At 45.9% G+C, this 60,948-nt stretch overlaps 3 protein-coding genes across 3 annotated transcripts in view; all 3 read right to left on the reverse strand.

Moving 5' to 3' along the window:
• LOC130493435 (zinc finger protein 345-like) overlaps positions 1 to 13,042 on the reverse strand; it is a 16,287-nt gene extending 3,245 nt beyond the window's left edge. The window contains exons 1-4 of the mRNA XM_056867172.1: positions 12,947 to 13,042; positions 12,476 to 12,561; positions 10,110 to 10,140; positions 9,749 to 9,875 (exon numbers count right to left, since the gene is read on the reverse strand). Of these exons, the coding sequence (XP_056723150.1) occupies positions 9,749 to 9,875; positions 10,110 to 10,140; positions 12,476 to 12,561; positions 12,947 to 13,042 (340 nt within the window). The remainder of the gene's footprint in view (positions 1 to 9,748; positions 9,876 to 10,109; positions 10,141 to 12,475; positions 12,562 to 12,946) is intronic.
• A 16,633-nt stretch (positions 13,043 to 29,675) lies between these two features.
• Positions 29,676 to 38,359, reverse strand: LOC130493436 (zinc finger protein OZF-like; the record flags this gene model as incomplete). Its single annotated transcript, XM_056867173.1, has 3 exons — positions 38,264 to 38,359; positions 37,825 to 37,873; positions 29,676 to 31,189 (listed from the first exon to the last, which is right to left on the reverse strand). Coding segments are annotated over exons 1-3 (1,659 nt in total), but the record flags the coding sequence as incomplete, so codon positions are not given.
• Positions 38,360 to 51,552: 13,193 nt separating this feature from the next.
• Positions 51,553 to 58,650, reverse strand: LOC130493437 (zinc finger protein 665-like; the record flags this gene model as incomplete). Its single annotated transcript, XM_056867175.1, has 4 exons — positions 58,591 to 58,650; positions 55,501 to 55,627; positions 52,158 to 53,657; positions 51,553 to 51,821 (listed from the first exon to the last, which is right to left on the reverse strand). Coding segments are annotated over exons 1-4 (1,956 nt in total), but the record flags the coding sequence as incomplete, so codon positions are not given.
• Between the last annotated feature and the right edge of the window lie 2,298 nt (positions 58,651 to 60,948).

Below are 60,948 nucleotides of genomic sequence, written 5' to 3' on the forward strand. Positions count from 1 at the left end.
TCTGCCTTATATTTCCAAATAACGGGCAAGACAAGCCATAGCTGTCATCTTGCCTTCAATGCACTGTATTGCCTATTTGACCAGTAAAGCCATCTGCTTGGAATCTGATTGTCTCTGTGGTAATTTCTGGTTCGATGGGTCAAGAGCTCACATTATGACAGCTATCGCTTTCTTCATCGGTTCTTTAGTCAAGCTGGAGCCCTGGAGGGTTCGCCTGCCACTCGGATGGGAGCTAGGAGGGCGCTCTCCCAGTGAACCGTGACTACTGTTTCTTGGAACCCTGGAGTCCTCCTCAGAGGATCCTACCCTCCTACGGGACATAGTAGCTGAACTCTTTCGGACTAATTCAGAGGTTTGCCGCTTGAGTGGACTGGTCCAGACGCAGTGGCGATCTCTAGTTTTTTTTTTAATATATATTTTTTTATTGCATTGGAAGTCATTTTACATCTCCATACCTTTATAATTACAATTTACACTTTCCTTCTTCCAATACAAGTTTCCCCCTTTCCCTCCCCCCACGGACCAATCCATAATATCATATTTTCATATTTTCAGCCATGAGCATAGCCTTTTTAGTTTTACTAAAGTCTCTTCGTTGGCTTCTCCTCTTTTCACCCAATTAATATATGGGTTCCACTTAGTCTTCATTTCCATTTCTTCTGTTTCTCCCATCGTCTGTTGTTTTAAGTATCCCAATACATCTGTTTGCACGTATTCGAACACATAATTATTCCACCTGTCCATAGTCCACTTTGTTTTATCTTTCCATCCAAAAGCTATAACTGCGTGAGCTGCTAATATCATCGCTTTAAACATCTCTTGTTCACTCTTTTCTACCTTCTCACAACCCATTATTCCCATAAACATCAGGTCTACAGTTACTTGAAGTGTAATCTTAAACAATTCTCTAATTTTACTAAGTATTTTGTTCCAAAATTCTACTACCCTTGGACACTCCCACCACAAATGTGAGAACCACCCCTCTTTCGCATTATAATGCCAACAATTCGGTCTCATTCCTTTAATCATATGTGCTATTTGGGCCGGTGTTCGGTACCACTTCAGCATTATTTTCCTTTCCAACTCTTTATATCTATCCATCTTCAACATTTTAATACCCTTCATCATTTTATTCACCATTTGTGTTGATATTGTGGTTTCTTTTGCCCATTTTGCCTGTATTATTCTAATCATAAATTCTTTGTCTCTTATCATCATTCTGTATATTTTCCCTGCTAATCCTTTTCTAATATATGCTTCACTCTTTATTAACTCTTCCAATTCATTGTCCTCTCTTTTCATACATTCTCCCCATCTTCCTTGTTTTACTGCTTCATATAGTCCCCTCAGTCCCAGCCAATGTCTTTGGCCCACTTCATCTAATACTCTCTGAAAAGGTTTCAAATTTCCTTGGTGATCTAATATGTCCTTCACTCTATAATAACCCTTATTTTTCATTTTTAACCCTAAGTTACCATCTATAATACTTTCTTTCACACAGACTATTGGGGTCCATCTTGATTGTTTGTTCATCCACTTCATTTTCCATTTCTTCCAAACACTCAATACTGCCCGTCTCGGGCCCTTGGTTAATCGTAAAGCTTTATTTAAATTTTCTGTAAATACCCCATATTTCCCCATACCTTGATTTAATTCATTCTCTACTCTTATCCATTTCATATTTTCAGCTCCCTCAATCTCCATCAATGCTTTTAAATGAAATGCTTCATAATACTGTTGTAATTGTGGGAGACCCCATCCCAATTCCTCCTGAGGCGCATAAATAATTTTCTTCATTACTCTTGCCTTCTTTCCTCCATATACCCATTTCCTAATAGCTTCATCCCACGCACCCACTTGCCGTGAATCTAGTTCCACCGGGAGAGTCTGAAACAAGTACATCATTTTTGATATTATAAACATTTTGGCTGCCCTAATTTTATTTAGTATACTCAAGTTTTTATTCTTCCATTCCTCCATCTTCTTACTCATCTTTTTCCATATCTCCTTATAAATAATATTTACCATTCTTTCTATATTCTTTGGTAACTGTACTCCCAAGTATTTAATTTTTTTAACGCCTGTTTTCATTCCTGTATATTTCCTGGAGTGGCGATCTCTAGTGAGGGTTCTCTGGATGTTAACGTCGGAGGATACTAATGCTTGTTTAGACCTCCAGGATTTTGATCAGTTGCTGGATGATGCCCGGCTGGCAACTGAGGACTTACAAATACTAACCGGTTTATTGGATAAGCTTATTGCCCGTGAGACTCTCTCATCCACGGCTCTTAAGCGTCCTGTCGCCTTGGGGGAAGGTACCATGGCGGGGGCTGCACCGGCAGGTTTTTCTTTGGTACCCAATGCAGCTGACTGTCAAGCTGAAGCCAAGAGGGTCGCTATCCAGACAGCCCTCCTCTTTGCGGATTGTACAAAGGATACCACGATAACCACCTTGGCTCAACGTTTGACCCCGACGTTCGGGGCCGATGCACCCGCGGTCGCGGTCCGAGTGCAACCATTGTTAGGTGGGGAAACCGACCCCCTACTCAAGCTCCTGGAAACAGAACTTCTACCGCACATTACCGCAGCTGCAGCGCTGAGACTTGAAAACGCACAGGCTCTCGCGGATAGGGAAGCTGCTGAAGCGGCTAAGGCGGAAGCCGAGGCTCAAGCCGCAAGAGATAAAGAGCAGCTGTTGGCTGCGGATCGGGCGCGGACAGGAGGCAGCCCCAAAGACTCCGGACGGAGCGGTCCTCCATTGGGTCTGTCGTTTTCCCCGGTATTTGCCCCGTCGCGCACGACCCAACGCGCACGCCGCCTCGCAGAACGACGCCAAGACTCCGATGAGTCTGAGGAAGAGGACTTGTATGGGGACAGTTCTCAATGGGCCACAAGTTTTCGCACAAGCAAACCTCATCGTACAGGTGGCCCGGGTGAGGACGTTCACCTGTTACGAGCTCAAAATCGGGAACTATCTGGCCGTGTAGATCAACTCCAGGAACTAATGGAACGCTTGCTTCAGGACAACAGGCAGTTACAGCAGGCCCTGACAGCCCCGGCACAACCCGTTCCACAGGGGGCTGCAGTACCGATTCCACAGGGAGTGCCAGTCCAGCCACCCGCTAATGTGCCTGTTCAACCCCTGGTTCCCGGAGGTCCCGTGCTACCTGCACCCAGGGCACCCGTGCAACCGGGCCAACCTATGCCCGGTCCTTGGAAACAACTCAAATTAAAAACTACTTACGATGGATCTCTCGAAACCCTGCCCTGCTTCTTGCATCAGGTAGACAGTTATATGCGAGAACAAGGACAGTTCTTCCCTACAGAGGACAGCCGGGTTCGCTATGTGGCTTCCCTTTTGACAGGTAAAGCAGCGGACTGGATGGTCCTCCAGTTCGACACCCGATCCCGCTCTATCCGTTCCCTCAACAATTTCATGACTGCTTTACGGAGGAGGTTTGAGGATCCCTTTCTGGGGGAATGAGCCAAAGCGGAGCTTCTACAATTAAGACAAGGCTCTACTCCAGTTCGAGAATTTGCCGATGAATTCCAGAGACTAGCAAGTAGAATTGTGGGCTGGCCCGAAGCCACCCTGGTTCACCATTTCAGGGAAGCCTTACACCCTGACATTTTGAACTGGTCGTATATGCGGGGTGATCCCGACACCCTCGAGGATTGGATTCTATTAGCCGAGGAGGTGGAAAGCCGCCGGCGCTTTATTTCCCTTGTCCGCCAAAGAAACAAGGAGAAAAGCGTCCAAAAGCCCCAGCCCAAGGCACTGCTCCCCAATCCACGGAAGCCCGCGCGTCTGCCCCAGGATCGCGAAACAAGGTTCCAAAGAGGAGCTTGCCTCACTTGTGGGGAACTGGGCCACTTTGCGGCAGTCTGCCCACATCGCCCTGAACCCTTTCGCCCCAGCATGGCACCCCGAGCTCGAGGTCGACCTCAACGCAGAGGCACCGCAGCCACCCGCAGCGCAGCGCCGGGGAGACCCATACCCTCTGCACTTCACGTTGAGGACTCATCTCACCTTCCTACATCGAGTGACCCCGCCGGGTCCCGGATTACAAATGTCCCATTGGGGGACAACTCTCCTTATTCTGACGAAGAGAACCCATGGAATCCTCCAGCGTTGAATCTTGAAACCCCCCTTGATTTGTCAAAAAACGGCTCCGGTCTGTGGTGAGTGGAGCGTCTCCACAGACCCCTGCAGAATCTCCTGCTAAACCGAAAGCTCCCACCAAGGTGAAGGAAGTGGAAACCACCGTTTATGTGGACGCAGTTTTACAACACTATAAAGGTGGTCCCCAACTACCCGTTAAGGCACTCATTGACTCCGGTTGCGGTCGCACTCTAATCAATGAGGCCACTTTTGCAGCACTCAAAGTCAAATCCGAGGCTTTACCAGCCCCCGTCCAATTTGCCCAAATGGACGGAAGCCATTTCAAGGGGGGCCCAGTTGATCATCGCACTACAGAGGTGGCGATGGGTATTGGCTCCCACTGGGAGCAAATAGACTTTACCATAGCCCCTATCCGATTTGAAGTGGCCTTGGGAATTAACTGGATTAAAGGTCATAGTCCCAGTATAGACTGGGAAACGAACACTATCTCCTTTGCCAACCCCAAATGCCATCAGCACCGACAGCAAGTCGCGGTGCTGTCTCCACCCGCTCCAGCATTAACCTCCGATGTCCCATCGCCGCCGACCCTACCTGATGTATACCAGGACTTTGCGGATGTCTTCAACATTAAAGAATGTGATGCCTTGCCCCCCCACCGGGCCACTGACTGTGCAATTGAGGTGGTGAAGGACTGCACATTAACCAAGAGTAAGATTTACCCTATGAGCGCTTCCGAGCGCACTGTACTACGGGACTTTTTGGACGAAAACCTTGCCAGAGGGTTCATTCGCCCATCGAATGCCCCAAACTCAGCCCCCGCATTTTTCGTCCGAAAAAAGGAGGGCGACCTTCGCCTATGCATCGACTTCCGAAAGCTCAATGCAGTTACCCAAGCTAACGCCTACCCTATACCGCTGATTTCAGATATTTTGGGGCAGTTGCAGGAGGGTCGTATATTCTCCAAGTTGGACTTAGTAGAAGCCTACTACCGGGTCCGTATCCGCGAGGGAGACGAACCCCTCACTGCCTTCTCTAGCTGTTTTGGAATGTTTGAATTCCTTGTGATGCCTTTCGGGTTGAAAGGGGCCCCGGGGGTCTTCATGCAACTCATCAACGAAATCCTTCACGATTTACTGTACCGCGGGGTGGTGGTTTATTTGGATGACATTCTTATTTATTCAAAAACCATGGATGAACATGTCGCTCTGGTCCAAGAAGTTCTGCAGCGCCTGCGCAATCACCAACTCTTTGCAAAGTTGGCTAAATGCGAATTTCATCAGAGCAGAATAACGTTCTTAGGATACATAATCTCCCACCATGGCCTTAGCATGGACCCGGCCAAGGTCCAATCCGTCCTCGATTGGACTCCTCCCTCCAACCGCAAACAAGTGCAACAGTTTCTAGGTTTTGCTAATTTCTATCGTGGATTCATCCCTAACTTCGCCCAAGTGGCGCTACCCATTACCGACCTGCTGAAAACAAAGGGTAAAGGAAGCTCGGCTACGTTACCCTCCGCTAAGATACTGTGGACTGATCAATGCCAGGCCGCTTTTGTAGCCCTCAAACGCCTTTTCACTTCGGAGCCCGTGCTACGGCACCCAGACCCGAATCAAATGTTCATTGTGCAAGTCGATGCCTCCGACGTGGCGATGGGAGGGGCCCTTCTCCAAAGAGGACCGGATGGTCTCCTTCACCCTTGCGCTTACTTCTCGAAGAAGTTTGCGCACTCCCAATTGAACTGGCCCATTTGGGAGAAAGAGGCATCGGCCGTTCACCATGCACTCACTCTATGGCGACAGTTCCTGGAGGGGTCTAAAGTACCCTTTGAAGTCTGGACCGATCACAAAAATCTAGCTGCCCTCACGGGGACCCATAAATTGTCCGCGAAACAGCAGCGTTGGGCAGATTTCTTTGCTCAGTTTCGTTTCGTTCTGAAGCATGTCCCTGGAAAACAAAACATTCTCGCAGATGCTCTCTCCCGACTGCCTCAGTACCCGGTGAAACTCGATCGGCCGACAGACTCTTTATTTACGCCCGCGCAAAGAGAAGCCCTACCCGTGCTGGCCGTACAAACCCGATCCCAAACGCTGCCCCCACAACGGAAGCACGGGACCGACGCACCAGCTCCTCCAACCCAACCGGCAGCCAAGCCGCCTGCAGTCAGCGCACCACCGCACGTAAGCGCTTCCCCCTCGTCGACCCCCATATCTGCCCCTGCTTCCACCGTAAAACAGGGGGGGTTCCCATCTCCGAGTCTTTCTTAAACTCCCTTCGGGCACAATGCCTAATGGAACGCTCCGCTCAAACCCTGCCTCCCGATATAATCGAACGAGGAGGTTGTTGGTACAAAGACTCGAAATTGTACGTGCCCAAAACACTCCGAAAAGAAATCTTACATTTGGCTCATGGAGTAAAAACAGCTGGACACTTTGGGTTCCTAAAGACCCTTCACCTGTTGCGCAGCTGTCCTGTTTGCGCCACGGTCAAACGTTCTCAAGGCAAACCTCCAGGACTACTGCAACCACTTGAAACACCCAGCCAACCCTGGGAAGTGATTGCTATGGATTTTATGACGGATCTCCCTCTCAGCGGGGGAAAAACTGTGTTATGGGTTATCACTGACTTATTTTCTAAGCAAATACATTTGGTTCCATGTGCGGGGATCCCCTCCGCTCAGAAGTTGGCCCGCCTCTTCGTGTCACATGTCTTTAGACTACATTCGTTTCCGAGCAAGATAATCTGCGACCGCGGAAGTAGTTTCGTTGCTAAGTTTTGGAAAGCTTTTCTTAAATTGGTGGGGGTGGAACAAGGGTTGTCTAGTGCATACCATCCCCAAACGGACGGTCAAACTGAACGTGTCAATGCTGTACTTGAATGTTATTTGCGCTGTTATGTCAATTACCACCAAGATGACTGGGTAGAACTGTTGCCTTTTGCAGAATATGCCTACAATAATGCTGTGCATCAATCCACAGGTTTCAGCCCGTTTTATGCAGTATATGGACAGGACTTCGGTCCTATCTCCCCTGTAGAAGGGTCGGAGGGGGAGGGGGATGCCGACATTGCCTCATGGGCTCACACCCTCCGTACAACATGGCCCTGGCTGATTAGCAACCTGGACCAAGCCAAGCGCAATTACAAAGCGCAGGCTGACAAGCATCGTTCCCCAAATATGGACCTACAAGTGGGTGACCTGGTATACCTTTCCACCAAGAATCTACGCTCCACCCGTCCTTGCCATAAGCTCAGTGCTAGATACATCGGCCCATTTCCCATCACCCGCCTAATAAATCCTGTCACGATGGAACTGTCTCTCCCCAAAACTCTGAGGCGTGTGCACCCCGTTTTCCATGTCAGCCTTCTAAAGACCCATGTTGCTTCCCCTCAATGGCACCCGGAGCCCCCTCCTGAACAACCCATAATGGTGGGGGGGGAGGAACATTTCGAAGTCTCCAAAATTCTGGATTCCCGCATACACCATGGGGCCTTGCAATACCTGATCCGCTGGAAACACTTCCCCCCTGCCTATGACGAGTGGGTTCGCGCGCGGGATGTCTCCGCCCCCAAACTCGTCAGCGCCTTTCACGATGCCTACCCGGACAGACCGGCCCCCTTGTCGGATGGGAGGGGGACTTAAGGGGAGCAGGATGTCAGGCTGTTATCTCGGTTTAGATGTTTCCTTTCGTTTCTCTGCTGAACCGTCCAGACTCAAGGACGGCTACACATACCAAAGCCTGGGAACGCCACTCCTGGGAAATAATGCTCTGTTTATGCTTTGTAATCTCCCGCCGTTTCTCTGCCTTATATTTCCAAATAACGGGCAAGACAAGCCATAGCTGTCATCTTGCCTTCAATGCACTGTATTGCCTATTTGACCAGTAAAGCCATCTGCTTGGAATCTGATTGTCTCTGTGGTAATTTCTGGTTCGATGGGTCAAGAGCTCACACCAGGCTTTAACTTTGGAGTTGAGCTCTGTTGTGGTCTTCTTCTGACCTGAGAAGTGTTCTCGGGATATTTTTGAATGGCTATTTTGATGCTCTTCTTGTGCCCATGGCTTTTTAAATTGATCAGTTAAGAAGAATTTAGGATCTTATGCTAATTTTTTTTATTTTTGAGCCAACTTGAGAGGGCTGTGGAGAGGCGGCATACAAATAAATCAAGCCGAGCACTCTATAAACATGTCCAGCTAAGCCAGCATTCCCCACCCCCCAGTTTTAACTTCTCTTTCACCCTTCAGCTGGGGAAATTTAGCCCAAGAGGAGTCCCACACACTTCTACCACACAAGTAAGCAGATATCTGCTGATCTCTCTCTTCTGCATCTTGGACAAGCAGATCTTCTGCTCCTTCCAATGAGGATATGCAATCTGGTTTGGGAACCAGACATCCTTCTTTGGGAGAAAGAAGCAAACGGGTGACTTCCAGACATCCCAACTGCAAGAAATATCCAGATTTTAAAACCAAGCCTGAGCCCATACATAGCCACCAGGATACGGTATCTTAGCCCCCACCCAAGGCAAACAGGATCCAGCAACCCAGTCCACTGTGGCTCTGACGAAGAGCCACTGTCTAAGGGCTCCTCTCCCTTGGAAGAGACTCCACAGTCCCTCCAAGATGGGAACAGGTGGTGATGGATCCCCAAAACTCCAATTTACATTTTTTAAAGACTTATCATCTGTTTTCTGTATTGAGGACATTTTTCATACCACTCAACCTGAAAAGTGCTCAGAACGGCATACATTCTCTTCTTTCTCTCCAGCCCAGAACAGGAAAACAGCACCTCCCCACATGAACTCAAGAGAAGCCAGGCAGGCAGGCATTCAGCAAGTGAAGCTCATCACAACAGAGTCAAACTTCCCCTGGTAAAATCTCAGTTTTTTACTATGTTCTTCCGGGCTCTGCAGCCTCATTTACTCATTCTGTGAGCCATGCCTAAGCCTACAGTGGCGCAAGTAGAATGAACAAAGCAAAGGGACCCCTAATCACCCCCTCTGCCAACCCACACTTTTCCTCCCTCAATTCCTATGCGAGGCTGTAATGTCCTTGAGGCCAGTAAATTCTTTGAACTTTGGAAAATGCATACTGAGGGCCCTGGACCAATACAAATCTTATTTTCAGTGCTCATTTCCATAGCTGCTCTGAAAAGCCAAAGAGGATGACCTGTTGACATCCCAGAAACTGTTGTTGAGGACAATCCCCCTCCTGCCCTGCTTTCTGTGGATTTTCACCTGCACTGACGATTTTGTTCCCCCTGAAGAACAATGAGCCCTCTCAGTCCTCCATGACCAGTCTGGGGTGGGCCTTCCTCCTCTGCTGTGTTCCTTTTCCTTTACAAACTAGCTTACACACTGATATTTACGGATTCCAGTACATATGCAGAACAACTTCCCTTCCCTGCCTAAGGACTTTGTACATATCCCTTCTGAGAATATCCATCGGAAGAGCCCTGGAAGTCGGGGAAAGTACGTCAAGTCACAGCTGACTTACTAAATACTAAACAGGGCCAACCAGGCTTAGCTTCCTAGATCAGGCTAGCCTGGGCCATCCAGGTCAGAGCTGGAGCCCTTCTTAGGAGGAAAGACTTTGGCCTTCAGCATCTGTGAATCAAGGGAAAGGAGAGCCTTACCCAGAGAGGCCACATTCTGATAATTGTCCTCCATGACTTCTTTGTGAATCCTTCTTTGGTCCGGATCCAGCAGAGCCCACTCCTCCTCAGTGAAACGAACACACACCTCCTCAAAGGTCACCAGACCCTGAAAAGAGAAACAAACAAATATCTCTCTGTTGTCACAGATAACATAAGAATTCTTCCCCTTCTAAGTGCAATCCAAAAGGACGATGTTTATGTTCAAGACTCAGACCTCCATCAGATGTTTTCATTTTCAATCCAGCAAGCAGGAGAAATAGCAGCCGAGGAAAAACGACAGAAAGAGAGTCTCCTGGGCCTACAAAGCACCCAGGGGCATGAGCCGCATTTCCAAACTTACCCGATCAGGCCGCACGGAAGTTGCTTTCCCTCTGCCAGAAAGAGACGGCAAAGAATCCATTGTTGCTTTTAAGGCACCACCTGGAAGTATAAAAAGGTAGCTCTATGGCACTTTATGCTCTCCTAGTACTTTGCCTTTCAGTTCCTTGAGGGGGAATGGAATAAGGTTCTCCCCGTATTGGCTCAGGGTTGCAACTATCCTTGCATCCCTATTTCGGATAATTTTTTGCTTCCACACTTTTGACAAATCTAGTCTTAATCATTATCATATACAAAACTGTGGTCTGTCCAGAATCCATAAGGAAGAACTAACAGGCCCTACTAAACCCATGGGCAGAACCACAGGTACTACCTTTCACAATGGTGGGCAAGAAGAGAGCATATGGGAAAAGGCAGCCTTGCGACTAGTGGAATACCAAACACTTCCCTTCTTGACTTCCCAGCTGGGTGACACAGTGAAAAGAGGCCACTGACACATCCTCTCCATTAGAGTCACCTCACTTCTTCTGAATTTCCCCCCATTCTACAGTCCTAGCCCAAAGATATTATTGCATCTTACTGAGAATCTTTGTTAAATTCAAATATAGAATCATAAGATCGTCGAGTTGGAAGGGACCACCAGGGTCTTCTAGTCCAACCCCCTGCACAATGCAGGAAATTCACACCTAACTCCCCCCCCCACACCCCTAGTGACCCACACTTCATGCCCAGAAGATGGCCATGATGCCCTCCCTCTCATCATCTGTCTAAGGTCAAAGAATCAGCATTGCTGACCGATGGCCATCTAGCCTCTGCTTAAAAACTTCCAGGGAAAGAGAGCTCACCACCTACCGAGGAAGCCTGTTCCACTGAGGAACTGCCCTGTTAGAAAGTTCTTCCTACTGTCTAAACAGGAAGTCTTTTGATTTAATTTCAACCCGTTGCTTCTGGTCAGACCTTTTGGGGCAACAGAAAACAACTTGGCACCATCCTCTATGTGACAGCCCGTCAGGTACTTGAAGATGGTTACCATATCCCCCTCTCAGTCTTCTCCTCTTCAGGATAAACATACCCAGCGCCTTCAATCTTTCCTCACAGGACTTGGTCTCCAGACCCCCCTCACCATCTTTGTTGCCCTCCTCTGGACGCATTCCAGCTTGTCTACATTCTTGTTAAGTGGTGGTGCCCAAAACTAAACACAAAGCTCTAGGTGAGGTCTAACCAGAGCAGAGTAAAGTGATACCATCACCTCACGTGATCTGGACACTAAACCTCTGCTGATGCAGCTCCAGATCACATTTGCCTTTTTAGCCACCGCATCACACTGCTGGCTCACTAAGACCCCAAGATCCTTTTTGCACACACTACTGCTGAGACAAGTCTCCCCCATCCTATAATTATGGATATGATTTTTCATGCCTAAATGCAGAACTTTACATTTATCTCTGTTGAAATGCATTTAATTCGTTTTAGCCCAGTTCTCCAGCTTGTCAAGATCATCCTGTATCCAGGCTCTGTCTTTTACCGTACTTGCTACCCCTCCCAATTTAGTATCATCTGCAAATGTAATAAGCATCCCCTCTATTCATCCAAATCATTTATAAAGATGTTGAACAAAACAGGGCCCAGGACAGATCCCTCAGGCACTCCACTAACCACTCCTCTCCAAGTGGATCTCACCTTCCAATCTGTTGATGGCCCGACATTATAGTATCTAATCTGCTTAACGAATAATACCTAATCTGTTTACTGATTGACTTTTAATCATTTGTATATTCTGTCTCGAGTCCCAGATAGAAAGCCGGAGTATAAAAGAACCTATTAAATGTATTAATAATAAATATATGAACATTTTACTGATGATAAGGATCACAAAATATCATATTCATAGAGAATGACAAGGCCAGTGATGTCCCACTGCCAAACATGGGTGAGACCACTTTTGGACAAGACTTTCCGTACCCTGGCACTCAATTCCTAGTCAGATGAAAGGGAGTTTTGAAAGCATCCAACTGCCGCCTTCCACAACCCTGTCTTCAAGGTTTCTCAACTCTAGACACTCCTCGCCTAGTTGAAAACTGGGAAGCAAAAAGGTTTTTCTCTAAATGTATCAGAAGTTCCTACGGCCTAAGAGCTCCTGAAATCTTAAGATATTGTCCCCGTTTATTGGCCCAATGCAGTATTTTCACAATTTTTGACATTAACCATCATCATTTGAGTTTGGAGCAAGTTTGGTCCTCAACTTCCTGACTGTATTCGTCCAATTATCTTGCAATGAAAATAAATCAAATCAATTTTACTTCCCCAACCAGAACTTCTAAACTAAGAAGCTGGAGCGAAACATCTTTCCCACACAGGACAAAGGGGTGGGGGTATCAGAACACCTACACTCGAGGAGGCCGTGCAGTGGGCCTTTCAACCTTACCCAGAAAAGCTGCTTTGTGGAAAGGTTCCTTCCGGATCTTCTCCTGCACCTGAAACAGAAGTGGAGATCCCAGAAAGGGGAGGCTGATGAGAAAAAAAAGAGGAAGCAGGATAGGAGGGGTTCCAAGAAGGTGGGGCAACCCATGTCGATTTCGGGGATATCCTGGATTTTATCCTGTTTCCCCCGCCCCCAACACTACAAAGATGAAACCCTCTCACCTGATTCTTGTCCTCTGCCTGGCTCAAGAGGAAGCCTTCTGCCAGGGCCACTGCCTGGCAACTGGTCTCCGGCCCACAGTCCCTGATCCAGTTCCCCATCTCCGGGGGCAGGATGGCCAGGAATTGCTCCAGGATCACCAGGTCCAGCATCTCCTTCTTGCTGTGCCTTTCTGGCTTCAGCCACTGGAGACAAAGTCGGTGGAGTTGGCTGCAGACCTCTCGGGGGCCCTCTGCCTCCTGGTAACGGAGCTGCCGGAATTGCTGGCGTTGCACATCTGAAAGGAGGAAGTTGTCTTCCGGGCTCTTTTGCATGGTTCCTTCCCACAGTTCCTTTCTGCTCCCAGCCTCGGAGGCATCGGGACCTTTTCTTGATTCAGGGAGAGCTGAGTCCGGCTCTCCCTTCATCCTCTTCAAAGAGGCTCCACCTGGACCGACAGATCACCTCCCTCCTCTGCCAGATTCTTCTGTTCAGGCAAGAGACGGATCTCTGACCACCTGTGAAGCCAAGATTGATATTAGGATTGACATTTGGTGTGTGTGTGTGTGTGTGTGTGTGTATACATACATGCGCACATGTGACATCTGCATCTGAAGAAGTGAACTCTAATTCACAAAAGCTCCTACTAGAACCAAGGTTGTTATTTTGCTACCACAGCCTAACTCTGAAATGAGTGGATAAGTAGCAGGAGGGGACAAGCAGTGTAGTGGTGAGATTGTCAGGTTAGATCTGGGAGACACAGGTTCGAATCCCCACTCTGCCTCAGAAGCTTGCTGGGTGACCTTGGGCCAGTCACACTTCCTGAGGCTGATTTACCTTACAGGGCTGTTGTGAGGATAAACTGGAGAAAGGGAGAACATGGCAAGCCACTTTGGGTCCCCACTGGGGATAAAAATGGAGCGATAAATGATCTGAGAAACATTAAATAAAGATGACTGAGGCCAGGGGACTGGGGTCCCTGAGAGTTAAGTGGTGCAGAGAGGGAAGCCAGCTCAAGGTGGACTCGACTGTCCATCGCTCTGAGGTTGGAAAAATGAGCACCCAGCTTGCTGGGGGTAGAGTGTAGATAACTGGGGAAGGGGATGGCAAACCACCCCGTAAAACAGAGTCTGCCTACGAAACGTCAGGTTGTGACGTCTCCCCTTGGGTCAGTAATGACCCAGCGCTTGCAAAGGGGATTACCTTTACCTTGGAAAGCTACAGACAGGGAACAAGACGCAGGGTGGCGCCACTTAAAGAGTCCAAGAGGTGCCGGATGGCCCCAATCCTGCTGCAGACAACTGCAGAGGATCCAAACAGCAGCTGGGCTTGTTCACAGAAACCAGCAGAGCTGTGGAGGAGCTGGAGAAGAGGCAGGAAGACACAGGAACACATGAAGCTGTCTTATACTGAATCAGACCTTTGGTCCATCAAAGTCAGTCTTGTCTACTCAGACCAGCAGCGGCTCTCCAGGGTTTCGGGCAGAGGTCTTTCACATCACCTACTTCCCTGATCCCTTTAACTGGAGATGCCGGGGATTGAACCTGGGACCTTCTGCATGCCAAGCAGATGCTCTACCACTGAGCCACAGCTCCTCCCCTGGTTTTGAACTCTGAAGTTCCCAATCGCACGACAGAGACCACCCTCCAAAACAGCCATTTTCTCCAGGGAGTCAGATGATCTCTGTCATCTGGTGTCCAGGTGGAATTCTGGGAGATCTCCAGGTCCCACCTGGAGGATGGCAACTCGAAACCTGGAAGCAACCTCTGGGTGACTTCATACCACCCGACTTGCGTGACTCAACTAGGTTTGGCTACTCGCTACTTCCAGGGACTGCGAGACCCAGATTTGAATCCCCATCATGCTACAGAAGCTCACTGGGTACTTTGGGAACAGTCACATACTTTCAGCTTAACCTACTTCACAAGGTTGTTGTGCAGCTACAAAGGAGAGGAGAATGTGAGCTGCTTTGGTTTGCGCTGTGGAGAAAGGTGGGATATAAATGAGGCAGGGAAAGGGGAGAGGAGATGGGGATTGGAGGGGGAGAGAAAAAGGAGATAGTGTGGGGAGGGGGATGCAGGGGAAAAAGAGGTGCCACCCCACAAGTCCCTGAGGGTTCCCTACCACCCAAGTGGGCCTGGCCCAATGGCAGACACCAAACAACCGGAACACAGTTTTCCTATGTGGAGGCTGCCGGGGGGGTTGGGGCTGAAGACAGAGGGGCAGATAAAGCTGAAGGCTGTTGGGTGGGAAGGAGATGGGGTTGCCATCTCCAAGTTAGGATTTGGGGGGTTAGAACCTGGGGAGGGTGGTCGATGAGGTGGGAAGGAGATGGGGTTGCCATCTCCAAGTTAGCATTTGGGGGGTTAGAACCTGGGGAGGGTGGTCGATGAGGTGGGGAGGGACCTCAGAGGAGTACAACGCCATAGCCTCCACCCTCCAAAGCGGCCATTTCCTCCAGGGGAACCAAGGTTGCCAACCTCCAGGTGGGGCCTGCAGATCTCCCAGAATTACAACTGATCTCCAGAATACAGAGATCCTTTCCCCTGGAGAAACTGGCTGCTTCGGAGGGTGGAATGTATGATATTGTACCCCACTGAGGTCCCCCACTCCCCAAATCACGCCCCAGGGTCTACCCCCAAATCTCCAGGAATATCCCAACCTGGAGCAGGCAACAGTAAGGGGGAACTGATCTCTGTAGTTGGGAGATGAGTTGTGATGCCAGAAGATCTGCAGTCCCCCCGCCTGGAAGTTGGCAACTCTAGAAGAAGGAAAGACAGAAGCAGGAAAAGGGGAGAGGCTAAGGGGGCTTTCAGGAAAGGGAAAGAGGAAATAGGGGAGGAGGGGGCAATGAGATGCTTCCCCCAAGTCCTTGTGGGTTCCCATTGGTAGATCAAGATTTTTGCCCTACAAGAAAGCAAAGCGAGGCAGAGATCCTTCAGTTTGCGGCTGGTTTGAGAAGCCCGAGGCTGACTTTTGAGATCTTGGTGGCGCATCAAGAAGGGGGTTGGGCTGTCCCAGGTGTCCGTGACCCCAAAAGGGGAGGCAGGTTTCCAGCCAGGAGAGATCTTGCACCACTAAAGGCCACCCAAGGGTGTATTATTTAACCTTTAGTATTTAGCACCTGCGATCAGCAAAAGACAAAAGAGACCCCCTCACCTCTGCAGGAGTATATCGTATACCTTGCAGCTGTGGACAAGTTTACATCGGGACTACAAAACGCAGCATACAAACAAGGATAAAAGAACATGAAAGATACTGCAGACTTGGCCAACCTGAGAAATCAGCAGTGGCTGAACATGGACTGACACAAACAGGACACAGGGTCTTATTCCAAGACACTGAAAGACTGGACAATTCTACCAACTGTTTTGTCAGATTGCACAGAGAAGCCATTGAAATTCATAAACATCAGCACAACTTTAACAGAAAAGAAGAGAGTTTAAGAATGAATAAGGCTTGGCTTCCTGTTCTGAAAACCTCCAGACTAACAAAGACTACAGTCAACAATAGCTATGCAGATTAGCTTTGGATTGCACACATTATCAGATCACTTCAGGATACAATGGTTCCATATTAACATACCACACCCTCATTAGCACATTATCTTGATACTTACAGGACAATGATTGGCACATTACCTTTGATACTTTTTACCCCTTTCTGACTATATATTACTCTTCCTACACACTTGATACTGAGAGACACTGTCCTTCAGTGTTACTCCTCTGAAGATGCCTGCCACAGCTGCTGGCGAAACGTCAGGAGAGAAAATACCAAGACCACGGTTACACAGCCCGGATAACCCACAAGAACCAATGAATTCAGACCGTGAAAGCCTTCGACAATATTTTGGCCCTACTAAACCCATGAGCAGAACCACAGGTACTAAATCTCACAGTGGTGGGCAAGAAGAGAACATATGGGAAAAGGCAGCCTTACCAAACACTTCCCCTCTTAACTTCCCAGCTGGGCGACACAATGAAAAGAGGCCACGGACACATCCTCTCCATTAGAGTCACCTCACTTCTTCTGAATTTCCCCCCAGTCTGCAGTCCTAGCCCAAATACATTATTGCATCTTACTGAGAATCTTTGTTAAATTCAAATATAGAATCATAAGATCATCGAGTTGGAAGGGACCACCAGGGTCTTCTAGTCCAAACCCCTGCACAATGCAGGAAATTCACACCTAACTCCCCCCACACACACACACAACTAGTGACCCACACTTCATGCCCAGAAGATGGCCAAGATGCCCTCCCTCTCATGATCTGCCTAAGGTCATAGAATCAGCATTGTTGTCCGATGGCCATCTAGCCTCTGCTTAAAAACCTTCAGGGAAGGAGTGCTTATCAGCTCCTGAGGAAGCCTGTTCCACTGAGGAACTGCCCTGTTAGAAAGTTCTACCAAACACTAAAGGCTCCCCCTCCTTCACTGACCTCGGGGCTCTCGACTAGATGACCTCCAATGTTCCCCCCAAATCTCGGTTTCATACCCTGGCCTCGACTGAACAAGCAACACTGTACGTAACACATGTGCCGTAGCGATTTCAAATTGCTGACGCGGGTGCCAGTGGATTATTATGCAGTAGGTCCAGGAAAACACCACCAGAACTCCTTGCTACTAGAAAAGCAGTGCTCGTTTATTTTACAGTGCAAAGATATAATACAACTCCTTATACACTCCTCCGCTCATAGCATCCCGACACGTGAGCTTCAGTTCTATACAGTTCTATACACAATGCCATCTCGGGCACCAATCACAGTAGATGCTTAGTCATTCCCCTGTTGCTTCTACACTGCATCACCCATCTGGCCCGAACCAGTTCTCGCCAGATCCCTCAGGCTATCCAGGGAGTTTCCAGACCTATTGCATCATCCCAGATCCACTAGAACCAACTGTTGCCTGTCAAACTAATCTGACGGCCTTGCATCTCTGACACTTGCACCACTAAAGGCCCCCCAAGGGGGCCCAGCTGCCGAAGTGGAGAAGGGAGCCTTTCAAAAAAACCCAACTCTGCTCTTCCGGAACAGCAAGAAGAAACCCCTGCAGGCCTTTTCGGGACCCCCGCCTGCCCCGCCACCAAGCCAGGCGGATGGGCGAGACCACCCCCCAATGCCAAAAGGGAGGCGACATTTTTGGGCTGGAGCTTGCAGGCGGCAGCTGGATGCACAGAAGCCAAGAGCCGCCCGTGCAGAGACCGAGTTGCAGGGAGGAGCTCAGCTCAGGGCCTCCGGGGAAGAGCAGCTCTTGCAGAGGGGGGGGGGGGGAAGGGCATTTTGGAAAATGGAGCCCGCCGGTTCACTGATACCAAGGGGGGGGGGGTCGGGGTCTTCTTGCTGCGCCTTGGGGCCCCCGGGGGATGAACCCTGCAGGATCCCCTTCGCCAGACCCCCCGTGCAGCTCCCCCCCCTCCTCCTCCTCGCTGGGGACCAGGGGGGCGCTTTTTGCCCCCTTCCCGGGCTCACCTGCCGCTCCCAACCCTCCGGCGGGCCTCGTCCCCTCCTCGCCGGAAGGAAGAGCGCCGGGAGGCCGCGCGGGCTTCCTTCCTTCCTTCCCCTCGGGGGAGGCCTCTCTAGGAGTTCGGACTCGCCCTCCTTAACCCTTGGCCTGACTCCCTGCCCTGGGCCGCAAAGGAAGGGACCCCCTCCTGGCTTCGCCCGGCCGGGGGCGGCGTCGTTGGGCCCAGCGGGCCTCGCCCCGGTTTGAGGGCAGAGGGCGGGGAAGACCCCTCCTCCCTTTTCTCTCCCACCCGTCGGCCCTCATTCTTGTCTCTGGGAGCCTTAAGGAGGGGTCCTGAGGCTCGGGGGGGGGAGGGGGGAGCCACTGGATGCAGGGGAATCCCCACTGCAGGTGGGGGGGGGGAAATGAGGCCCCCTTCCGTTCCCTGAGAATGGCAGGAGGAGGCGGGGCGGCTTCTGGCCGGGCTCACTGGCTGGAGCCACGCAGAGCGCATTCATTTCCCGGGCGTCCCCTGTGCTGCTCCCTCCCAGGAGGAGACTTTCTGCTGGGTGGCGGGGTTTGATTTTGGCTGGGGGGGGGGGAAGGTGGTTTCCCCCTCCAGACGTTCATGGGAATGAATGGGGCTTCAAGGGGTCTGGGGATCCAGTTCTGCTTCCCTGCCCACAACCTTTCCTTGCCCTGCTGTTCCCAGGCTATGTCTCATATGTAGGGGAAGCTCAGGAGGGGGTCTGGCTGGCTGGCCGCCCTCCTGAGAATGCTATGAGACAGTTTGGAATAATTACAAAAAAAACAAAACAAGAATAAGTCATTCACCGCCATCAATTATGTCCCCAACAGAAGCATATTTAGACGATGCTGTACCAAACGCCCTCCTGAGAATGCTGTGGGAGCTCCCCCTCCTTCACTGACCTCGGGGCTCTCGACTAGATGACCTCCGAGGTCCCTCCCAAATCTCTGTTTCATACCCCGGCCTCAACTGAACAAGCAACACTGTATGTAACACATGTGCCGTAGCTATTTCAAACGTCTTGCTTTTCCTTTGACTATCTGTGTTGCTGTGTGCTTCCCCCGGCATTTTGTTTTGTCTTTCTCTCCCACCCCTTTTTGAACCCAACCACCCTTTCCGGGTTTTTTGCCCCTCTTTTTACTTTGGAACTCCCTCCCTAGGGAAAGTCCACTGCCTCCCTCCCGAACATCAACATGTTTCCCTGGGGGGCACCCCAAACCCAGGGAACAACCGTTTTTCCTAGGGAAGAGAGTAATAAAACACCCATGTTGCCAGCAAAGTGGAGATTAGTTTCGTGCAAGAAGATGACCATGAACTCTGCTGCCAGAGAAAGACGAAATGGATTGCAATTTGGATGGGTGGCCTGTCAGAAAGAGCCCTTGCAGCTTTGAACACAGCAGAGGATCTTGGGACAACCACCACAGCGAATGCTTCCAAACAAGGAAACCTCTTTGGGAGCTGTCAGGGAGTGCCAACAGGACAGCAACTAAGCCAAAACTGGCTAGAAGACACAGAGGCCTCTTCCTGCATCATATGCCACCACTTACCATTAACATGATTCCAAGGTTAAGTGGCCTCCTGTGACCGTCTGGAACCTTCGATCCAAATCTTCCAGTTGTCCCCAAAACATCTGCCGTATCGATGACTCAGCTTCTTGTCTCGGCTTTTGTAATCCTGCATTATAATTCAATCAGAAACTGCCCTGGTTTATAGCCTTTGCAAGCCTGTGGACATCACTGTAATTCTGACAAAAGGTGGTGGGCGCAACCACTCAATGGCTGCCGCAGGAGGTGGGACCAAAGTGTGGGGAGAGGCTGGGGCTCAGCGATAGGGCATCTGTTTGGCACGCAGAAGGTCCCAGGTTCATCTTCAATTCTATAGTTTTCTCCACATCAGTTGCTCATGTCCCAAGTATTCCCTTTATTGTCTGTCGTCATCTTTTGTTTCCTGAAAAGAACCCCTTTTATGCTCTGGGCCAAAAAAGAGTATAATTAGCTCGGCTTTAGAGCCAGGAAGGAGAGTCTGATCTTGGATACCAACTGAACTGCAACACAGACTCCCAGTGCACACCAGATCCCTCCTTCTTTCATCTCACTTCTTTGCAGGATAGGACAGGTAATTTTTGCTCTCCTTCTTGATCTATTCCCCCCCCTCCATTTTCTAAACCGCAGTTCCCCATTTTCCACACATGTACACCATGAACTCAAAGGTTAACTCCGGCCCCAAACTGGAACAGCTCTGCTGAATGTTTGGTTGTTGTTGCGATATTAATTAGGAAAAGGAACATGTCTGTGCTTTGGCTTAGTACCACTAGTATTTGCTTAGGATAAGTCCCCCATCCCACACCGTTGTACCAAATCCCTCAACAAACTCTATATTCTTTTTAAATCATGTCTCTGTCATCCTTTCCTTACTGAAGACTTGCTACTCACACCTCTTTAGGTAAAAGATTGCGGTTTTCTGGGCCCAGCACAAACATGCAAGCTCATTCCCCAGTTTAATCTGAATGTATGTTCACATGTTCGTGAGGGTGTGATAACACTAGTGTGCTCTCAATCACTTTTCCCAGGAAGGGTAGATTAGATACCAGGTGTTAACCGGCTACAACATTTTCCTACAGGGTTGTTGTTTTTAAGTAGCAGGCGGATAACTACCTCTTTGAGAGATCGAGGGACGGTGCCCTGAGTTAGTGATTGATTCATAATAGATACTAAGGATTTGCTGATGTGATTTTAGAAACCGGAATAGGCAAGGATCCAGGGCACAATTTCCCAACAAACGGGGAAATCAGAGTATGATAACAGGTGCCTGACAGAAGCCTGGAGATGATCACCCGTGGAGGTAGAAGATGGAACACGGAAGGTTCCAGAAGGATCAGAGAGATTACATAAGAACATAAGAAAAGCCCTGCTGGATCAGACCAGTGGTCCATCCATTCCACCATCTTGTCTCACACAGTGCAGAACCAGTTCCTCGGGAGGGCCTAAAACAGGGCACAGAAGCTGAGGCTGTCACGGTCCCTGACATAATTATGGTATTTTGTGTACATGCGCAGAATTAATTCCATGTAAAGCTTGAACACAATATACAAACTTAACCACAAACTGCAGAGGTTTGTGTAATGAAGAGCCTGGCAACAGCTTGCAAAATGCAAATGTCCTTAGAACAGGCTGACTGAATTCTCTCAAGGTCTGAATTCTTTCAAGAGCTAACTAACTAAACCTGGTCTTGTCCTTGAAGGGAGAAAAACAGAGTCATTTTTCACTATCTGCCAGAAAGGTGTATCTGAAATTACCCTTCCTGATTCAGCTGCCAGCTGCCAGCTGTTCATATCTCAAGAGCAGAAAAGTCCTGCTATCCTCAAACCTTGAGAAATGTCAGGCCTGTATCTCAGTTTCGTTTTCCACTGACCAGCTCTCAAGGACTGTTATGCATACCTGAAGCTGTGGGAACCACAGCGCTGTTTGTGTTCTGCAATCTCTTGCTTTTTTTCATGCTTTTATATTACCAAGTGCAAGCCAGCAAGCTCCATTGCTGTCACCTTTTCTTTATGCTCTGTTAACCTATTTGACCAGTAAAACCATCTTCTTTGGACCTGACTGTCTCTGATGTGGTTTTGGTTCAGATTGGGCCAAGGGCTCACAAGAAGGTCTACTCAAAGACCTCAAGGCTGTAAGTGCAGTAAGCTTCTTGCTTTCTATAACCTTGCTGAAGGCTATGTTTCCTACTGACCAGATGGTTACATGTTACAATGTGAGCAATAATTGTGTTTTATGATTTATATAGTTATATATTGTAGATTTCTAAATAGTCTCATTTAATGTGTATTGTATTGAAGATGAGAATGGTATGAAAACTGAGTATATGGAGTGATCATGGAGCTCAGGAATGATTGTTTATACTTTAAGCAAAATAGACGGAAAGGAAAGGAAGCCCATATTTGGTCATGGGGAGAAGCTAATAACCTGAACAGCTGCAACTAAGACATTATTGCACTGCTCATGTTATCTGAAAGTGGGGAGGAAGATATCCCTCCTGATAGTAAAATCAACACTCTTAATGAGTCTGAAACAGTATAAATACAGCCACAGTAAGCCCAGAGAATCAGAACCTTCCAAAGGCTCTCAAGAAAAGGCTGACTGGTATGTATGGCTTAAATACATTACTCTAGACTTTATGAATTAGATACTTTGAACTGAATCAGAATAATTTGACGGTTATATTTTAGAAGTTGGATTTTGAAACTGAATAGTATGTAAGACTTGCTTGCTTTTACTTCAGACATTGTAAATACATACATTGTACTATAAAAACAAGAGTTTTTATAGAAGTTTTAAAGACTTGATAATCTGCGTTTACACATATTTTACTAGAAGTGTATCAATAAAAAGACTTGCTTTTTAAAAAGTAGGTAAAGTTGTTGAGTCCTCCTTACTTGATGACTGGCTGAATAAGATAAGTTCACTTCTCAGCAAGTGATACATTCTAAGAGCCTGTCATCTGAACAGCACGACCCGCTTCAAGGCCATCCCCTGATCTTGCCTCCTGGCACTGGGATGCAGAGGTTTAATCCCTATGAATGTGGAGGTTCCCTTTACTCACCATGACTAGTAGCCACTGATATCCCCTCATGCCCTCCAGTTCTAGTATTCTGGGAGAGGGAGAAAAAGGTCTCTTTGCCAACTATCAGTCCATCAGGGGTGAAAGGCAACACAAACAGGAACCATGGAAGAAACCCCACTTTAACAAAACAAGGGGGAGTTACGAGCCTCTCTCAGGTATCAGAGACAGTGTGGTGCAGTCGTCAAAGGGTCTGACTAGGCTATAGGTCAGGGGTGGGGAACGTTTTTTCTGCCAAGGGCCATTTGGATATTTATAACATCATTCGCGGGCCGTACAGAATTATCAACTTTAAAATTAGCCTGCTAAATTTGGTCAAACATTTAGCCAAGAGGCACGTCCAGAGATAGTTCTGAGTGTCTGCCATGTAGAGCGACTCGCTTTTGAGCTCGGCTGTCCCCAGCTGGGCCCAAGAGACTCAGGCAGGACAGCACTAGAGTCGAAACGGAGTGAGCAACAATCCGCTCGTGGATTGTAGGCGAAGGAGCCCGGCCCAGTAATGCCCCGATCTGGTAGCTGATTCCACTGCCAAATAACTCTTACTGTAAAAAATGTTTTTTCCTAATATCCAGCTGGTACCTTTCTGCCTGCAATTTAAACCCATTATTGCGAGTCCTATACTCTGCCGCCAAGAGGAACAGCTCCCTGCCCTCCTCTAAGTGACAGCCTTTCAAATACTTAAAGAGAGCAATCATGTCCCCCCTCATCCTCTTCTCCAGATTAAACATTTCCATCTCAGCCTTTCCTCATAGGGCTTGGTCTCCATTCTTCGCTAACTTGTAATCCTGTAACTTCAACCACCATAGAAAGTTAACTGTCCTGGGTATCTTCTTAAAATACGTAACTTAAAATCTGTAACACTTTCTAAATTCTTGCTACTTTTTTATCATAACCAAGCCTATTTAAAAATAGTTATTACAAGTTTCTACTCTTCTTGTTGCATTCTCCTGATGGCACAACTGGAAGACAGTTGGGGTAGAAACCATTGTGAAGCTTAAGGACCTCCTACTCCCATATGCATTTATTTAAAATATTCATATGTTACCTTCCCATCCAAATGGGGTTCCCAATGTGGTGAACGACAAGGTACTGAATGAAGGCATATTGACCTACCTGACCACTCCAGCTAGATGGGTGGCAACCCAAGAACGGGCCTTCTCAGGTCTGAGAAGGGAGAGTCATTTGCCTCCCTCTATCATTGCCTCCCCCCCCCCCCCCGGTCTGTGCTGTATCAATGACACTTCACACATGAGCATTTCCATCCCGTGTGTCTGGAAAGCTATCCAGGAGAACACTGTGGAGTTCTGCCCTGAAGCACAGCAGCCGAATGTCAACATATTTCCCTGGGGGGTACTCCAAACTCAGGGAACACCAATTTTTCATAGGGAAGAGAGTAATAAAATACCCACATTGCCAGCAAAGCAGAGATTAGTTTCATGCAAGATGAGCATGTGCCCGGCTGCCAGAGAAGGACAAAATGGATTGCAATTTGGATGGCCTGAGATAGGCAATAACCAGTGAGACGCGGGCTGTAACATGATTGGGTAAATCGGTGCCTAGGGCTCCACGAGGGCTTCACTTCCCAAACTCAGGATTGGGCAAGGGAATCCTGCCCAGCTAGGAGAGCAAGGGTTAAAAGATCTGGTTCCCTCCTTCCCAGCCTAAATGGAAGTTCTGCCAGTGTAACACCGCGAGCAAGTCCCACGAGGCACATACAGAACAGGGGAACAACTGCCATGTTTTGTGTCTCAGAGAGCCTTGCAGAGATGAACACAGCAAAGGATTCTGGGACAGCCATCACAGCAAATGCTTCCAAGGAAACCTTTTTGGGAAATGTCAGGGAGTGCCAACAGGAGGACAGCAATTAAGCCAGGCCAGGCTAGAAGACACAGATGCCTCTGATTTATTAAAATTGTGCAAGAATATTTCTAAAAAGAACAGTGAACAGTAAAGCTTAAAATAACAAAGGCAAAATCAAAAGGACTAACTACACAGTAATAACATTCGTTCAGATTACCAAATGTAACCTTTCCAGCTGCAATCCTCCAGCATTCAAAGAGGGTAATCGCACCCAGTCCGGGATATGTATGGGAAATACCTTAAAAGCGATTGTGATGGATGCAAATTCCTATTCCCCTCACCCTCCGGCCCTTTTTGCTTTCGCTCCCGTTTCTAACGTCTCTGAAACATTTGCTTTCAGAGCGCACTTCCCAGAAATAGTGCACACAAAAGAGAAGGGGGTGTAGAGGGAGCACCAGGTAATTGTGACGTTGCTTGTGTTCCCCCACCTCCCCCGGTTTTTTGGAGCGCATGCGTGGGATCATTCGTGCATCGGGGCAATAGGACGATGGGCTGATGTGCCCCCTGACGCTTCTAGTTCTCGCACGCGCAAATGTTCAAATGGGAGGTTTTGCCTTGGATTTGCCGCTCTCTAGATGTACATTTCCCCCAGCCATATTCTCAAAACTCAAAAATAAGCCCCCATGCAGTTTCAAGAATTCTGATGGGGAAAATGTGCATCTAGAGAGAGGCAAATGTAAGTTTTTATTGATCCACCAGTAAGTGACTGGAAAGAGGGGGGGGGGAAACAAGTGCTCGATCTGCAGCCTGGCCATTTAAAATCCAGCGCTTATGAGAAATGGTGCTTGGGTGGGATTGCGTGCCACCTCTAATTGACCCACAGCTGTAGGTCAAGGCGAGGTGGCCCATGTACCCACCCCAGCAGAATTGCTCATAAGCATCTCTAAGTGGCCATAATGTGGGTCGCAGGGTTCCCTCCCCCCTCCCTTGGAGTTCCCAAGTTGTGTGTGTGTGTGTGTGTGTGTGTGTGTTAAGTGCCGTCAAGTCACTTCCGACTCATGGCGACCCTATGAATGAAAGTCCTACAAAATGTCCTCTCTTTGACAGCCTTGCTCAGATCTTGCAAATTGAAGGCTGTGGCTTCCTTTATTGAGTCAATCCATCTCTTGTTCCCTCAACTTTTCCTAGGGTGCCTGTCTTTTCCAGTGACTCTTGTCGTCTCCTGACGTGACCAAAATACGATAGCCTCAGTTTAGTCATTTTAGCTTCTAGGGTCAGTTCAGGCTTGATTTGATCTATGACCCACTGATCTCTTTTTTTGGCAGTCCACGGAATCTGTAACACTCTCCTCCAACACCACATTTCAAAGGAATCTATTTTCTTCCTATCAGCTTTCTTCATACATAGTAATAGGGAATACGATGGCATGAATTAATCTAGTCTTGGTGGCCAGTGACACATCCTTACACTTCAAAATATTTTCTAGCTCCTTCTTGGCTGCCCTTCCCAGTCTCAATCTCCTTCTGATTTCTTGGCTGCAGTCTCCCTTTTGGTTGATGTTGGAGCCAAGGAATAGAAAGTCTTGAACAATTTCAATGTCCAAAGTTGGATGGATGGGGGGGGGGGGGGAAACCCTACTGCCTTAGGGTGTAGCCAGGCAGCATTTCGCACGCCTGCCTCTGCCCACCCCATTCAGGGTTCCAGCCACTCGCCCAAGTACAAGGCATAATAGCCACCCAGGACCTCCATAAACCCACATGCGGATGTTCCACCCCCCTCTTGGAACCACGTCCAGGGCACCACTTAGGGCGAGAAGTTTCAGGTTTCATTAATCCAACAAGAAGTCATGGCACGTCCCTTCCCACTTTCCTGGAAAATACACTCAGCTTCCATGTCCCTTTGATAGCAACGTCTCAACGATCAAGCCTCCCCTTGTCCCAACAGTAGGAAAAGCAGATGGTTAAAAAAAACAGAGGGCGGAAGCCAAACCGCCACCAGAAAAAAAGAGAGTAGTGGCCACAAGAGTGACCAGGGGACCTGAGGTGGAAGTGGTGTGACCAGGAGGGGAGCAGTCAGAGGGCGGCTGGGAAAGTGGGCATGCGCAGAGAGAAGGGTCCCCAACGCGTCTTGGAGTTATCGAACCCAAGGGCAGTACGTTATAGGAAAGGAGTAAGTTTTTACATCATCATAAAACTGTTTTGGGATATTATAGGCATTATATGCTCCCAAACTGGTTTCATGACCAAAATGGGAAAATGAGGTGGGGGGTGAGTGGGGAGGAATGTTACGTATTATAAAGGGTTGGGAAATGTTTGCCAGGATGGGTGCAATAAACCTCAAAGTCTACTCTTTCCAAGCATCGACATGGAAAGACAGCAAGTCTGACCCATAAATAAGGCACGGAAGTAGAATGAAAATGCTAAACGTTTATGGCCAAGGGTCTGAGTTGGCCTGAGTTCATTTGATCAATCAGATCCGTCGCTGTGATGTCAGTTAACTACGTGACCACATTACCAGCCAGGTGACCCAAGAAGGGTCAGAGTGAGATAAAGTGGAGGGGCTGATTTGCAGGCTAAGCCCTCCCACTTCTCAAAGGTGCCAAGGCTCATGATTTCATCTTGGATAATTGGATGGGATGTGGCTCCACAGTTCTCGGCCTTGGGAGACTAGAAGGGAGTCGGGATAAAAGCTTATTCCTCCCAGAACGTAGACTCTTATCTCATTTGCAAAAAGGTCACAGCTTGCTGGACCTCAAGTAACAGCACAGTTGTTTTCCAACTTTGACTTTTCTATTACAGGTTTGAAACAAGAACCAATCTATGAGAGAACAAGAAATTGCAGTAAGGGACTCAGTTTATGACAGGAAGGAGAGTCACATGAACACATGAAGCTGCCTTATACTGAATCAGACCCATGGTCCATCAAAGTCAGTATGTCTACAAAGTCAGTATGTCTACCAGCATCGGCTCTCCAGGGTCTCAGGTAGAGGTCTTTCACATCACCTTCTTGCCTAGTCTCTTCAACTGGAGATGCTGTGAATTGAACCTGGGACTTTCTGCATGCCAAGCAGATGCTCTACCACTGAGCCACAGCCCCCGAGGGCAGATTAGAGGCAGGACAACATTTTTCTACAGAATATTGTAGAAGGCTTTCACAGTCAGAGTTCATTGGTTCTTGTAGGTTATCCGGGCTATGTGACCGTGGTCTTGGTATTTTCTTTCCTGACGTTTCGCCAGCAGCTGTAGCAGGCATCTTCAGAGGAGTAACACTGAAGGAGTGTCTCTCAGTGTCAAGTGTGTAGGAAGAGTAATATATAGTCAGAAAGAGATGGGTTTGAGCTGAATCATTGTCCTGCAAAAAGTATCAAAGATAATGTGCTGAGGGTGTGGTATGTTAATATGGAACCATTGTATCCTGAAGTGATCTGTTAATGTGTGAAAGCCAAAGCTAATCTGCATGGCTATTGTGGACTGTAGTCTTTGTTAGTCTGGAGCTTTTCAGAATAGGAAGTCAAGCCTTATTCATTCTTAAAGTCTCTTCTTTTCTGTTAAAGTTGTGCTGAGGTTTATGAGAAGCCATTGAAATTCATAAACATCAGCACAACTTTAACAGAAGAGTTTCTGACTATATATTACTCTTCCTACACACTTGACACTGAGAGACACTGTCCTTCAGTGTTACTCCTCTGAAGATGCCTGCCACAGCTGGTGGCGAAACGTCAGGAAAAAAAATACCAAGACCACGGTCACATAGCCCGGATAACCTACAAGAACCATTTTTCTACAGGCATTTTTTTAAAGTAGAAGATGGCTAACTGTCTCTGGGTCGGTGAGGGAAGGTGCCCTGAGTTAGTGATTGATTTATAATACATACTAAGGATTGGTTATTGTGATTTTAGAGAGCAGGATGGGCAAGGATCCAGGGCACACATTCCTAACAAATGGGGAAATTAGATTATGATTCCAGGTGACCAACAGAAACCTGGAGATGATCACCCATAGAAGTAAAAGGTAGAACAAGGTTTAAATAAAATGGAGGAGAGGAGACCAGCATGAGATGCTGAGGAAAAAGGCAGAGCTGGAGGATGATGCTTGTAGGGTTTCTCTCCTGGGTGAATTATTTTATGCAAAACATGGCTTAACATTTATATGGTTTCTCCCGTGTGAATTCTTTGGTGTACTTTAAGGTATGTCTTTCGAGAAAAGCTCTTTCCACACTCCAAGCATTTACATGGTTTCTCCCCAGTGTGGATATGTTGATGTCTAATAAGGGATGAACTCAAAGCAAAGGTCGTTCCACACTCCAAGCATTTATGTGGTTTTTCTCTTGTGTGGATATATTGATGCTCAGTAAGCTTTGAACTTGCAGCAAAGCTCTTTCAACAATTCAAGCATTTATATGGTTTCTTCCCAGTGTGGATTTGTCAATGAATAGCTAGGTTACCTCTCTGAGCAAAGCTCTGTCCACACTCCAAGCATTTATATGGTTACTCGCCAGTATGGATGTGTCGATTACTAGCTAGATTTCCTCTCTGAGCAAAGCTCTTTCCACACTCCAAGCATTTATACGGTTTTTTCTCCATGTGGATATGTTGATGGTGACTAAGCTGTGAACTTGAAGCAAAGCTCTTCCCACAATTCAAGCATTTATATGGTTTCTCCCCAGTGTGGATATGTTGATGTCTAATAAGGGATGAACTCAAAAGCAAAGCTCTTTCCACACTCCAAGAATTTATGTGGTTTCTCCCATGTGGATATGTTGATGTCGAGTAAGCTGTGACCTCGAAGCAAAGCTCTTTCCACAATCCAAGCACTTATATGGTTTCTCCCCAGTGTGCATTCGTCGATGAATAACTAGCTTATCTCTCTGAGCAAAGCCCTTTCCACAATCCAAGCATTTATATGGTTTCTCACCAGTGTGCACTCGTCGATGAATAGCTAGGTAACGTCTCTGAGCAAAGCTCTTTCCACACTCCAAACATTTATATGGTTTCTCCACTATGTGGATATGTTGATGTTGAGTAAGCTGTGAACTTGAAGCAAAGCTCTTCTCACACTCCAAGCATTTATGTGGTTTCTCCCCTGTGTGGATATGTTGATGGTAAGTAAGGTGTGACCTCGAAGCAAAGGTCTTCTCACACTCCAAGCATTTATATGGTTTCTCCCCAGTGTGGATTCGTAGATGAATAGCTAGGTAACCTCTCTGAGCAAAGCTCTTTCCACACTCCAAGCATTTATGTGGTTTCTCCGCTATGTGGATATTTTGATGTTGAGTAAGCTGTGAACTCTGAGAAAAGGTCTTCTCACACTCCAAGAATTTATGTGGTTTCTCCCCTGTGTGGATATGTTGATGGTAAGTAAGGTGTGACCTCGAAAAAAAGCTCTTTCCACACTCCAAGCATTTATGTAATTTTTCTCCTGTGTGGATATATTGATGCTCAGTAAGCTTTGAACTTGAAGCAAAACTCTTTCCACAATCCAAGCATTTATATGGTTTCTCCCCAGTGTGGATTCGTCGATGAATAGCTAGGTAACCTCTCTGAGCAAAGCTCTTTCCACATTCCAAGCATTTATATGGTTTCTCTCCAGTGTGGATGCGTTGATGTTGAGTAACCTGTGAACTTGAAGCAAAGCTCTTTCCATACTCCAAGCATTTGTATGATTTCTCCCCAGTGTGGATATGTTGATGGTAAGTAAGGTGTGACCTCGAAGCAAAGCTCTTTCCACACTCCAAACATTTATATGGTTTCTCCCCCGTGTGGATATGTTGATGATAAGTATGGTGTGACCTCGTAGCAAAGCTCTTTCCACACTCCAAGCATTTATGTGGTTTCTCCCCTGTGTGGATATGTTGATGTCGAGTAAGTTTTGAACTTGAAGCAAAGCACTTTTCACACTCCAAGCATTTATGCGGTCTCTCCCTAGTGTGGATTCGTTGATGAATAGCTAGGTAACCTCTCTGAGTAAAGCTCTTTCCACACTCCAAGCATTTATATGGTTTCTCACCAGTGTGGATTCGTCGATGAGTAGCTAGGCTACCTCTCTGAGCAAAGGTCTTTCCACACTCCAAGCATTTATGTGGTTTCTCCCCAGTGTGGATTCGTCGATGAATAGCTAGGTGACCTCTCTGAGCAAAGCTCTTTCCACACCCCAAGCATTTATATGGTCTCTCCCCAGTGTGGATGCGTTGATGTTGAGTAAGGTCTGACCTCGAAGCAAAGCTCTTTCCACACTCCAAGCATTTATATGGTTTCTCCCCAGTGTGGATTCGTCGATGAGCAGCAAGGAGGCAATTCTTAGCAAAGCTCCTTCCACACTCCAGGCATTCATGTATCTCTCTGTTATGGAGTCGCTGATGGCCAGAAGAGGCTCTCTTCCAACCCAAGCTCCTTCTACTCTCCGAGTATTTATCAGCTTTCTCCCCTAGATTAATTCTTCTGTGTGTATCAGACACCTGGGATTCAGAACCTTCAGGGGCAGAGCATTCATTCGCCCTCTTCCGGTTTTTTCCAGTGTTTCTTTTCTGCTCTTTTATGTTGAATAGGAGGGGTTTGGGTTCTTTCTCGGATTTTTTCCATGGACAGTCAGCCTCTGGAATAAAGAGAAAAGACTGGTAAGACATTCAAGGAATAGCGGAATCAAGAATACAAGGCCGTTGACATTACGCCCACTTAGATTGGACAAATTTATCACCTACCAAGAGTTAATTAACTGGGAAGGAAAGAAAAGCTCACTAAAAGACTTTCAGTTACTTAAAGACGATTTACAATGGCTTCAATATCATCAAATTAAATCAGTATTTACACAAGATATGAAGAATGGATTCTCTAAAGAAAAATCACCTTTTCACAGGATGCTATTAGATAATAATACTCAACTGATTTCTAAAATGTATAATCTTCTTTTAACAATTTATTGTGAGCAGGAAATAATCAAACCAACAATGATTAATTGGGCTCAAACTGTGGGACATGATATTGCCCTAAACAAATGGGAAAGACTATGGGCGAAAGACCTCAAAGGAATAAATGCGCAGTCAATTCGAGAAAATATCTATAAAATGATGTATAGATGGCATTTAACGCCTAAGAAGATTGCAAAGATCTACAAAGTGACATCCCCTAAATGTTGGAAATGTAATAAAGAAGTTGGTTCTTTTTATCATATGTGGTGGACTTGTGACAAAGCTAAGGATTTTTGGGATATGATTTATAACGAATTAAGACTAATAGTACAAAAAATATACCCAAAACACCAGAAATGATGCTATTAAGTATGATACCTGATGATTTGTTAAAACAAAGGACTTTTTTGATTTACGCGACTACAGCTGCAAGACTGCTTTATGCAGCAAAATGGAAAGGGGCAGACACTCCTGGGAAAAAAGACTGGACTATGAAAATGTTTGAACTGGTGGAAATGGCAAAACTTACAGCTATTTTAAATCAAAAAGACAATGTTCAATTTATGGGGGAATGGGAGGCTTGGATGAAGTATTGTGAATATGAACTAGGACTGGGGAAAATGGAAGAGTACCTTTTAATCTGATCTAGATGACATTGTTAACATAAAGAAACGTATTCAATTATATTGATATTATAATGTGATCGAAACCTAATTGAGATATAAGAATAATTAAGATCAGACCATATCACGATGGGATAGAATACTTTATTAAGAGGCGGACGGAGGTGATGGGGAAGTCAATAAATTTTCCTTTATTTTTTATTTTTATTTAGCATTTAAACAATTATAACAACATTATCTATGATTTAGTTTTTAATACTACGTATATTGTTGTTTGTTAACATGGAAAATTTATATTATAAAAACCAATAAAATTTTCAAAAAAAAAAAAAAAAGAATACAAGGCCGTTAATGGCTCTTGATAATGACATAACAAAAATCCCTTGAAGGGGAAACAAATCCTGCCCTGTATTAATTTGTTGCTGATTTTGGTGGGTAGTTCGATCAGAGACACGGTGGCTCAGTGGAACCTCCATGTTTAGAAGCAATCTCTCTGTAAAGAAAGGTGCTTTGGATCTGCATCTCCAGGGACTCCTGTTGACCACTGTGTGGAAGGGGAGGCTGGATTTCAGGGATCTCTAGCCAATCTCTTCCTTGATTCAAACACAGCACTGATTGCATTGACTAGAGAGTTTGAAGTAGAGCTATACTCCTGAAGTATGGAATCTCAATCTGAGCTCCAAACATATATAGCTCACCATACTCTCTACCCCCAGGTAAATTTGGCCGCTCAAGCTCTGTGTTCTGGGACCCTGCTTGCAGTGCTGAGGCAGGTGGCCCCTCATCTGGGGAATGACCCTCCCTTTGAAGCTCCACTGAAGCTCATCTTCCTATCTTTTCAAAGCAAGGCCAAAGCATGTCTTTCCAACCAGGCTTTAACTTTGGAGTTGAGCTCTGTTATGGTCTTCTTCTGACCAGAGAAGTGTTCTTGTGATATTTTTGAGTGGCTATTATGATGTTCTTCTTGTGCCCATGGCTTTTTAAATTGATCAGTTAAGACGAGCACTCTATAAACATATCCAGCTAAGCCAGCATTCCCCACCCCCCAGTTTTAACTTCTCTTTCACCCTTCAGAAAGCTTTCCTGGTCATTCTTTGGGCTGTTGTCTCCAGCTGGGGAAATTTAGCCCAAGAGATGTCCTACACACTTCCACCACACAAGTAAGCAGATATCTGCTGATCTCTCTCTTCTGCATCTTGGACAAGCAGGTCTCCTGCTTCTTCAAATGAGGATATGCAATGTGGTTTGGGAACCAGACATCCTTCTTTGGGAGAAAGAAGCAAACGGGTGACTTCCAGACATCCCAACGTTGAAGAAATATTCAGATTTTCAAATCAAGCCTAGGCCAATACATAGCCACCAGGATACGGTATCTTAACCTCCTCCCAAGGCAAGCAGGATCCAACATCCCAGTACACTGTGGCTCTGATGAAGAGCCACTGTCTAAGGGCTCCTCTCCCTTTGAAGAGACCCCACAGTCCCTCCAAGATACGAACAGGTGGTGATGGATCCCCAAAACTCCCATTTACATTTTTAAAAGACTTATCATCTGTTTTCTATTTTGAGGACATTTTTCATACCACTCAACCTGAAAAGTGCTCAGAACGGCATACATTCTCTTCTCCTTCTCTCCAGCCCAGAACAGGGAAACAGCACCCTCCCAACTGAACTCAAGAGAAGCCAGGCAGGCAGGAATTCAGCAAGTGAAGCTCATCATGACAGAGCCAAACTTCCCCTGCTAAAATCCCATTTTTCTTACTATGTTCTTCAGGGATCTCCAGTCTCTTTTACTCACTGTGAACCATGCCTAAGCCTACAGTGGCGCAAGTAGAATGAACAAAGCAAAGGGACCCCAAATCACCCCCTCTGCCACCCCACACTTTTCCTTCCTATGCGAGGCTGTAATGTTCTTGAGGCAAGCTAATTCTTTGAACTTTAGAAAATGCATACTGAGGGCTATGTACAAACTAGCTTACACACTGATATTTACAGACTCCAGTACATATGCAGAACAACTTCCCTTCCCTGTCTAAGGACTTTCTACATATCCCCTCTGAGAATATCCATCGGAAGAGCCCTGGAAGTCAGGGAAAGTACGTCAAGTCACAGCTGACTTATAGCAACCCTGTAAGGTTTCCACGTGAGATGTTCAGAGGTGTTTTGCCGTTGCATGCCTGGAGAGAGTTTTGAGAGAACTGTGACTGGCCCAAGGTCACCCTGCAGGCTTCATGTGGAGGAGTGGGGAATCAAACCCGAATCTCCCAATTAGCGTCTGATCTTAACCACTACACCACACTGGCTCTACCAGGGTCTTTTATTGGTGGTGGTGGAAAGTGCTGTCAGGTTGCATTGAATCTTAGAGTTGGAAGGGATCACCAGGGTTATCTAGTCCAAACCCTTTCACAATGCAGGAAATTCTGAACTACCTCCCTGTGCCCCCCTACACCCAGTGACCCATACTTCATGCCCAGAAGATGGCCAAGATGCAATTGACTAACTAAATACTAAACAGGGCCAACCATGCTTAGCTTCCTAGATCAGGCTAGCCTGGGCCATCCAGGTCAGAGCTGGAGCCCTTCTTTGGCCTTCAGCATCTGTGAATCAAGGGAAAGGAGAGCCTTACCCAGAGAGGCCACATTCTGATAATTGTCCTCCATGACTTCCTTGTGAATCCTTCTTTGGTCCGGATCCAGCAGAGCCCACTCCTCCTCAGTGAAATGAACACACACCTCCTCAAAGGTCACCGGACCCTGAAAAGAGAAACAAACAAATATTTCTCTGTTGTCACAAAAAACATAAGAATTCTTCCCCTTCTAAGTGCAATCCAAAAGGACGATATTAAAATGTTGATGTTCAAGACTCAGACCTCCATCAGACGTTTTCATTTTCTATCCAGCAAGCAGGAGAAATAGCAGCCGAGGAAAAGTGACACAGAGAGATTCTCCTGGGCCTACGGACGGTGGGGGAAGCACCCAGGGGCGTGAGCCGTATTTCCAAACTTACCCGATCAGGCCGCATGGAAGCTGCTTTCCCTCTGCCAGAAAGAGACGGCAAAGAATCCATCGTTGGTTTTAAGGCACCACCTGGAAGTATAAAAAGGTAGCTCTATGGCACTTTATGCTCTCCTAGTACTTTGCCTTTCAGTTCCTTGAGGGGGAATGGAATAAGGTTCTCCCCGTATTGGCTCAGGGTTGCAACTATCCTTGAATCCCTATTTAGGATAATTTTTTGCTTCCACACTTTTGACAAATCTATACAAAACCGTGGTCTGTCCAGAATCCATAAGGAAGAACTAACAGGTCCTATTAAACCCATGGGCAGAAACACAGGTACTAAATTTCACAATGGTGGGCAAGAAGAGAACATATGGGAAAAGGCAGCCTTGCGACTAGTGGAATACCAAACGCTTCCCTTCTTGACATCCCAGCTGGGTGACACAGTGAAAAGAGGCCACTGACACATCCTCTCTATTAGAGTCACCTCACTTCTTCTGAATTTCCCCCCATCCTAACCCAAACACATTATTGCATCTTACTGAGAATCTTTGTTAAATTCAAATATAGAATCATAAGATCGTCGAGTTGGAAGGGACCACCAGCATCTTCTAGTCCAACCCCCTGCACAATGCAGGAAATTCACACCTAACTCCCCCCCACACCCCTAGTGACCCACACTTCATGCCCAGAAGATGGCCAAGATGCCCTCCCTCTCATGATCTGCCTAAGGTCATAGAATCAGCATTGCTGACCGATGTCCATCTAGCCTCTGCTTAAAAACTTCCAGGGAAAGAGAGTCCACCACCTCCTGAGGAAGCCTGTTCCACTGAGGAACTGCCCTGTTAGAAAGTTCTTCCTACTGTCTAAACAGGAAGTCCTTTGATTTAATTTCAACCCATTGCTTCTGGTCAGACCTTCTGGGGCAACAGAAAACAACTTGGCACCATCCTCTATGTGGCAGCCCGTCAGGTACTTGAAGATGGTTATCATATCCCCCTTTCAGTGTTCTCCTCTTCAGGATAAACATACCCAGCTCCTGCAATCTTTCCTCACAGGACTTGGTCTCCAGACCCCCCTCACCATCTTTGTTGCCCTCCTCTGGACGCATTCCAGCTTGTCTACATTCTTGTTAAGTGGTGGTGCCCAAAACTAAACACAAAGGTCTAGGTGAGGTCTAACCAGAGCAGAGTAAAGTGATACCATCACCTCACGTGATCTGGACACTATACTTCTGCTGATGCAGCCCCAGATTGCATTTGCCTTTTTAGCTACCGCATCACACTGCTGCCTCACGTTCAGTGTTTCACCTACTAAGACCCCAAGATCCTTTTTGCTGCTGAGACAAGTTTCCCCATCCTATAATTATCATGCCTAAAAGCAGAACTTTACATTTATCTCTGTTGAAATGCATTTAATTTGTTTTAGCCCAATTCTCCAGCTTGTCAAGATTATCTAAACACAAAGCTCTAGGTGAGGTCTAACCAGAGCAGAGTAAAGTGATACTATCACCTCACGTGATCTGGACACTATACTTCTACTGATGCAGCCCCAGATCGCATTTGCCTTTTTAGCTACCGCATCACACTGCTGGCTCATGTTCAGCGTTTGACCTACTAAGATCCCAAGACCCTTTTCACACACACTACTGCTGAGACAAGTCTCCCCCATCCTATAATTAAGCATTTGATTTTTCCTGTGTAAATGCAGAACTTTACATTTATCTCTGTTGAAATGCATTTAATTCCTTTTAGGCCAATTCTCCAGCATGTCAAGATCATCCTGTATCCGGGCTCTGTCTTTTACCGTATTTTCTACCCTTCCCAATGTAGTATCATCTGTAAATGTAATAAGCATCCCCTCTATTCATCCAAATCATTTATAAAGATGTTGAACAAAACAGGGCCCAGAACAGATCCCTGAGGCATTCCACTAATCACTCCTCTCCAAGTGGATCTCACCTTCCAATCTGTTGATGGCCCAACATTATAATATCTAATCTGCTTAACGAATAATACCTAATCTGGTTACTGATTGATTTTTAATCATTCGTATATTCTGCCTCGAGTCCCAGATAGAAAGCAGGAGTATAAAAGAACCTGTTAAACGTATTAATAATAAATATATGAACATTTTAGTGATGATAAGGCTCACAAAATATCATATTCATAGAGAATGACAAGGCCAGTGATGTCCTACTGCCAAATATGGGTGAGACCACTTTTGGACAAGACTTTCCGTACCCTGGCACTCAATTCCTAGTCAGATGAAACAGAGTTTTGAAAGCACCCGACTGCCGCCTTCCACAACCCTGTTTTCAAGGTTTCTCAACTCTGGACACTTCTCGCCTAGTTGAAAACTGGGAAACAAAAAGGTCTTTCTCTGAAAGTATCAGAAGTTCCTACGGCCTAAGAGCTCCTGACATCTTAAGATATTGTCCCCCTTTTTATTGGCCCAATGCAGTATTTTCACAATTTTTGACATTAACCATCATTTCAGTTTGGAGCAAATGTTGTCCTCAACTTCCTGACTGTATTCGTCCAATTATCTTGCAAAGAAATTTAATCAATTCTAGGTTTTTACCTCCCCAACCAGAATTTCTAAACTAAGAAGCTGGAGCGAAACATCTTTCCCACCCAGGACAAAAGGGGGGGTATCAGAGCACCTACACTCGGGGAGGCCGTGCAGTGGGCCTGTCAATCTTACCCAGAAAAGCTGCTTTGTGGAAATGTTCCTTCCGGATCTTCTCCTGCATCTGAAACAGAAGTGGAGATCCCAGAAAGGAGAGGCTGATGAGAAAAGCAAGAAGCAGGCTAGGAGGGCTTCCAAAAAGGTGGGGCAACCCATGTCGATTTTGAGGATATCCTGGATCTTATCCTGTCCCCATCCCCCCAACACTACAAAGATGAAACCCTGTCACCTGATGGTCCTGATTCTTGTCCTCTGCCTGGCTCAAGAGGAAGCCTTCTGCCAGGGCCACCGCTTGGCAACTGGTCTCCGGCCCACATTCCCTGATCCAGTTCCCCATCTCTGGGGGCAGGACGGACAGGAATTGCTCCAGGATCACCAGGTCCAGCACCTCCTTCTTGCTGTGCCTTTCTGGCTTCAGCCACTGGAGACAAAGTCGGTGGAGTTGGCTGCAGACCTCTCGGGGCCCCTCTGCCTCCTGGTAACGGAGCTGCCGGAATTGCTGGCGATGCACATCTGGAGGGAGGAAGTTGTCTTCCGGGCTCTTTTGCATGGTTCCTTTCCACAGTTCCTTTCTGCTCCCAGCCTCGGAGGCATCGGGACCTTTTCTTGATTCAAGGATAGTTGAGTCCGACTCTGCCCTCATCCTGTTCAAAGAGGCTCCATCTGGACGGCAGAACACCTCCCTCCTGTGCCAGATTCTTCTGTTCAGGCAAGAGACGGATCTCTGACCACCTGTGAAGCCAAGATTGATATTTGGATTGACATTTGGTGTGTGTGTGTATACATACATGCGCACATGTGACATCTGCATCTGAAGAAGTGAACTCTAATTCACAAAAGCTCCTACTAGAACCAAGGTTGTTATTTTGCTACCACAGCCTAACTCTGAAATGAGTGGATAAGTAGCAGGAGGGGACAAGCAGTGTAGTGGTGAGATTGTCAGGTTAGATCTGGGAGACACAGGTTCGAATCCCCACTCTGCCTCAGAAGCTTGCTGGGTGACCTTGGGCCAGTCACACTCCCTGAGGCTGACATACCTTACAAGGCTGTTTTGAGGATAAACTGGAGAAAGGGAGAACACGGCAAGCCACTTTGGGTCCCCACTGGGGATACAAATGGAGCGATAAATGATTTGAGAAACATTAAATAAAGATGACTGAGGCCAGGGGATTGGGGTCCCTGAGAGTTAAGTGGTGCAGACAGGGAAGCCGGCTCAAGGTGGACTTGACCTGCCATCCTTCTGAGGTTGGAAAAATGAGCACCCAGCTTGCTGGGGGCAGTGTGTAGATAAATGGGGAAGGGAATGGCAAACCACCCCGTAAAACAGAGTCTGCCTACCAAACGTCATGTTGTGACGTCTCCCCGTGGGTCATAACGACCCAGTGCTTGCAAAGGGGACTACCTTTACCTTGGAAAGCTACAGATAGGGAACAAGACGCAGGGTGGTGTCACTTAAAGAGTCCCAGAGATGCCCAATCCTGCTGCATACAACTGCAGAGGATCCAAACAGCAGCTGGGTTTGTTCACAGAAATCAGCAGAGCTGTGGAGGAGCCGGAGAAGAGGCAGGAAGACACACCAACACATGAAGCTGCCTTATACTGAATCAGACCTTTGGTTCATCAAAGTCAGTCTTGTCTACTCAGATTGGGAGCAGCTCTCCAAAATCTCCGGTAGAGGTCTCTTTCACATCACCTACTTTCCTAGTCCGTTTAACTGGAGATGCCGGGGATTGAACCTAGGACCTTCTGCATGCCAAGCAGATGCTCTACCATTGAGCCACGGCTCCTCCCCTGATTTTGAACTCTGAAGGGTCCTAAGCGCACGACAGCATCTACCCTCCATAGCGGCCATTTTCTCCAGGGGGTCAGATGATCTCTGTCATCTGGTGTCCAGGTGGAATTCTGGGAGATCTCCAGGTCCCACCTGGAGGATGGCAACCCGAAGCCTGGAAGCTACTTCCAGGGACTGTGAGACCCAGATTCGAATCCCCATCATGCTACAGAAACTCATTGGGTAATTTTGGACCAGTCACATACTTTCAGCCTATGTCTGGAGACATAGAATCTCTTATAAACATCTTATAGATGCTAAAGATAGAGGAGGTTTGGCTCTCCTGGATTTAAGATGGTATTATGAAGCGACCTGTTTTGTCTGGTTAAGACAATGGATTATATTAGACAATACCAGATTATTAGATTTAGAAGGACATAATTTGAGACTTGGCTGGCATGCATATTTATGGTATGACAAAGACAAGGTAAATAAAGATTTTAAGCACCATATTATTAGAGCTAGTTTACTACAAGTCTGGAAGAGATACAAAAGAGGCTTTGAATCTAAAACTCCAGGAAGGCTTAGACCCCTGGAGGCTTTTTCAAGAAGAGGTCCTAATATGGACCCACATTGCAAGACTTATAGGGAATATATAAAGTATGGAAAAGGTCAATGGAAACTAAAAAGTAAGGAAGAGTTAGGTATTCCAGATTGGTTTAAACACTTCCAATTAAATGATATATTTCAAAAAGATCAAAGGTTAGGGTTTATAGATAAGAAATCAACTTTGGAGGTAATATTAGAATCGGAAAATAAAGGCATGATAGCCAAAATGTACCAATTGATATTAGCTTACAATTTAGAACAAGAAAGAGTCAAAACGGTTATGATATCATGGGCAGTAGATATAGGACATACTATATAGTTGGAAGATTGGGAAAGACTTTGGAAAAAAGAAATTAAATTTACAATTGCTAGTAGTATAAGAGAGAATATATATATGTTTTATAGATGGTATAAAACCCCAGTGATACTGGCCAAAATGGATAAATCTATCTCTGATAAATGTTGGAGGTGTAAAGAATATAAAGGCACATTTTTCCATGCTTGGTGGACTTGTGATTTAGTAATTTTTTTTTGCAAAAACGTTATAAGAGAAACTAACAAGTTGATTACATAAAATGTAAACCGGAATCCTGCCTAATAGGCTTATTACCAAAAGAAATGGAGAAATCAGATAAGACGATTTGTCACTATACTTTTGCGGCTGCAAGAATAATAGCTAAAACCAGGAGGGGAGAAACTAGGCTCCTTTTAAAGGATTGGAGAGATAAACTATTATATTTTGTACAAATGGCCGAATTAACCAATAGTATACATGGAAATGATGTAGAAGAGTTTAATACATATTGGCATAAGGCCTTTGTACACTGGGCTAACACGGCAAAGACTGATTTTACGAAGATTGTGAAAGAGTTGTAAATATAAATATAGTAATAAAGAACAACCAAATATAGAGGGTAGCCATGTTAGTCTGTCTGAAGTAGTAGAAAAGGGCAAGAGTCCAGTAGCACCTTAAAGACGAACAAGAATATTTTCTGGTAGGGTATGAGTTTTTAAAGGAATTTCAAAGGGAGATTGGAAAGAGAAACTGCTGAATTACAGTTGATATTCAAACTAAAGTCAATGCATTTACCTGGGCTGAATGAAGACCTTGCATTCATGGCTCATTACCAATGCTGATTTCTCCACACCCATCTCTCCCCTGGACATCACAGACTCTTCTGCATACCACACCTAAGCCCATCACGCCTGCTATTCACATTTACATACTGTTAATATTTACATACGAATGCTTGTCTGAATCCACTCTCCTCTACTTAAAGACAGATGGATTCACTTTCTAAGCTGTATCTGAAGAAGTGAGCTGTGGCTCACGAAAGCTCACACCCTGCCAGAAAATATTTTTGTTAGTCTTTAAGGTACTACTGGACTCTGGCCCTTTTCTACAAATATAGAGGGGATGACATAAAGGTAAGAGGTACCTCTCCAGAAGTCACAAAGGGGGGTGGGTGAGCACATATCACATGGGAGGGAAGGGGATTTCTTTTTTTTCACTTTTAATGGTATAATTTCTTTCTGTAATCTCTTTTTGTGGTTAAAAATGTTTTTCTTTTTTCTGTCAATAAAAATTCTATTAAAGAAAAGAAAAGGGGAGAGGCTAAGGGGGCTTTCAGGAAAGGGAAAGAGGAAATAGGGGAGGAGGGGGCAATGAGAGGCTTCCCCCAAGTCCTTGTGGGTTCCCATTTGGTAGATCTAGATTTTTGCCCTACAAGAAAACAAAGCGAGGCAGAGATCCTTCAGTTTGCGGCTGGTTTGAGAAACCCGACGCTGACTTTTGAGATCTTGGTGGCGCATCAAGAAGGGGGTTGGGCTGCCCCACGTGCCCGTGACCCCAAGAGGAGAGGCAGGTTTCCAGCCAGGAGAGATCCTGCACCACTAAAGGCCACCCAAGGGGGCCCAGCTGCCGAAGTGGAGAAGGGAGCCTTTCAAAGAAAAAACAACCCTGCTCTTCCGGAACAGCAAGAAGAAACCCCTGCAGGCCTTTTCGGGTCCCCCGCCTGCCCCGCCACCAAGCCAGGCGGATGGGCGAGACCACCCCCCAATGCCAAAAGAGAGGTGATTTTTTTTGGCTGGAGCTTGCAGGCGGCAGCTGGATGCACAGAAGCCAAGAGCCGCCCGTGCAGAGACCGAGTTGCAGGGAGGAGCTCAGCTCAGGGCCTCCGGGGAAGAGTGTAATGTTCTACTGCCTTATTGAATTAATATTCAATCACAATAAAACAGTTGGAAGCTGAAGAATCAAAGCAGGTTTTTTTATTGGCCAATATAACAAAATGCTGGTGAAAATTGCCTAAAGCGCAGAGCAATTTCCACACACATCAAAGGATTGCAAGCATGGATATAGACTTTGATAATGGGTGGTTACAGAAACGTAATACACACGTAACACTGAACTGTTCAATAAACTTTTTGGACGTATAAGCAGTTATTTGCATACCCAATAGAAAATGCTCTTCAAGGCGTTGCATAATGGTTAATGAGGAGGCACAGCTTCACATTCCAAGATGACATGTCTTGTCTTAAATCAAAGCTCCAGGCTTAATTAAGCAACCTGCCTGTACCAAGAGGGAATGACCTCACCTAGTCAGCTGCCTGCAAACTGCTTGCTGGGTCACTCTGACCCAGGCTCCTCAGCAATGAATGTAGCTTGACCAAAGTACATGTTACCCATAATGCAAAGTGATTCTAGATCTGTACATAAGAATCTATATGTGTGTGTGTGTGTGTATTATGCTATGTGAATATGCATATATGTGACAGCATATATGTTTTCTCTATAAACTAAGTTAATTAGGGCACTACAAGAGCAGCTCTTGCAGACAGCAGAGGGGGGGGGAAGGGGGTCGGGGTCTTCTTGCTGCGCTTTGGGGTCCCCGGGGGATGAACCCTGCAGGATCCCCTTCGCCAGACCCCCAGTGCAGCTCCCCCCCCTCCTCCTCCTCGCTGGGGACCAGGGAGGCGCTTTTTGCCCCCTTCCCGGGCTCACCTGCCGCTCCAAACCCTCCGGCGGGCCTCGTCCCCTCCTCGCCGGAAGGAAGAGCGCCGGGAGGCCGCGCGGGCTTCCTTCCTTCCTTCCTTCCTTCCCCTCGGGGGAGGCCGCTCTAGGAGTTCGCACTCGCCCTCCTTAACCCCTGGCCTGACTCCCTGCCCTGGGCCACAAAGGAAGGGACCCCCTCATGGGTTCGCCCGGCCGGAGGCGGCGTCGTTGGGCCCAGCGGGCCTCGCTCCGGTTTAAGGGCAGAGGGCGGGGAAGACCGGATCCCACCGCCCCCTTTCTCTCCCACCCGGCCCTCCTGAGAATGCGATGAGACAGTTTGGAATAATTACAAAAAAAAACAAGAATAAGTCATTCACCGCCATCAATTATGTCCCCAACAGAAGCATACTTAGACGATGCTGTACCAAACGCCCTCCTGAGCATGCGATGAGCGCTCCCCCTCCTTCACTGACCTCGGGGCTCTCGACTAGATGACCTCCGAGGTCCCTCCCAAATCTCTGTTTCATACCCCGGCCTCGACTGAACAAGCAACACTGTATGTAACACGCTTGGCTTAGCTACTTCAAACGTCTTGCTTTTCCTTTGAATGCCTTGAAGCGGGGCCAGTGCCTTTCGAGTGACAAAGTTCTTGGAATTGACCCCTTCTTCCTGAGAAGTGGTATGTTACCTTATTCAGTTAGTCATCTACTAAGCAGGACTCCACAACTTTACCTTCTTAAAAAAGCAAGTCTTTTTATTGATATACCTCAATGTAATTATGTGTGTGTATATATATATAGGTATGTGTATATGCAACTATTACAAAGTCGTAATGTTCAGTAACAATGTATACAGTAAAGCAAGCAAGTTCTACATACTATTCAGTTTTAAAATCCAATACTTAAAATATAAAGCAGTCTGATTTAGTTCAAAGTATCTAATTCACATTATATATATATATATATATATATATATATATACACACACACACACACACCAATACCATCTTCTGAGACCCCCTGAGAGAGAGGTCTAGCCTTTCTGTGCCTGTATGTATACTGTATACTGTTTCAATCCCCTCTAATGAGGTTGTCAGTGATAATCACAAAAGTCTCATTTCTACTGCACATGCTCAGTGGCTTCCCCCTCCATGACCAAATATGGACCTCCTCCTCTATCAGGATCTCCTGTTATACTATCTACAACTAGTTTTATCGTTTTACCATCATTTCATCTATAGCAAAATCCGGTGAGATTGAACCCATTCATTTATCAATAGCATCACGTTTTCATGTTTAAATCAGCATCTCAATCAGCGTATTTCTAGATGACCCTTTGCTGCACTCATATGGAGTACTAATTGGATAATTACACACTCATCGCCATGAAAATATAGTACTCAAACACCTGTTCTTTGAACTCGGTTCAATGCTGAGAATACGTTTCTCATTGCCTAAGTTGGAAAAGGTCACAGAATGAGAAGAAAAAGACTGCTGCACATCTGTGCTGACAGTATTTTGGGACAAGCTGGCAAAAATGAATTTTACTAACATAGTGAACAAGTTCTAATACAATTTTTGTAGTTTTAATTATTGTTAAAATATTGTATTAATAAACTGCTTAGACACTTCTCCGGAAGTCCTACACAGTGGTGGGTACACTTGTGGGGGTGGGTGGGAATGAAAATAGTAATAGTAGAACGAACAAATGTAATAAGATGGCGAAGAATGTATTCTGGATTGTCTTATTTTATCTACATGTAATTCTTATTACGTAATTTTCTATATTTTTGTTTTTTGTATTCATTTTTTTATTTGAAAAAATAATAAAAATTTATAAAAAAGGAAATGGAAGCCTCTGCTGTTTTGTTTGTTCATATGTGTAGCTAGATTTTATAGTGAATAATTCTACATATGTACAACACCAATATCATAGTACATGTGTTCTACTATGTCAAAGCCTGTAACAATCTGTGTTGCTGTGTCCTTTCCCCTGCATTTTGTTTTGTCTTTCTCCCCCACCCCTTTTTGAACACAACCACTCTTTCTGGGTTTTTTGCCCCTCTTTTTACTTTGGAACTCCCTCCCTAGGGAGAGTCAACTGCCTCCCTCCCAAACATCAACATGTTCCCCTGGGGGCACCTGAAACTGCCCGTATGTCTAGAAAGCTATCCAGGAGAACACTGTGGAGTTCTGCCCTGAAGCTCAGCAGCCAAACGTCAACATGTTTCCCTGGGGTACTCCAAACTCAGGGAACAACAATTTTTCATAGGGAAGAGAGTGATAAAACACCCACATTGCCAGCAAAGCGGAGATTAGTTTCATGCAAGAAGATGACCATATGCCCTGCTGCCAGAGAAGGACAAAATGGACTGCAATTTGGATGGACTGAGATAGGCAATAAACTAGTGAGACATGTGCTCTAATGTGATTAGATAAATGGGTGCCACGGCATCACGAGGGCTTCACTTCCCAAACTCAGGATTGGGCAAGGGAATCCTGCCCAGCTAGGAGAGCAAGGGTTAAAAGATCTGGTTCCCTCCTTCCCAGCCTAAATGGAAGTTCTGCCAGTGTAACAACGCGAGCAAGTCCCACGAGGCACATACAGAACAGGGGAACAACTGCCCTGTTTTGTGTCTCAGAGAGCCTTGCAGAGATGAACACAGGAGAGGATTCTGGGACAGCGACCACCGCAAATGCTTCCAAGGAAACCTTTTTGGGAAATGTCAGGGAGTGCCAACAGGAGGACAGCAATTAAGCCGTGCCAGGCTAAAAGACAAAGATGCCTGTGATTTAATAAAATTGTGCAAGAATATTTCAAAAAACAGTGAACTGTAAAGCTTAAAATAACAAAGGCGAAATCAAAAGCACTAATAACACAGTAATAACATTCGTTCTGATTACCAAATGTTACCTTTCCAGCTGCAATCCTCCAGCATTCAAAGAGGGTAATCGCACCCAGTCCGGGAAATGTATGGGAAATACCTTAAAAGCGATGGTGTTGGATGCGAATTCCTATTCTCCCCAACACACCCTCCGGCCCTTTTAGCTTTTGCTTCCGTTTCTAACGTCTCTGAAACATTTGCTTTCAAAGCGCACTTCCCAGAAATAGTGCACACAAAAGAAAAGGGTGTGTGAAGGGAGCACCAGGTAATCGTGACGTTGCTTGTGTTCCCCCCACCTCCCCCAGCTTTTTGGAGCGCATGCATGGAATCGTTCATGCATCAGGGCGATAGGACGATGGGCTGATGTGTCCCGACACTTGTTTCTCGCGCACGCAAATGTTCACATGGGAGGTTTTGCCTTGGATTTGCCACTCTCTAGATCACTGGTTCCCAACCTGGGGTCCGTGGACCCCCAGGGGTCCGTGAGAACTAAATTAAGGCCCACGAAGCAAAGTTATAAACCCATAATAAATTAATATTTTCAATTAAAAGTTCTCTATTATAATATATATATATTCAAATATTATTCTAAGTTTAATGTTTAACTAACAGTTATGATTAAAGTTTATTTTCAAATTCTCGGAATTTTTATTTTGATCCTTGGGGTCCCTGAACCGAACAAAAAAGTCCTAGTGGTCCCTGGTCAAAAAAAGTTTGGGAACCACTGCTCTAGATGCACATTTTCCCCAGCCATATTCTCAAAACTCAAAAATAAGCCCCCGTGCAGTTTCAAGAATTCTGATGGGGAAAATGTGCATCTAGAGAGAGGCAAATCTAGGTTTTTATTGATCCAACAGCAAGTGACTGGAAAGACGGGGGGAAACAAGTGCTCGATCTGCAGCCTGGCCATTTAAAATCAAGAGCTTATGAGAAATGGTGCTTGGGTGGGATTGCATGCCACCTCTCCTTGACTCACAGTTGTAGGTCAAGGCGAGGCGGCACATGTACCCACCCCAGCAGCATTGCTCATAAGCATCTATCAGAGGCCATAATGTGGGTCGCAGGGCTCCCTCCCCCTCCCTTGGAGTTCCAAAGTTGTGTGTTTTTGTTAAGTGCCGTCAAGTCACTTCCGACTCATGGCGACCCTATGAATGAAAGTCCTACAAAATGTCCTCTCTTTGACAGCCTTGCTCAGATCTTGCAAATTGAAGGCTGTGGCTTCCTTTATTGAGTCAATCCATCTCTTGTTGGGTCTTGCTCTTTTCCTGCTGCCCTCAACTTTGCCTAGCATGACTCTCTTTTCAAGTGACTCTTGTTGTCTCATGACTTGACCAAAATACGATAGCCTCAGTTTAGTCATTTTAGCTTCTAGGGTCAGTTCAGGCTTGATTAGATCTATTTTTTTTTAATTTTTTTATTTTCATAATAAACACCCAAAAAAAAGAAAAGAAAAAAAATATAAAATATAAAATATATACATAAAAAGAAAAACAAAAATTATACGTTCAGCGCACTATTTATCCACTAATACAATATTCAAATCACTCTATAAGCCACATCGTGCCCTGAATCCAAATCCCATCCCTCCACAAGAACTGTGGAGGTTTGATTAGATCTATGACCCACTGATGTTTTTTTTTGGGGGGGGGGCAGTCCACAGAATCCGTAACACTCTCCTCCAACACCACAATTCAAAGGAATCTATTTTCTTCCTATCAGCTTTCTTCACTGTCCAGCTTTAGCACCCATACATAGTAATAGGGAATACGATGGCATGAATTAATCTAGTCTTGGTGGCCAGTGACACATCCTTACACTTCAAATATTTTCTAGCTCCTTCATGGCTGCCCTTCCCAATCTCAATCTCAATCTCCTTCTGATTTCTTGGCTGCAGTCTCCCTTTTGGTTGATGTTGGAGCCAAGGAATAGAAAGTCTTGAACAATATCAATGTCCAAAGTTAGATGGGGGGAAAACCCTCCTGCCATAGGGTGTAGCCAGGCAGCATTTTGCGCGCCTGCCTCCCCCCACCCCATTTAGGGTCCCAGCCACTCGCCCAAGTACAAGGCATAAAAGCCACCCAGGACCTCCATAAACCCACATGCAGATGTCTCACCCCCCTCTTGGAACCACGTCCAGGGCACCACCTAAGGCGAGAAGTTTCAGGTTTCATTGATCCAACAAGAAGTCATGGCACGTCCTTCCCCACTTTCCTGGAAAATACACTCAGCTTCCATGTCCCTTAGCAACGTCTCAACGATCAAGCCTCCCTTTGTCCCAACGGTAGGAAAAGCAGATGGTTAAAAAAAACGGAGGACGGAAGCCAAACCGCCACCAGAAAAAAAGAGTAGTGATCACAAGAGTGACCAGGTGACCTGAGGTGGTGGGACCAGGAGGCGAGAAGTTTCAGGTTTCATTGATCCAACAAGAAGTCATGGCATGTCCCTCCCCACTTTCCTGGAAAATACATTCAGCTTCCATGTCCCATAGCAACGTCTCAACGATCAAGCCTCCCTTTGTCTCAATGGTAGGAAAAGCAGATGGTTAAAAGAAAAAGGAGGACGGAAGCCAAACCGCCAACAGAAAACAGAGAGGAGTGACCACAAGAGTGACCAGGTGACCTGAGGTGGAGGTGGAGGAGGTGTGACCAGGAGGGGAGGAGTCAGAGGGCAGCTGGGAAAGTGGGTGTGTGCAGAGAGAAGGGTCCCCAACGTGTCTTGGAGTTATCGCACCCAAGGGCAGTACGTTATAGGAAAGGAGTAAGTTTTTACATCATCATAAAACTGTTTTGGGATATTACAGGCATTATATGCTCCCAAGGAGCCCTGTGGCGCAGAGTGGTAAAGCTGCAGTACTGCAGTCGAAGCTCTGCTCACGACCTGAGTTCGATCCTGACGGAAGTCAGTTTCAGGTAGCCGGCTCAAGGTTGACTCAGCCTTCCATCCTTCCGAGGTAGGTAAAATGAGTACCCAGCTTGCTGGGGGTAAAGGGAAGATGACTAGGAAAGGCACTGGCAAACCACCCCATAAACAAAGTCTGCCTAGAAAACGTCGGGATGTGACGTCACCCCATGGGTCAGGAATGACCCGGTACTTGCACAGGGGACCTTTACCTTTATATGCTCCCAAACTGGTTTCATGACCAAAACAGGAAAATGAGGTGTGGGGTGGGTGGGGAGGAATGTTACGTATTAAAAAGGGTTGTGAAACGTTTGCCAGGATGGGTGCGATAAGCCTCAAAGTCTACTCTTTCCAAGCATCGGCATGGACAGACAGCAAGTCTGACCCATAAAAAAGGCACGGAAGTAGACTGAAAATGCTAAACTTTTACGACCAAGGGTCTGAGTTGGCCTGAGTTCATTTGATCAATCAAATCCGTCGCTGGTGATGTCACTTAACTACGTGACCACATTACCAGCCAGGTGACCCAAGAAGGGTCAGAGTGAGATAAAGGGGAGGGGCTTATTTGCAGGCTAAGCCCTCCCACTTCTCAAAGGTGCCAAGGCTCATGATTTCATCTTGGCTAATTGGATGGGATGTGGCTCCACAGTTCTCGGCCTTGGGAAACTAGAAAGGAGTCAGGATAAATAAAAGCATAGGCCTCCCAGCACCTAGACACTTATCTCATTTGCAAAAGGTCACAGCTTGCTGGATCTCAAGCAACAGCACAGTTGTTTTCCAACTTTGACTGTTCTATTATAGGTTTGAAACAAAAACCAATGTATTTCTTGAACAAGAAATTGCAGTAAGGGACTCTGTTTATGACAGGAAGGAGAGTCACATGAACACATGAAGCTGCCTTATACTGAATCAGACCCATGGTCCATCAAAGTCAGTATGTCTACTCAGACCGGCATCGGCTCTCCAGGGTCGAAGGCAGAGGTCTTTCACATCACCTTCTTGCCTAGTCTCTTCAACTGGAGATGCTGGGAATTGAACCTGGGACTTTCTGCATGCCAAGCAGATGCTCTACCACTGAGCCACAGCCCCTCCCCTGAACCTGGAGGGCAGGTTAGAGGCAGGACGTTAGCTGGCTACAACATTTTTCTACAGGCATTTTTTTTTAAAGTAGCAGATGGCTGTCTCTTTGAGTCAGTGAGGGAAGGTGCCCTGAGTTAGTGATTGATTTATAATACATACTAAGGATTGGTTACTGTGATTTTAGAGAGCAGGATCCAGGGCACACATTCCTAACAAATGGGGAAATCAGATTATGATTCCAGGTGACCAACAGAAACCTGGAGATCACCCATGGAAGTAAAAGGTAGAACAAGGAAGGTTTAAATAAAATGGAGGAGAGGAGACCAGCATGAGATGCTTTAGGTCCCCACTGAGGAAAAATGCAGAGCTGGGTATGTTTAGCCTATGAGAAGAAGACTGAGAGGGATATGATAACTATCTTGAAGTACTTGAAGGGCAGTCATATGGAGGATGATGCCAAGTTGTTTTCTGTTGCTCCAGAACCAGTGGGTTGAAATTAAATCAATGAGTTTTCATCTAGACGTTAGGAAGAATTCTCTAACAGTTAGAGGGTTCCTCAGTGGAACAGGCTTCCTCGGGAGGTGGTATGCTATCCTTCCCTGAAGGTTTTTAAAAAGAGGTTAGATGGCCATCTGTCAGCAATGCCAATTCTATGACCTTGGGCAGATCATGAGAGGGAGGGCATTTATATGGTTTCTCGCCAGTATGGATTTGTCGATCAGTAGCTTGATTTCCTCTCTGAGCAAACCTCTTTCCACACTCCAAGCATTTATGTGGTTTCTCCCCAGTGTGGATATGTTGATGGTAAGTAAGGTGTGACCTCGAAGCAAAGCTCTTTCCACACTCCAAGCATTTATGTGATTTCTCCCCTGTGTTTTTAAATTTAAAGTTTTTAAATGTCAAAGAGTCAACCAAATTTCAGATGGGAGGATTCGGATTCTATAGATATTTTTCCACTCCTTCAAAGCTTCCAAATTCCAGGTAAAACAAAAGAGTTCTTGTTACTCAGATTTTAGAACAGTAGGTATTATTGCTTTAATATCATTGCTTAGATGGTAATAGATAGGGGAGAACTGAGCCTAAATTCCAAAGAGATGTTCACGGCAATGGTTCCTCCTCAAACCAGACGGGACCTCAGCCAGGATTCCAAGAGTCGCACGATGGCTCTCTCGGCAAAACTGGGGGTCAAACCGTACTTCGTGGGCAGCAGGAGAAATCCTGTCTCCCAATCCACTGTTTAGGATCGGGTAGAGGTGAAACATTAACTTCAAATTTGAACAAATCTTGGTTCTCTTGGGAGCCCCCAAGAGACATGGCACTCAGTTCAGCCCCCTAGCGGAAGTGGCTTGTGTGGATATGTTGATGTCGAGTAAGGTGTGACCTCGAAGCAAAGCTCTTTCCACAATCCAAGCATTTATGTGGTTTCTCCCCTGTGTGGATATATTGATGTCGAGTAAGGTTTGACCTCGAAGCAAAGCTCTTTCCACAATCCAAGCATTTATGTGGTTTCTCCCCTATGTGGATATGTTGATGTTGAGTAAGCTGTGAACTTGAAGCAAAGCTCTTTCCACACTCCAAGCATTTATGTGGTTTCTCCCCTGTGTGGATAGGTTGATGTCGAGTAAGTTGTGAACTTGAAGCAAAGCTCTTTCCACACTCCAAGCATTTATGTGGTTTCTCCACTGTGTGGATATGTTGATGTCGAGTAAGGTGTGACTTCGAAGCAAAGCTCTTTTCACACTCCAAGCATTTATGTGGTTTCTCCCCAGTGTGCACTCGTCGATGAAAAGCTAGGGAACCTCTCTGAGCAAAGCTCTTTCTACACTCCAAGCATTTATATGGTTTCTCGCCAGTGTGGATTCGTCGATGAGTAGCTAGATTTCCTCTCTGAGCAAAGCTCTTTCCACAATCCAAGCATTTATGTGGTTTCTCCCCAATGTGGATTTGTCGATGAGTAGCTAGATTTCCTCTCTGAGCAAAGCTCTTTCCACAATCCAAGCATTTATATGATTTCTCCCCAGTGTGGATTCGTCGATGTTGAGTAAGCTGTGAACTTGCAGCAAAGCTCTTTCCACACTCCAAGCATTTATGTGGTTTGTCCCCCATGTGGATATGTTGATGTTGAGTAAGCTGTGAACTTGAAGCAAAGCTCTTTCTACAATCCAGGCATTTATATGGTTTCTCCCCTGTGTGGATATGTTGATGGTAAGTAAGGTGTGACCTCGAAGCAAAGCTCTTTCCACACTCCAAGCATTTATATGGTTTCTCCCCTGTGTGGATATGCTGATGGCAAGTAAGGTGTGACCTCGTAGCAAAGCTCTTTCCACATTCCAAGCATTTATGTGGTTTCTCCCCCATGTGGATATGTTGATGGTAAGTAAGGTGTGACCTCGTAGCAAAGCTCTTTCCACATTCCAAGCATTTATGTGGTTTCTCCCCTGTGTGGATAGGTTGATGTCGAGTAAGTTGTGAACTTGAAGCAAAGCTCTTTTCACACTCCAAGCATTTATGTGGTTTCTCCCCTGTGTGGATACGTTGATGTCGAGTAAGTTGTGAACTTGAAGCAAAGCTCTTTTCACACTCCAAGCATTTATGTGGTTTCTCCCTAGTGTGGATTCGTCGATGAATAGCTAGGTAACCTCTGTGAGCAAAGCTCTTTCCGCACTCCAAGCATTTATATGGTTTCTCGCCCGTGTGGATTCGTCGATGAGTAGCTAGGTAACCTCTCTGAGCAAAGGTCTTTCCACACTCCAAGCATTTATGTGGTTTCTCCCTAGTATGGATTCGTCGATGAATAGCTAGGTAACCTCTCAGAGCAAAGGTCTTTCCGCACTCCAAGCATTTATATGGTTTCTCGCCCGTGTGGATTCGTCGATGAGTAGCTAGGTGACCTCTCTGAGCAAAGGTCTTTCCACACTCCAAGCATTTATGTGGTTTCTCCCTAGTGTGGATTCGTCGATGAATAGCTAGGTAACCTCTGTGAGCAAAGCTCTTTCCGCACTCCAAGCATTTATATGGTTTCTCGCCCGTGTGGATTCGTCGATGAGTAGCTAGGTAACCTCTCTGAGCAAAGGTCTTTCCACACTCCAAGCATTTATGTGGTTTCTCCCCAGTGTGGATTTGTCGATGAATAGCTAGGTGACCTCTCTGAACAAATCTCTTTCCACACTCCAAGCATTTATATGGTCTCTCCCCAGTGTGGATGCGTTGATGTTGAGTAAGGTCTGACCTCGAAGCAAAGTTCTTTCCACACTCCAAGCATTTATATGGTTTCTCCCCAGTGTGGATTCGTCGATGAGCAGCAAGGAGACAATTCTGAGCAAAGCTCCTTCCGCACTCCAGGCATTCATGTGTCTCTCTGTTATGGAGTCGTTGATGGCCAGAAGAGTCTCTCTTCCAACCCAAGCTCCTTCTACTCTCCGAGTATTTATCAGATTTCTCCCCTGTATTAATTCTTCTGTGTGTATCAGAGACCTGGGACTCAGCACCCTCTGCAGAGGCAGAGCATTCATTCGCCCTCTTCCGTTTTTTTCCAGTGTTTCTTTTCTGCTCTTTTACGTTGAATAGGAGGTGTTTGGGTTCTTTCTCGGATTTTTTCCATGGACAATTAGCCTCTGGAATAAAGAAAAAAGACTGGTAAGACATTCAAGGAATAGCGTAATCAAGAATAAAAAGCCGTTAATGGCTCTTGATAATGACATAACAAAATCCCTTGAAGGGGAAAAAACTCCTGCCCTGTATTAATCTGTTGCTGATTTTGGTGGGTAGCTCTGTTATGGTCTTCCTCTGACCTGAGAAGTGTTCTCGAGATATTTTTGAGTGGCTATTTTGATGCTCTTCTTGTGCCCATGGCTTTTTAAATTGATCAGTTAAGAAGAATTTAGGATCTTATGCTAATGTTTTTATTTTTGAGCCAACTTGAGAGGGCTGTGGAGAGGCAGCATACAAATAAATCAAGCCGAGCACTCTATAAACATGTCCAGCTAAGCCAGCATTCCCCAACCCCCAGTTTTAACTTCTCTTTCACCCTTCAGAAAGCTTTCCTGGTCATTCTTTGGGCTGTTGTCTCCAGCTGGGGAAATTTATCCCAAGAGGAGTCCCACACACTTCCACCACACAAGTAAGCAGATATCTGCTGATCTCTCTCTTCTGCATCTTGGACAAGCAGATCTCCTGCTCCTTCCAATGATGATATGCAATCTGGTTTGGGAACCAGACATCCTTCTTTGGGAGAAAGAAGCAAACGGGTGACTTCCAGACATCCCAACGTTGAAGAAATATCCAGATTTTAAAACCAAGCCTGAGCCCATACATTGCCACCAGGATACGGTATCTTAGCCCCCTCCCAAGGCAAACAGGATCCAGCAACCCAGTCCACTGTGGCTCTGACGAAGAGCCACTGTCTAAGGGCTCCTCTCCCTTTGAAGAGACCCCACAGTCCCTCCAAGATGGGAACAGGTGGTGATGATTCCCAAAACTCCCATTTACATTTTTTAAAGACATATCATCTGTTTTCTGTATTGAGGATATTTTTCATACCACTCAACCTGAAAAGTGCTCAGAACGGCATACATTGTCTTCTCCTTCTCTCCAGCCCAGAACAGGGAAACAGCACCTGCCCAACTGACCTCAAAAGCCAGGCAGGCAGGAATTCAGCAAGTGAAGCTCATCATGACAGAGCCAAACTTCCCCTGCTAAAATCCCATTTTTCTTACTATGTTCTTCAGGGATCTGCAGCCTCATTTACTCACTGTGAGCCATGCCTAAGCCTACAGTGGCGCAAGTAGAATGAACAAAGCAAAGGGACCCCAAATCACCCCCTCTGCCACCCCACACTTTTCTTCCCTCAATTCCTATGCGAGGCTGTAATGTCCTTGAGGCTAGCAAATTCTTTGAACTTTAGAAAATGCATATTGAGGGCTATGTATCAATACAAATTTTATTTTCAGTGCTCACTTCCATAGCTGCTCTGAAAGACCAAAGAGGATGACCTGTTGACATCCCAGAAACTGTTGTTGAGGACAATCCCCCTTCTGCCCTGCTTTCCATGGATTTTCACCTGCACTGACGATTTTGCTCCCCCTGAAGAACAATGAGCCCACTCAGTCCTTCATGGCCAGTCGGGGGTAGGCCTTCCTCCTCTGCTGTGTTCCTTTTCCTTTACAAACTAGTTTACACACTGATATTTACAGACTCCAGTACATATGCAGAACAACTTCCCTTCCCTGCCTAAGGACTTTGTACATATCCCTTCTGAGAATATCCATCGGAAGAGCCCTGGAAGTCGGGGAAAGTACGTCAAGTCACAGCTGACTTACTAAATACTAAACAGGGCCAACCAGGCTTAGCTTCCTAGATCAGGCTAGCCTGGGCCATCCAGGTCAGAGCTGGAGCCCTTCTTAGGAGGAAAGACTTTGGCCTTCAGCATCTGTGAATCAAGGGAAAGGAGAGCCTTACCCAGAGAGGCCACATTCTGATAATTGGCCTCCATGACTTCTTTGTGAATCCTTCTTTGGTCCGGATCCAGCAGAGCCCACTCCTCCTCAGTGAAACGAACACACACCTCCTCAAAGGTCATCAGACCCTGAAAAGAGAAACAAACAAATATCTCTCTGGTTCTTGTAGGTTATCCGGGCTGTGTAACCGTGGTCTTGGAATTTTCTTTCCTGACGTTTCGCCAGCAACTGTGGCAGGCATCTTCAGAGTAGTAACACTGAAGGACAGTGTCTCTCAGTGTCAAGGGTGTAGGAAGAGTAATATATAGTCAGAAAGGGGTTGGGTTTGAGCTGAGTATTGTCCTGCAAAAGTATTGTCCTGTAAGTATCAAGATAATGTGCTAACGAGGGTATGGTATGTTAATATGGAACCATTGTATCCTGAAGTGATCTGTTAATGTGTGTAATCCAAAACTAATCTGTATGGCTATTGTTGAATGTTGTCTTTGTCTGGAGGTTTTTCAGGGCAGGAAGCCAAGCCTTATTCATTCTTAAACTCTCCTCTTTTCTGTTAAAGTTGTGCTGATGTTTATGAATTTCAATGGCTTCTCTGTGCAATCTGACAAAATAGTTGGTAGAATTGTCCAGTCTTTCAGTATCTTGGAATAAGACCCTGTGTCCTGTTTGTGTCAGTCCATGTTCAGCCACTGCTGATTTCTCAGGTTGGCCAAGTCTGCAGTATCTTTCATGTTCTTTTATCCTTGTTTGTATGCTGCGTTTTGTGGTCCCGATGTAAACTTCTCCACAGCTGCAAGGTATACGATATACTCCTGCAGAGGTGAGGGGGTCTCTTTTGTCTTTTGCTGATCGTAGCATTTGTTGTATTTTCTTGGTGGGTTTAAACACTGTTTGTAGGTTATGTTTTTTCAAAAGTTTCTCCATCCTATCAGTGACTCCTTTAATAAATGGCAAAAATACCTTTCCTATGGGAGACTGTTTTTCTTGAGTTTTCTGATTTTTGTTTGGTTCAATGGCCCTTCTGATTTCATTCTTGGAGTAGCCGTTTGCTAGCAGTGCGTGATTTAGATGGTTAGTTTCTTCCTTGAGAAACTGTGGTTCACAGATCCGTCTTGCACGGTCCATTAATGTTTTGATTATTCCTCTTTTCTGTCGGGGGTGGTGGTTGGAGTTTTTGTGTAAGTAGCGATCTGTGTGAGTTGGTTTCCGGTAGACCTTGTGACCTAACTGAAGGTTTGATTTACGGATGACAAGGGTATCAAGAAATGGGAGTTTACCCTCAATTTCCTTTTCCATGGTAAACTGAATGTTTGGATGGATATTATTAAGATGGTTTAGAAAGTCCATTAATTTTTCTTCACCATGGCTCCAAATGGTAAATGTATCATCTACGAACCTGAACCAGACTGTAGGTTTGTAAGGTGCTGATTCTAATGCTGTCTTTTCAAAATATTCCATGTAAAAGTTTGCTATTACTGGACTGAGTGGACTTCCCATAGCTACTCCATCCATCTGTTCATAAAATTCTTGATCCCATAGGAAATAACTTGTTGTCAAACAATGGTGAAATAAGGCTGTTATATCTTCTGGAAAAATCTGGTTAATCAATGAGATTGTGTCTTTAACTGGAACCTTGGTAAAGAGGGATACAACATCAAAACTGATTAATATATCCTTTGGATTGAGTCTTAACGGACTGATTTTGTTGATGAAGTGAGTTGAATCTTTGATGTAAGAAGTGGTTTTTCCAATGTGGTCCTGTAGGAGGGTGGTCAAATATTTAGCTAATTCATATGTTGGGGAACCAATGGCACTCACGATGGGTCGGAGTGGAACGGAACCCTTATGAATTTTAGGTAGTCCATATAATCGTGGTGGTTGTGCTTCAGTCTTGCATAGTTTTCTGTGTGTGTCGGGATGAAGAGTGGAATTCTTGATCAGAATGCTAGTTTTCCTGGTAATTTTGCAAGTTGGATCTCGTTTTAGTTTTTTGTATGTGGCAGGGTCCAGAAGTTCCTCAATCTTCTTTTTGTATTCTTCTGTTTTCATGATCACTGTGGCATTGCCTTTGTCAGCTGGTAGAATAATGATTTCTGGATCTGCATTGAGGGTCTTGATGGCGTTTCTCTCCTTGCGTGTTATATTGCTAGCAGGGGGCTTTGCTTTTCGTAGAATTCGTATACCTTGCAGCTGTGGAGAAGTATATCGTATACCTTGCAGCTGTGGAGAAGTTTACATCGGGACCACAAAACGCAGCATACAAACAAGGATAAAAGAACATGAAAGATACTGCAGACTTGGCCAACCTGAGAAATCAGCAGTGGCTGAACATGGACTGACACAAACAGGACACAGGGTCTTATTCCAAGACACTGAAAGACTGGACAATTCTACCAACTATTTTGTCAGATTGCACAGAGAAGCCATTGAAATTCATAAACATCAGCACAACTTTAACAGAAAAGAGGAGAGTTTAAGAATGAATAAGGCTTGGCTTCCTGCCCTGAAAAACCTCCAGACAAGACAACATTCAACAATAGCCATACAGATTAGTTTTGGATTACACACATTAACAGATCACTTCAGGATACAATGGTTCCATATTAACATACCATACCCTCATTAGCACATTATCTTGATACTTACAGGACAATACTTTTGCAGGACAATACTCAGCTCAAACCCAACCCCTTTCTGACTATATATTACTCTTCCTACACCCTTGACACTGAGAGACACTGTCCTTCAGTGTTACTACTCTGAAGATGCCTGCCACAGTTGCTGGCGAAACGTCAGGAAAGAAAATTCCAAGACCACGGTTACACAGCCCGGATAACCTACAAGAACCAATGAACTCTGACCGTGAAAGCCTTCGACAAAATATCTCTCTGTTGTCACAGATAACATAAGAATTCTTCCCCTTCTAAGTGCAATCCAAAAGGACGATGTTTATGTTCAAGACTCAGACCTCCATCAGATGTTTTCATTTTCAATCCAGCAAGCAGGAGAAATAGCAGCCGAGGAAAAACGACAGAAAGAGAGTCTCCTGGGCCTACAAAGCACCCAGGGGCATGAGCCGCATTTCCAAACTTACCCGATCAGGCCGCACGGAAGTTGCTTTCCCTCTGCCAGAAAGAGACGGCAAAGAATCCATTGTTGCTTTTAAGGCACCACCTGGAAGTATAAAAAGGTAGCTCTATGGCACTTTATGCTCTCCTAGTACTTTGCCTTTCAGTTCCTTGAGGGGGAATGGAATAAGGTTCTCCCCGTATTGGCTCAGGGTTGCAACTATCCTTGCATCCCTATTTCGGATAATTTTTTGCTTCCACACTTTTGACAAATCTAGTCTTAATCATTATCATATACAAAACTGTGGTCTGTCCAGAATCCATAAGGAAGAACTAACAGGCCCTACTAAACCCATGGGCAGAACCACAGGTACTACCTTTCACAATGGTGGGCAAGAAGAGAGCCTTGCGACTAGTGGAATACCAAACACTTCCCTTCTTGACTTCCCAGCTGGGCGACACAGTGAAAAGAGGCCACTGACACATCCTCTCCATTAGAGTCACCTCACTTCTTCTACAGTCCTAGCCCAAAGATATTATTGCATCTTACTGAGAATCAAATATAGAATCATAAGATCGTCGAGTTGGAAGGGACCACCAGGGTCTTCTAGTCCAACCCCCTGCACAATGCAGGAAATTCACACCTAACTCCCCCCCCCACACCCCTAGTGACCCACACTTCATGCCCAGAAGATGGCCATGATGCCCTCCCTCTCATCATCTGTCTAAGGTCAAAGAATCAGCATTGCTGACCGATGGCCATCTAGCCTCTGCTTAAAAACTTCCAGGGAAAGAGAGCTCACCACCTACCGAGGAAGCCTGTTCCACTGAGGAACTGCCCTGTTAGAAAGTTCTTCCTACTGTCTAAACAGGAAGTCTTTTGATTTAATTTCAACCCGTTGCTTCTGGTCAGACCTTTTGGGGCAACAGAAAACAACTTGGCACCATCTTCTATGTGACAGCCCGTCAGGTACTTGAAGATGGTTATCATATCCCCCTCTCAGTCTTCTCCTCTTCAGGATAAACATACCCAGCGCCTTCAATCTTTCCTCACAGGACTTGGTCTCCAGACCCCCCTCACCATCTTTGTTGCCCTCCTCTGGACGCATTCCAGCTTGTCTACATTCTTGTTAAGTGGTGGTGCCCAAAACTAAACACAAAGCTCTAGGTGAGGTCTAACCAGAGCAGAGTAAAGTGATACCATCACCTCACATGATCTGGACACTAAACCTCTGCTGATGCAGCTCCAGATCACATTTGCCTTTTTAGCCACATCATCACACTGCTGGCTCACGTTCAGCGTTTTACCTACTAAGACCCCAAGATCCTTTTTGCACACACTACTGCTGAGACAAGTCTCCCCCATCCTATAATTATGGATATGATTTTTCATGCCTAAATGCAGAACTTTACATTTATCTCTGTTGAAATGCATTTAATTCGTTTTAGCCCAGTTCTCCAGCTTGTCAAGATCATCCTGTATCCAGGCTCTGTCTTTTACCGTACTTGCTACCCCTCCCAATTTAGTATCATCTGCAAATGTAATAAGCATCCCCTCTATTCATCCAAATCATTTATAAAGATGTTGAACAAAACAGGGCCCAGGACAGATCCCTCAGGCACTCCACTAACCACTCCTCTCCAAGTGGATCTGACCTTCCAATCTGTTGATGGCCCGACATTATAGTATCTAATCTGCTTAACGAATAATACCTAATCTGTTTACTGATTGACTTTTAATCATTTGTATATTCTGTCTCGAGTCCCAGATAGAAAGCCGGAGTATAAAAGAACCTATTAAATGTATTAATAATAAATATATGAACATTTTACTGATGATAAGGATCACAAAATATCATATTCATAGAGAATGACAAGGCCAGTGATGTCCCACTGCCAAACATGGGTGAGACCACTTTTGGACAAGACTTTCCGTACCCTGGCACTCAATTCCTAGTCAGATGAAAGGGAGTTTTGAAAGCATCCAACTGCCGCCTTCCACAACCCTGTCTTCAAGGTTTCTCAACTCTAGACACTCCTCGCCTAGTTGAAAACTGGGAAGCAAAAAGGTTTTTCTCTAAATGTATCAGAAGTTCCTACGGCCTAAGAGCTCCTGAAATCTTAAGATATTGTCCCCGTTTATTGGCCCAATGCAGTATTTTCACAATTTTTGACATTAACCATCATCATTTGAGTTTGGAGCAAGTTTGGTCCTCAACTTCCTGACTGTATTCGTCCAATTATCTTGCAATGAAAATAAATCAAATCAATTTTACTTCCCCAACCAGAACTTCTAAACTAAGAAGCTGGAGCGAAACATCTTTCCCACACAGGACAAAGGGGTGGGGGTATCAGAACACCTACACTCGAGGAGGCCGTGCAGT

This window comes from Euleptes europaea, chromosome 1, assembly GCF_029931775.1.
Source record: "Euleptes europaea isolate rEulEur1 chromosome 1, rEulEur1.hap1, whole genome shotgun sequence".
NCBI classification, from domain to species: Eukaryota; Metazoa; Chordata; class Lepidosauria; order Squamata; family Sphaerodactylidae; genus Euleptes; species Euleptes europaea.